Source organism: Melopsittacus undulatus, chromosome 14 (assembly GCF_012275295.1).
Source record: "Melopsittacus undulatus isolate bMelUnd1 chromosome 14, bMelUnd1.mat.Z, whole genome shotgun sequence".
In the NCBI taxonomy this organism is placed as follows: domain Eukaryota; kingdom Metazoa; phylum Chordata; class Aves; order Psittaciformes; family Psittaculidae; genus Melopsittacus; species Melopsittacus undulatus.
This window is the reverse complement of record NC_047540.1, coordinates 950,140-1,020,596: the sequence shown is the minus strand read 5'-3', so window position 1 is coordinate 1,020,596 and position 70,457 is coordinate 950,140. Positions and strand designations below refer to the sequence as shown.

Below are 70,457 nucleotides of genomic sequence, written 5' to 3'. Positions count from 1 at the left end.
GGATGAAGCAAAGTCTGTGTTGCAGCAGAGATGATGCTGGGCTGGTCCCCAGAGCCCATCTCTCTTTGTCACCCTCCTGGGGACACCCCAGTGGTTCAGACATTTGCAATGCCTCAGGATAAACAGAGCTGAGATGCAGTTGGGTGCTTGCTGGCATCTCATAGAAGGGCTGGGGAATAAATACTTCTGGTTTCATTAAGGATCTTGTTAAGGATTTTCCTTCTAATTTAAGCTAAAATAGAGCATCCTTAATATCAGCATCCCTGTCTGCTGACAGTCACAGCATCGCAGAGAGAAAGCCGACATTCACTCCGTGCCACACACATCCCCTCTCGCATCCCAGCCTGGCCCAGGATCCCAATCCAGCCAAACGAGCACCACCTGGGAGTGATAAATAAACCATGGAGAGCTCGCCAAGGTAAGCGGCTGTCTTCCCACCACGCAGCACCTGATAGAAGTTCCTGCTGAGAGCTTAATCGCACCCAACACATGGCATTAACCCAAAGAGAAGCAGCGTTTTCTCATTCACCTACAATTATCCACCCACTGAAACAGGTACTATATCCTCGTGATAAACAGGAGCCGGCTGCTAGTTTAAGCTCCTACATCGCAGCACAAAGAGCGCCTGCTGCTCGGTGTCATCTGCATGGCTGTAATGTCTTCTGCATCTCTGTGTAGCCAGGCAGCTGTATACAGCCCGTGTTCCATGTTCATTTGGGTGCAGGCTCTTTGATGATGACCCTGCACACGCATCCACACTGCTTCCAGTCACTGCTTTGCTTCTGCATTACCCTCAAGGGTAATTTATGTTATTTGTGCATTTAGGTGCACCAAACCCAGAGACTCTGACCCCGAAATGCCATCCCCTGAGAGCTGCAGCCTCTCACCCAGTTTTGGATAGAAAACCACAACACTGCAAGAAATGGGAGGAAAAAAACCCCAAACCCAAAGCCTTGGGTTGCATGTAAGGAAATGAAGCAAAATGCTATTCCCCCACTCCTGCTGTCTGCGCTCGAGCCTTCCAAGAAGTTCCTGTCCTCATCTGTTAGGGTATCATTTTGCAGCTCGATGACAAACACAGAACTTGCCAGTTTAAACACACAGGTCTCGTTTCTGCTCTCTGCTACACACATGCACTTGGGTGGTGGGGGCTTGAGCCCCTGGCCCCTTGCAGGCTGTGGGCAGAGGCACAGCCACACACTGGGGTGTTGGGAGTGTTGTCCCCAAGCGCATGTGTCCCCATCAGCCCCTGGAGCTCCCCCCTCTCCTGCAGCAGTGCTGGGTGAACTCAGATGCTCACATCCATGGGGGTCCCCATCTCCTGCTCCCCATCTGCTGGGGGGTATTTATCGGAGCCCCAAAGATGCTGCAGTTCACCCCACTGCCCAGGGTGTGGGGAACCCAGCAGAGCCTCAGTCCCCTTGCAGGGAAGACCCAGTTTCAGTGAATAAATCATATTCATTGAGGCATTACCTATGAAATGGCACTGAATGCACATCACGGCTGGTGCTCATCATGCAGCTTTTTGCAGCAGCCAAGTGATGCTCTGGCCAGTGGATATGGGGCTGCCTCTCTACAGCTGCCTGACAGGAGGATGGAGCAGGCTCTGCTCCCAAGGAACAAGGGATGGGACAAGAGGAAATGGCCTCAAGCTGCACCAGGGCAGGTTTAGATGGAGCTGAGGAACAATTCCTGCCCCAGAGGGTGCTCAGGCATTGGAACAGGCTGCCCAGGGCAGGGCTGCAGGCACCGGCCCTGCAAGGACTCACACATGTGGAGGTGAGGCCTCAGTGCCATGGGTCAGTGGTGGCCTTGGCACTGCTGGGGAATGGTTGGACTTGAGGAGCTTAAAGGGCTTTTCCAACCCGACTGATTCCATGATTCTATTCTAAACCCACATTGCCCTGCTCAGCTCCCTCAGGAGCAGCTTCCTGCTGCTCCACAGCATGACTGCCTGGCCAGCCAGTAACTGAGCCTCTGCTGACACATGGGAGGCAGGAGTGCTCAGCACCCATCATCCTGAGACCCAGCCCAAAGCACAGCATCCCCAGCCCCCAGTGCCTCTATGGAGCTGCCAGCCACAGCCATGGGTTTGGGGTCCAGGGTATGGGGTCCAGGGAGCAGCAGGAGCACAGTCAGCGTGCAGCATGGAATCGCAGCGATCCCTGCAGTGTGATAGATGGTCCATGGATGCATCAGCCATTATGGACTGTGAGATGTCCTGAGATAAGAGGCCTTACGCCAGCCACTGATTTATGCCTCACTCACTTCCCTGCCTTCCTTTTCTTCCAGGAGCTTTAAAAGGATGGAGTGGCCAAACCTGGATATTGAACCCTCTGAACTCTCCTCCCGTGTATCAGGTGGGATGTGCAGGGAGCGCTGAGCTTATGGGGGTGCAGGATAAGTCCATGGCCAGCGGTGCTGGCCTTGGGATGTGCACTGTGTTCCTGATGTCCCTGTGAGACCCAATGGGACAGGAGGAGATGCTCACCCCAGGGACCTCTGGGGATGAGCAACCCCAGCAGTTCTCCAAGTGCTCTGCTGAAACCCCAGCATCTCATTTTCCCACATGAACTTGGGTTCAGGTGCCCAGTATAAACCAGTCACATTTGGGTAGCAGCAGACACAGTGCTGAAAGTGGATTATTTCAGTGCATTTCTACTGAAAATAGAAAAGAAACAATGGATCTGTGTTATCCATGTGTGCTGGGTGATGGATCCCGGCCCCTTCTCCTCACCATGGCATGGGCCCCACAGCCTGCAGTGAGGACAGTGGTGGCCAGGGGAGGGTGCCTGTCCCTGTTTCCATCTGTCACTGGTCAATGCCACAAGAGTCCTGCTTTCTGGGATTCACTTCACAGCGAAGGACTGAGCCAGCTCCCATAGGTCCCAGTGGGAGGATTTCACTGGGAACTGGGTGCTCAAAGAGACAGTTGGGTTTGCTTTTGGGATGTTCATTTGTTTCATTGGCAATGTGAAGGCCTCCCCATTACCCCCTTTTCCTGTGCTGGATAAAATCCAGCTGGATATTCCATGTATTCCTGGCTTTTTGCAGAGGGAAATGGCAGGGTTATGGAGAGATCACAAGTGATGTTCTCACAGCACAACCAAGTATGCTCTAGTGTTCCAAACCTGTGTAGATGAGGCCTCAGTGCCATGGGTTGGTGGTGGCCATGGCAGTGCTGGGGAATGGTTGGACTGGATGAGCTTAAAGGGCTTTTCCAGCCTGGCTGGTTCTGTGATTCTACAGTCACCACTGCACGCCACCAAGCACACATCAGTGCAACAGCTCTCCCTGGGCAGTGCAGGCGGGATGCACACAGTGAAGGAGGGATGCAGGCAGTGAAGGAGGGATGCACGCAGTGAAGGAGGGATGCAGGCAATGAAGGCAGGATGCAGGCAAGTGAATGCAGAAGGATTGCAGGCAGTGAAGGAAGGATGGAGGCAGTAAATGCAGGAGGGATGCAGGCAGTGAAGGTGGGATGCAGACAGTGAATGCAGGAGGGATGCAGGCAGTGAATGCAGGAGGGATGCAGGCAGTGAAGGAGGGATGCAGGCAGTGAATGCAGGCGGGATGCAGGCAGTGAAGGAGGGATGCAGGCAGTGAATGCAGGAGGGATGCAGGCAGTGAAGGAGGGATGCAGGCAGTGAATGCAGGAGGGATGCAGGCAGTGCAGGTGGGATGCAGGCAGTGAAGGAGGGATGCAGGCAGTGAATGCAGGAGGGATGCAGGCAGTGAAGGAGGGATGCAGGCAGTGCAGGAGGGATGCAGGCAGTGAATGCAGGAGGGATGCAGGCAGCTGCCTGCTGCTGTGTGTACCTGTAACCGGAGCCAGCCCCTGGCATGGGCCAGGGACCCAGTCACAGCTCTGTGCTCTGTGTGATGCCCACTGCATCCATAGCAGGGTCAGCTCCGCACGAGCCAATGGCACCATCCCAGCAGGTTTTGCTGGAGAGCTGGAGGAATCCAGCCCTGCGACAGGCAGTACTCCAGGTTCCCAGCCTGCTACAGCAGCCAAGCACTCGGATAGCTGGCACTAGACTCTCTCCTTGAATTACTCATCTTTTCCATTACGAGCCCTTCCGTACTCCAGCAATCCATCTGTTTGGTGGTGCAATTTCAGGATCATGCCTTTTGTCAGTGATGTTAATTTTGGCAGGCAGCAGCAGGCTGAAGCTGAGCCCCCGCTGCCTGTTCCTGGGCATCTGGCAGCATGCTCAGAGGTACCAGTGCTGATGGCAGCCTCCTTCCCTGTGTGTCCAGGGCTTTGTGCTGGGTCAGGACTTGTGAGAGCACTGCAGGGCTCTGGCAATGTGAGTGCTTGGTGCTGGTAGTGCACACATGAGACAGGACACAGGGAGGTTTGGTGCCCTGATACTGGTATGGAACAGGCTGCCAAAGCTCCGCTCATGTTTTCTCTCTGGCTGCAGCCCTCTGATGACCTGAGACATCTTCACCCATCTCCCCAGGATTTGGGTGCCTTGGGTCCCCCTTGGATGCTGGGCACTCATGGACCAGACTGCAGACACTGAGCCCAGTGTCACACCATGCCACTGTGCCACAAGGAGCATGGCTCAGTATTGGCCATGGGGACAATCTCTCTGTGCATGCTCAGCTTTGGGGCAGGGGTTGGTACCTGGAATTGGACTGTGGGTGTCTGCTCCATCCCCATCACGTTGGTGCTCCTCCCCACACTCCCTCCTTGGCAAAGGTCTCAGCTTTAGAGCTGACCTCTTGATGAAGAGCTTTGGTCCAGGCTTGCACTCAAGATTCTGCTCCTGTGGGGCTCATCCAGCTCCCAGCACTGAACTCAGTGGGGAAACTGGTCCTGGAGCATCTTCTTCTGTGCTGAGCTATCCCTGAGGGATGTCCTCATGATGCTGCTCTGTAGCATCAGTGTTAGTGATGCCTGAGGTCTGAGTGAGCCTGTTTCACACCCTCCCCATCTCCTTGCCCAGGGAAGGTCTCTGCTTGCTTTTGTGCCCCAAACACTTGTCCTGAGCATCGCAAAAGCTGACAAACCAATGGGGATAATCCTTTTCCGTGCTGCCTGAGCCCCTCCTGGCAGAGCAGGGGGGGAACGGAGCCTCCCTGCCCTGCTGGTGCTCCACGGAGGGCTCAGCTCCAACCCCTTCCACTCCCCACCTCGCTCCCCACGCTGGGAGCTGCCCGTCGGGCTGACGGCCAGGCAGATAACCGGGACCTGGCATCCTGCCTTCCCCTGCGGCCCAAACAAGCACCGAGCTGTCGGGAAGAGCCGGCCTGGGGATGCGGCGGTGCCCGCAGCGCTGGTCCCCATTGCAGTGCTCCTGCCCCGTCTCGGCTCAGGGGCGATGCTGCAGCCACGGAGCTTACCCTGTGCATGAGAGGTGCTGCTTTCCCTTCTCACCTGGGTATGGCATTGCTCTGGGGTTTGGCACCAGGGCAGCTCTTCTCCATTGCCTCCTCTCTCCTTGGGGAAGTGCAGCAGCAGCCGCTTGGGCACTGGGGCTGCAGGAAGTGAGAGCATCTCTGCTCTCCCCATTCCTTCCTTTACTCCCCTCTCCTCCTTGCCCAGGGGCTTCTGCATCCCCAGGACCATTCCCTGCCGCAGCCAGCGGCACTTTTGTCACCACCGGTGCTCATCTGCTCCTCCTGCTGCTGCTTCCAAACCCCGAGGAGGGGGAAGAGAGAGCACCAATGCATCCCTGCGCACAGCTTGGGAGTTACTGGGATGCACAGCACTGTGATCCACACACCCTCTCCAGATGCTGGTGAGGGAGGTTGTAAGAAGCCCACAGTGGACAGGGTAAAATGATTTACCCTCACGTGTGTCTTTGGTAAATAGAAATGAGCCTAAGCTGATCACAGGCATGATATCCCAACAGTTTATGGCTGTTAGCTGCTATCAGGTGCATGTTCTTGCTATTTGTCTCAATCCCCTGCTCTTGCTACAGCCTTGCCCAGGGTACAAGCCAGGGGTTTGCTGTAGTTAATAAAGTGCCTTGGAGGATGCTTGGCTGTGTTGTGTTGTGCCCTGGGGGAGCAGTGAGACAGTGGCATGTCCTATGAGTGTAGGATACCCCAGAACACCCCACGTCCCATGGATGTGGAGTATCACAGAGCTCGTTTTGGCCCCGCAGACCTGCAGCATGGCCAGAGCCTTGTCCGGCTGCAGCAGGGAGCCAACAGCAAGAGGCTCAAGCCCCTGGTCCTGCCTTCTCATGCTCCTGCTCTGGATCCTGTGGTGCTTATGGCAGAGGCTGGGATGGCACAGCCAGAGAGGCTGTAAACTGGACCAGCACTTTGTCATCCTCATGCCATGGGATTATTCCCTTCCCACTGGTGCCCCCAGAGCAAGGCCTGGTGCTTATCTGTGTGTCTTGGTGTGGGTCTCCCAGATGGCAATCGAGCTTCAGCAACAGCATCAAGCACTTAATGCTGGATGCTAAAGCTATGGATCCAGTACAGGACAATGGAGAGCCCTTAGAGGCATTGCAGCAGGACATTGCCTTCCTCTGAGCATCCAGCACTTGATATCTCCAGCATGGTTCCTCCATGGCTCTGCTCATGTCCCAGTAAGGTTGCCCTGCATCCCAGATGCTTGCCCCTTATCTCCTGCAGCCCACAGCCTGTGTGGCTTCCCCTGCTCCCTGTACCTGAATGCTTGGCTGTAACTACTCTGAGGGAGAGGCTTTCTGCATCCCAGCCTCCCACAGTGGCTCCGTGTGACCCTGGAGGGGCTGGGATGGGAGCACAGGACCCATGGCGAGGAGGGCAGAGCCAGAGAACAAAGTGTGCAGGGACTTGTATGTGCCTGTGTGTGCACAGTGTGGGGCATCCTCCAAAGGGCCATTCATGGGGGTGCAACCATGTACAGCAGAAAGCCTGAAGGTGCCCGTTTGTGTCTGGGAGCTGCATGTATATGAGAAGACAGAGCTGCCATATGTCTGTGTCAGTGTGTGTGTATGAATATGCCTACATAGCTCATGTCCTTGCATGCGGCGTGCGTGTGTCCTACCCTGTACGTGTCCAGGGTGTATCCTGGCTCTGCTGTGTGTACATCGTGGGTGTCTGTAAGGTACTGGATACAAGGGGAAATGGCTGGAAAAGCTATCCCCACTCCCATTTTAATCAGAGAAATGAAGCAGCTGTTGGAGTGAATAGACCCTGCACTAAAGCAGACGTCTTAATATCTTTTGCAGAGGAGGTGCATTGTGATTCATTCTGTGCATCTCTATTACTCAGCTTCTGATAGGGGCTTACTTGTCTCAAGTGCTTTTCATTATTGCCCTAATGCTATCTATTAACATACTGGATGGAGGCTCTTTTCTCATCTGGAGCATGCATCACTGTGCTTTTAAAGATTATGGGGCTTGCAAATACATAACACTTTACTGCCTTCCTGACATAATTCACTGGGAAAAGAAATACATGTAAATAGATAGGTAAATAGATAACCTGGTTGGAGGGCTATGGGGGACAGGGAGGCAGACAGACAGACCGACATGTCACAGAGCTCAGCACTGCTTGCTGGTAGCAAGTGAGGAGAGAGCTGCTCTCAAAGCACTGCTTAGTGTCACTTGGACAATCCTTGCTCCTCGTCCCCAGCCTCTGACCTTAGGCTGCAGTGTGGGTCACCCATCATTTGGGGGGGCTGCTGACAATGAATGGAATGGGGACATGCTGGGGAGATGGGGGACAGGACTGTGATGGAGAGACAGTAACAGCACCTTGTGGCAATGTGGCCTATGGATGGAGCCCCAGCAAACCCACAGGGTGACCAGCGCTACAGAATGGACCAGAGCCACTGCTCTGGCACAGAAACCTCATCTGAGCTGGGTCAATGCACTGCTTCAGAGAGCAGTGAGGCATTTAAACACTCTGATGTGACTCATGTAGGCAGCTCTTCACCAGAGGAAGATTACAGGTGTGGTTTTCTGGGTCAGTGTCATTACACAGTTATCAATCACTGCTCTATTGCATGGTAGGTGAGGGCTGGGGTTCCTGACAAGCACGATACCGAGACAGGGCCAGGAGAACGCTGGAGCTGCCATCAGGCAATGGGATTTCCCAACCTCTCAAATACATCAACACTCAAACTCCTTGCAAGAAAGGAATCATTTGGATTTATGATTGAACAGCAGCACGAGGGCTGCTTTCCTCACCCTCTCCTTTCAAATACGTGTTAAGAAATGCAGTGCCATGGACACAAATGAAACAGCCTGAGCCTGCAGTGCTGAGTGGTTTGACTCAGAACATGCATTGTCTTTCTTCCTTGGTTTCTAACCCTTTGGAAACCCATTTTCCTTCCCTGTGTCTCTATTTCAGACACCTCGAGGTGTCATGGACCCTCTGGACTGCTCCCCAGAGCCTGGCGGTGTTGACTGCAGGGTGATGGTCTCATCGATGGCCCCTTGCCCCTGGCACCAGCACATCAGGGCTATGGGTTTGAACACAAGCTCAACTGAGCAGCAAGAACCCAAATGCAGGTTTTCTGCTGGTCAGAGAGATCCACAGGCCCAGGAGCCTCTAATTTGGGGTCGGTGGTGGCCCCCACAGAGTGAGGGATGAGCAGGAGCCCTCTGCAGTGCTGTTAGGAGGTGCCAGGAGGATGTGGAGCACAGTGGGATCAGACCAGGGCTGTGCATGTGCTCTGGGAAATGCTTATCCCTGCTCAGGGTAAGGGCTGGGGCTGTCTCCTGGCATCACAGCAAACCAAGGCACAGGAAGCGTCTGGTACCCCAGCGTCATCATCCCCTGGTCTAAACATAATGGGGGTGACCTCAACCTCCCCTGGGCAGGAGCCCCCATTGGTAGGGCATGCAGATGGCTGGGGTCAGCCCTGGCCCCAAGGCAAGAGATGGGGATGAAGGGCAGGTATCCTGAGCTCACACTGGTCCAGGGCCTCATTTCCCATGCTGGCCCAGGCAAGGGGTTACAGAGATCCACCAGGTGCCTGCTCTGATGGATCAGAGTGACTCTTCCCTCCTCCTCCATCCCTCAGCCTCTGTGCTGCAGCATCCTCTTGGGAGCACTTGATAGCAGCACCCAAAGGTGTGCTCCCAACCTGTGAGCGCAGCTTTCTCTGCTCAATAAATAACCTACAGGATATATTACAACCTTTTATAAGCTGAGACTGATGCTGGCTCCTAGCTATGGTTAATCATATAAACGTGCCTAATTTTATTCTATCAGCCATCTTGTTGCTACATGCCAGATGCTTGCCTTAAATGAATAGTGTTGGAACAGCCAAGCATCAAGTTAACAGGATACCAGCAAACATTCCCGACAGCATGAGCAGTCTATAAAACCTGGCACTAAACTGTATTAGAGGGAGAGAGAAGCTCTCAGAGAGGAGCTGGGAAGACAGTAGGCTTGGGGTTGTTTTCCAAATGGCTTCATGTAGCATGCGGTGCAGGTGAAATCCATCCAGCTATGGAAGTATCTATCTAAGGCTGGCGATGCTATGAATCTTCTAATGGGATTAAGGCTTAATGTCCTAAATAGAATATGAAATAGTGCTTCCTCTCGCAAACAGGGCACAGAAACTTCCACTTTCTGCAGCTCGAATCAGTCACTCTCCGGAATTGATGGCAGGAGCCTCATCAACAAGATATAATGTTTTAATGATGTTGTGACACGACCTGACACCCGGTGTCATTTGATGGATTCGCTCGTGTCGCGGCGTGTTTCTGACACAGAGAAGGTGTCACCTTCCTCTCCCCTTCCAAAACAGGGCAGGGGATGAGAGAACAATGCTCCTTTCTCCAGTCCCTTAGATACTGGGGTTCTTTGTGGTGCCCCCTCTTCAGCTCCCCACTTGCCTGGTGTTGGAGAAGATGGATTTCCACCACGTCTCTGCTTTTCACCTCCGCATGGCACATTATCACTTGCTAATAACATGGAACAAATAGCTCAGCATTAATAACCGGCAGAAATCATTTCACCCATTTCAGCTGCGAATCCTCTTCAAGAGCCTTCAGACATATTGAACTGGATTTTATCTGCTGTGATTCCCCATCAGCCTCCTGGAATGTTCCCAGTTGCTTCTCGCCCTAGGTCAGTGCAAGGGCTCAGCATTGGGAACATGGGTGGAGAGAGGATGCTGGTGGCATGGGGAGTGTTCACCTGGAAGCTCACCTTATTCCAGCCGTGGTCTTCTGGGATGGCTCCTTATGTGTGTCCCAAGAAGTGGAAAACCTGCCCAGCCCCAGGTGAATCAAGAGAGCTGTGGCTGCCCCATCCCTGGCAGTGCTCAAGGCCAGGTTGGACACAGGGGTTGGAGCAGCTGCTCCAGTGGAAGGGGTCCCTGCCTGTGGCAGGGGTTGGAGCTGGAGGAGCTTTAAGGTCCCTTCCAACCCAAAGCATTCCATGATCCCCCCAGTGATATGGTTTAGTGGTGGTCTTGGCAGTCCTGGGGTTCTATGCCCTTGTCTCTGAAAGGATGCTCAGAGTTGGGAGCAATTCATGCACACCCTCAGTGTTTGGGATGGATGCTCTGAAGCTGCTCCCTGGCAGAAGGCAGGGATGCTGATGTCTCCTGTAAGCGAGGGATACCCAAGGCCGAGGCTGGGAAGAGCTCTGTGTATCTGTCAGCATGGGGGACCATATTTGGGAAGCCCTGGCACCTCAGAGGTTCTCTAGGACCCCACTGTCCCCACTGTGCTGTGACTTGGAAATAAGCCCCTCTCTATCCGTATCCCAGGATCTGAGCCCCTGCACCCAGTCCCTAATGCCTGGGGACACAAGGTGATGGGGACATGATCCTCCAAGGACATAGGGGTGCATGTCCTCCACCCATCCCTGCTTTCCCAACCCCGCAGGGCTGCCCCACTGCTCTGCCCTCCCTGCTCCCCGGAGCCGGTGATTGCAGGTTGGGCAGTAAATCTGCACGATGCAATCCCGTTAAATGATTTTCCAAAGGACATGATTTCCCTGGTGCACAAAAATGATCAATTTCATGTTTTATTCCTCGCGCTAGTTTAGAAAAGGAGAGAGGAAAAAAAATCTCATTAAACTATCTTGATTAGAGAAAAGGACCTGTCAGCACCGGGTGGACAAATGGTGCCAGGGCACTCAGCTATCTCCCTCAATGCACAGACACCTGCAGGAGAGGCCTTCAAAAGGAGGTTATTTGCCCGTATTACAAATGAGGTGAAGGTTAAAAAAGGTGATTAAAAGCATCTGGAAACCAAAATGTGACAGAGTCTTGCAGTAACCTCCAAGCAGCTTGATTTATGACAGGCCGGTCCCACCCGTAACAAGATTATAGCTTCTCCACATCAGCCATTGTGATAAATACCAATTACCTACTTGAGTATTGCCATTCAAATTTGCCTAAGTAAGGAGCAGAATCATACATCTATGTTGATTACATATCAATGATGCGGTGGAAGCCTTTGCAACTTTTAGATCTGCTTAAGATATGCCGCCCTGATTTAGACAGCGATTTGCATACAATTTACCCATAAAGCTTCCCTTGGAAAAGTATAATTACTTTTTTAATATTCTTCCTTCTGATTTGAATGTTCGAGAGGCCATATAATGAATTACTGCACTAATGAAGACAAACATGCTCTCGGGGTGTACAATGGGAGCATTGTTAAATAAACTTCCTGCATGCAACACATTTGTTGTGGTTAATCTTTAACTGGAGGCTCCTATTAATACCGGCACTTTTCTTCCCATAATTGTTTTCCGAGGGATGTAAATCCCTGCCAGGGCTGCTCCAACGGTTTCACCTGCAGCAGCAGCTGCTGTGGAGGTGCAGGAGGGCTCTGCTCCTATGGGATCCACCACATAGAGGGTCTGGGAACACCTTGACCTTGCACCAAGGAGCCTGCATGTGCAGTATGAAGCAGCTCCCTGCTCCCTATATGGGGTCTTGATGAGGAGCAACCACTGCCAAGAGCCTGCTTGCTTTTGGAGGCAGGGTATAGCCTTCCTCATGGAGCATGAGCGGCATCAGCAGCACTCTGCTATCCTATGGCATTTAATGGAGAGCAGCTGAACATTGGAGCTTTTCCATCTTTGTTTCTCTTGTTATTTCCCCTTCTCCCTCTGTGTTCGTATCCAGCATCCCCAGGATGCTCCATCCAGTCACCCCCAGCCTGTGTCTGTGCTGGGGATTGCCTGACCCAGGGGCAGGACCTTGCTCTTGGCCTTGTTGAACTCCATGGTGCTCGCACAGTCCCATCTCTCAGCCCATCCAGCTCCCTCTGCCAGGGAGGAGATAAGGCCATAGGAGATAAGGCTGAGTTCCCATCCCTGCTGCCTCCTGGTACAGACCCAAGGGATGCTCGGGGACCGTGTCACCCATAAGAGGAGCCTGGATTACAGCTCATGGCTGTGGGGTCAGACCAGATGCTCCTGTGTTCACCCCCAACCCTGGTTTGCTTGGTGGAGATGTAACTCCTAAAGGAGCCTGTGACCTCCTGCATGGCCCTGACTGTGTCTGATCAAGCATCAGACCTTGCTCCCAGCAGAGACCTCTTGAGCAGGGTGATGCCCAGTGCCTGGGGTCTGCATCAGCAACCAGCCTTTGCTGGCACATGTGAGAATGGGCAGGCTGCTCTTTGCTGAGAGGAGCACTGTTTTATGTGCATGTGCTATGATCCAGCAGGCCTCATGCCTCGCTGCTGAGCCAACAGGACAGCATCCACCCAAGGATGCTTCCCACCCGTGGTCCATGACGTGCACAAAGTGCACAGTGATCCATGCAGGGAGCCCAAGGGAGGGTTAACCTGGGAATGAGCCAGGCAGCTGCCAAGGCACTATAGATTCTGGAGCAGTAACTCTTGAGCTGGGAAATGAAGAGGGGACAGCTAATGAGGCTCAGGAGATCTGTTAATACTTAACCTAATGCAACACCTACCGTCCCTGCCGATAAATCAGAGCCAAGCCCCAGCACGTCTTTCCAGCAGCCACCCTGACAGCAAACCTAACCCTAACCCTAACCTATGGGGGATCCCTCCCTCTCACCATCGTGGTGATCCTCCATTCTTTCCCAGAGGGAAGACCAGCATGTCCAGATCCCTGCTTACTGGCACAGGGTGCTCCAGGGATACCTTGAGGGTGACCAGAAACACCCGCTCCCAGGCTTCATAAGCTCAGCCTTAGATAGATCAGCCTGTGGAAGTTCAGCCTAATGGTGTGAGTGGGGGGACACAGGGGAGCGTAAATTGACATTCACGTCTTTAAAACCTCTCTAGGAAAACCCTAAGCTCTGTGTTAATCAGCACTGATGAGCCTGTGCTGTCCGCAGCCCTGCTTGGGCTTGATTTCCAGCGCTCGCTCCTCAGAGACGTCCGTGCTCCTGCTTAGTGCCGTGATTCATTCCTCATGCAAAAATCACGACCAAACAACGGGGGCAGAGCCCTCCCAGTGGGACCACGTTGCAAGGTGATGGCTAAAGAGGTGCCCCCTACCATGCGCGTTCCTCCCTGAGAGGTGTCGGATACTTCAGCCGCAAAACCCACACTTTCCTAATGTCCCTGTAGCAGCAGAAAACAAACTGAGCTTGTTAAAGCACAGGGGGGAACCTTCAGTGGGACAGGAAAGAAGACAATCACTGACAGCCTGTTGTGGCCGAATGGTCTGATGTGCTGGTGGGGCTGGGGAGAGGTTGGTCATTGTTTCATGGGATCCCAGCCTGGTTTGTGTTGAAGGGACCTTAAAGCTCCTCCAGCTCCAACCCCTTCCACTGGAGCAGCTGCTCCAAGCCCCTGTGTCCAACCTGGCCTTGAGCACTGCCAGGGATGGGGCAGCCACAGCTGCTCTGGGCACCCTGTGCCAGCGCCTCAGCACCCTCACAGGGAACAGCTTCTGCCTCAGAGCTCAGCTCAGTCTCCCCTCGGGCAGGTTCAAGTCATTCCCCTTGGCCTGTCCCTACAGGCCCTTGTCCCAAGCCCCTCTCCAGGTTTCCCTTATCCCCTTTAGGCACTGGAGCTGCTCCAAGATCTCTCCTTAAGGAGCCTTCTCTTCTCCAGCCCCACTCCCTCAGCCTGTTTGTATAGGAGAGCTTTTGTTTGTCAGTAGTGTTCCCACAGCAGATATCACTGCTGGAGAGGTGCACCCAAAACCAGGTCACAGGAAATGCCAGAGCCTCAATCACACCTGTGCTGGGTGCCATGGGTGGGTGAAGGTGGCACAGCTGCGTTCCTGGCCAGGAGCTGTGCTTGGTCGTGGCTCAACTTGGAACACATTTTGCAGGGAGCAGGATGATCCATCTCTGCTGTGGGATGTTGTCCTGATGCAGCAGCTCTGTCTGCCCTTCTGCCTTGTCAACCCCTTTAGGGACAACTGGAAGGAGCTCTCCAACAGCCACTATTTTGCATTCATCCACTGTTTCTTCACTAGCATGACTGCTGCCTAACGGGTGCTCTGGACACTGATTTGGATGAGAGCTTCCAAGCAAAGAAAACCACACGTTGGCATCCCCAAAGAATCACAAGAAGAGCTCAAAACCCAGCAGTGTTGAAAACAATTGATGGAGTGTGTCCTGCCTGCTTGGGATGCTCCCATCACCCCATTTGCAAGTGCTATCTACCATCTTGTGCCCTCAGAACGTGCACATTTGAAGGAGAGCCAAGACTGCTTTGTTTGCATGATGCTGAGACTGGAGGCTATGGGAATGTAGCATCAAACATCACAAGATGTGCTTTGAGATCATGAGATCTGTTCTCTCTGCCATGACTTAAGGCTCATCCTTGTCTTCCCCAACCTTTACCTATCCACAGAGCATCCCCTTGGAATGGTTCCCACCAGCTCATTGCCTTGAGGTTCCATCCTTGGAGGAGCACACAGGAGCGGGATGGCTGTGGGCAGGACCCTGAGGACTTTGAGCTCAGATCCTTTGCTGATCTTCCAAGCAGAAGGAGACACAAGTTTCACTTCATCATCACCATGTGCAGCCCTCCAACACCACTGGAATCCCCCCTGTCCTGGCATGGAGGCAGCTCCAACCAGGCTCAAGGGAGATGGGCTGGAAGAGTGAGGGACTATGACCGAGGCATTGCCAGTGCATTTTCCTGGTGGTTTTCTATCTGTGACAAGTCAGAAAGCAAGAGGAAAAGAAGGCAAAGCCTCGGCCAGGCCATGGAGCTGCAGCTCCATCAGCAGCTCTTTGCTTTTATTCAGCCTGACGTTGCTCAGAGAGAAGAAGGAATTCGGGAGCCTAAAGCCAGAGGGAGACCACACAGTGTGTGCTGGCCACACTGGGGGAGCTCGTCTCCCTTATTGCATCTGACACAGGGAAGAGAGCCAGGCTCTCTGGCTTTCCAGGGACAGCAGCAGCCTCCCCCTGTGCTGGGACACAGCAGGATCCTGACTTCACCGACCCCCAGGCCCAGCTCCCCAGAGCCGGATGGGCTCTGCACTGCCCTGGACACCAACCCCTGGGTCTCCATCACACAGGAGCAAGAGCCCCTGCCCCAGGATGCTCCAGCTGTGAGCTGGGGAGGATGAGGTTAAGCTGATGCACTGGAATCCACAGCTCGATGTGAGAGGAAGCACATCTGAATCACTGCTTTCCAGGGAAACCCCTTTTCAACCCAAATTGAGAGGGTTTAACCCAGCACAGAGTGCATCTTGCCCATGCCAAGACCTCTGGCAGCAGCACAGTGGCACAACCAGCTGCCTTGGTCCTCCATCACCCAAGATCCCACCACCTCATCTGTACTGATCCAGGGACTGTCCACCCTTGGTCCAGGATGGTGCAGGAGCAAGGAGGGCTCAGAGAAGAGCAGTAGGGATGGGTGGAAGTGTGCAAAGCTGACGGAGTGGCTCAGCCTATATAGTTCATCAAGGGAAGGTTAAAAGGCAACTTGATCATGGTCTATAAATACTTACGGAGGGAGGAGATTCCTGATAATGGAGGGGTTTTTAATCTAGCAGATAAAAAGTGTAATGAGATTCAATGGCTGGAAGCTGAAACTCGGAAAACCTAAATTGGAAATAAGATGCATCTTTTAAACAGGGAGTATAATTAACCATTGGAGCAATTTGCTAAGAGATGTGGCGGCTTCTCCATCATTTGTGGTCTTTAAATCAAGACTTTCTAAAAGAGATGCTCCATCCCTCAGCCAGAATTCACTGGGTTCAACATTGCTGGGGAGAAGAACAGTGCCCTGTGCTGGGGGTCACAGGGTGCACTGTGGGCACCCCCAAAATCCCTGCGGCTCTCTCCATCACCCCACAGCTCAGGTGCACAGGGGCAGTAAGGAATGGATGTGTGTCCCTCTGGGGAATGAATGGGGGAACAGATAATGAGGAACTGAGCTCGTGCATCCACTGCACATCTCCCACTTGCCCAGCACATGGATATGTGATGTGGATGAGTCCAGGGAAGCTCAGGGCACACATGGGCAGGAGAATCCCAGCTCATTGTGGCTCTCCCATCACATCCTGTCCTCCCTTTGCAGAGCATGTGCCAGAGAGGAGGGATCTCTGCTCAGCCTTGACTCCCTTGCAAGAGCCCACGTGCCACCCATCCTGTGTCCTGCCCCATTGCCTGCAAGGCAGACCCATGGGCACCCCATGGGCTCTCCTGGCCTCGACGCCTGATGCTCGGTGCTGTTCCTGCTCCTTCCCTTCCCCTTGGTTTCTTTCTTGATATTTTTGCCTTGCTGCCCTAATTTTTTTCTTTTTCCCCTATAATTTTCTCCATTGACTTTAATTAAGCTCTCCCCAGGCTCGCTCTGCAGGCAGGCTTCCCCGGCTCTAATTAGACTCTCATCATAAGTAATCTACATGGAAAGCAAACATGTGTGTGTGTGTGAGAGCCAGTGAGATTTATAGAGAGCATGCAGGGAGCAGATGGGTGCATAAAACACTACAAATAATTCTGGTACAGATGCAGAAGAGGCAGGCGCGATGGTGGGGACTGGAGTCCTCCCCACATGCTCACATAAGTCAAATCTCTGCCTCTCTCTCTCCCTCTTTAGGTATCACCACATTTCCCACAATAAAATCAATAGTGCAGATCAGAGTAAATCATCTTTGACTGGGAAAGCAGGACTCGTTGATAGCAGCGATTCCCACATGAGACTTAAGGAGACGTCTCACACTGATCTGTTTCTAAGCATGTGCTTAAGACCCAAGGTGGATGCTGAAGTAATTATCAGAGGTAGAGTGCCCGTGGTGAGAGCTTAGTGCTGTTTGCTCAGGGATGGAGAACGGTTTACGATGGGGACCCAGGTGCCTGGTACAGCCGAGGAGCTGCACACCTCCCTGGCACAGTGCTGCTGCAGAGAGGATTGCCCTGAGGGGAAAAGAGAGCTTGGAAACACGTCTGAGACTGGGGAAGGGAGAGGAAAGCATCCATCAGTGCCGATGCCTGCCCTGGGCTGCCTGTGCCTGAGAGCCATGCACTGTCCTGTCCTGGGATGGGGCTATGCATGGGGACAGGGGTGAACTTGGGATGCCATTACCAGCTTGCAGGAGTGGGTTTGTGCTCTGTGGTCTGGGGCATGCAACTCTCTGTGGTGCCCCATGGGCTGGACTAAGCCTTTTCTCCCTCTCACTGTGACCTTCCTTTCTTAGCATCCTCATCCTCCTCACCACTGGTAAGGGATAGGACTGGATGCTGTTCATTCCCAGGGAAATCCCAACATTTCATTTGCTTCCCAGAGGTTGTCTGGGATTTCTCAAGTACATTTGTCATTCGCAGTGATTGACCCAGGAGCAGAAATGTGGCTTTATAGACTGTGTCCAGCACAGGGTGAAGACTCACAGTGTTACACACCACAGCACAGCCACTATAATGTAGTTTGTCTGGATGTGGGGTCACCTATGCCCACGGAGGTACAATTCCCTACTGTGTGCTGTGCTGAGCCAACAGTGGCCAGAATGACATGCCCTGAGTGTCTTCAAATGGGAGATAATGGGAGAGACTGGAGACGGGTGAGTGCCAGCAGCCTGCATGTAGCAGTGGTGTCTGCACATCAGCAGTCTCACACCAGGGTTTGGATGCTCCCATGTTTGCCTTGCCCCAACACATTTCAGGCAGAAGCCCCAGTCCTTGGGTACAGGAGGTGATGGATGTGGTGGCTCCTTGCCCAATGTCCCCCCATCCCTCCCAGCACTGTACATAGAAGGATGGTGTAGAAATGGGTTGACGCGATGGATGGACAGAGAAGGGTCTTTTCTGCTGCACCAAGTAGACAGAGTCCTGCTTCAGGTGGTCTCTGCTCATCACTGGCATGAGGCACTCTCATTACATGGGGAGCAGGGGCACCCAAGACCAGCCTGTGGGTTGGATGCCCAGCATGAGGGTGCATGCATGTCCCACCTACCCCTGGAGCAGAGGCTTGGGCTGAGCCTGGCACTATGAGCATGGATCTTGGCTACTGTGTGCACAGTAATTACTGGGGACAATGACGTAGTGATGGCTCTTGGCAAGTTGTGCTCAATGTGATAGCTCTGAGAGAAGAGGAAAGTGCCTCTGGCCATGAGGCCATGATTCACTGAGCTTAAAGGCAGAAGAAACCATTGGGCCATCTAGATCTGATGGTTTCAGCTTTTTATGGTGTGAGCCATCCCTGGTCATGGCCTTGGACAGATCATTTAAACCTGTTGGCAGCTGTGGCTCTTTTTCATTGCCTTTCTATCTGGGTCTGTGGCATTTACTGACATTGGCTGGAAACAACAAGATCTGGTCCTCACTGCCTCTGAGATTTGCAGCATGAGCCCAAAGCTTGTAGGTCTCAGAGATCTGCAGAAGCATCAAGAGATGAAGCTTCCTACTTTTGTGTTTAAAGTCCCTTGCACTGGAAACATGTGCCTTGTTTCCAACAGTGATGGTTCTAGCTGGGGTCTGACTTGGTCTGGGTTCTACCTCTTAGACTGAAGAGCTCTGCCAGACCTGCAGTTCAATCCCCTTCCAGTTCACAGCGTGTTTATCCTTCCTGTTGAGCTGTGCTTCCTTCCAAGGTGGTCTTTTCCCAGCCTTTTGTCATTTCTATGTCTCTTTCCTCAGCATCTTCAAACTTCCCACAACCTCCCGAGCATCCAGACACCAAACCCCCCATCCAGCATTCCAGTACATGCCTCAGCAACACTTTGTGTGGTGTATAATTAGGCTGCGTAACTCTTTGCCACACTATGTCATGGAGACCAAAGATGTCAATGTCTGGAAAGGCAGGTTAGACAAATTCCTGCACCATTGGGCCACCGGTGAGTGCCACAGGACCTGTGGGACTGACCCAAATGCTACCTGCAGCTCTGGGAGTCCTGGAATCATTGAGTGCCAGAAGACAGGATAAATACCATGGGAAGAGATGGCTCAGAGCTGGCCTTGCGTCTCTGAGCATCTGCTGCTGAGCTGGTTGGAGATGGCTCAGGGGTTAGATGAAGCTTGGGTCTGGAGCAGCACAGCTATTCTAACGTCCTTGTGTGCATGGGAAGAGGCTTCAAATAGTGAGACACCAGCTTCTCCCATCTTGGTGCTCCACTGCCACCCAGAAAGGAGGTTGGTCCCTTGGCTGCACCATTCCATAAGGGCCGTGGTTAGCCCTGCATGATCCCATGGCCAATGGAAAGCACTGCAGATCCCCATCACCTCTTCCCCTCTTGATTCCTCAATGCCATGGTCATGGCAGAATGAACACAAGCTGCCTCCAGGTTGGTGGGGATAAACAGTCAGCAGCCAGGATAGTGCTGTGACCACAGACCTCCTCCAGAACCCCATGGTGTGGATGTTCTCCAGTTGTTCCTAGGGCCTGGAGCCACCAAACCCAGTCTGAAGCCCCTCTTTGAAGTGGAGGAATGATAACTAGAGGATGCTGACATTGCAAAGGTAGTTCAGCCTCTTGGACACCCGTGTGTCCATCACATCTTCATCTCTCCAGCAATTGCTGACCCATGTCTGTGCTCTCCATGGGCCTAGGCAGAGTCTGAGCTCTGAACCTGCCCAATCAAATGCACCTCATTTCTCTGGTCACAAACCCACTCAGCATTAACACTGGAGGGCTGCAGAAACCTTCATCCATCTCTTTGCAGCCTCTTAACATGTGGAATTAGACTGATTATTGAGATTCCTATTATTTTTAGGGTGAGTTGAAAATGTTTGTCCCATGTAGATGTTGTTTGACATTCTCCTTAGATACAAAGAGGCTGAAGAGCACTTCATTGTCCTTGTGTGTTGCAAGCGCTTCCTTCCAAATACACAGAGCAGAAATACTCATTGATCACATCTGCCTCTCCTCCCTTGTTACGAGCAATTACACTGTCCCTATGTAGTAGCACCCTTTACCATTACTGGGATTTATTTCATTCCTAATATACTTCTGAATCCTCTTCACTTTGCCAGCCCAGGTCTTGTCCCAGTACGTGTGCCACTTGTGACTTGAGGACTGTCACTCTCACCCATGGAGAGCCTGGGCAGAGGGATGGGAGGATGGGATGAGTGCAGGAAGGGGACAGGAGAGATCAGAAACCCACACTTGGAGCTCCTCCCTGGGGGCACATTGTGGTGTGGGTGCTGTAAACCCCAAAGCTGGCTTTGGTGGCATCAAAGTACTGAATGTAGAGAGGAGGGGACTTGGTGTTGTGCTGCTGTGGTCACCCATCAGTTTGTGTTGCTGTCTCAGGGCATCATGGTGCTGCAAGGCAGGGTTTTAGCACTGCTGCTCCTGGGGCAGAGCTGAAGCATCCCCATGCCACAGCACCTGGTACCCTTCTCCCTTGGTGGCACCCACAGGCTGGGGATCCTTCTCCAGGCTGCCCCAGCCCAGCTCTCTCCGCCTGGCTCCAGAGCAGAGCTGCTCCAGCCCTCGCAGCAGCTCCATGGCCTCCTCTGGCCTCACTCCAGCAGCTCCACATCCCTCTTGTGTTGGGGACCCTGTCCCCATGCTCCTCCAGGGACTTCAAACAGAAGAGATGGACACATCTCCAGCTTCGACCTGAGCTGAGCTCTCAGGCAGGTCCTTACGTGCAGCATCCCAGCCTTGTGTGGTGCACTGGAGCAGGGGAAGCAGAGCCTGACCCAGACCTGCCTGAGGTCTGTCAGCCACCTCCATGCTCCTCACACACAAAGGGGATGGTGCTCTCCTGGTGCCAGGGTCCCCCTGAACCCCCTTTGGGAGGCTTTGGGGCAGAAACCAACAGTCCCTGGCTTGTGGTATTGCAAAGGTGGAGAGAGATTTGCAGGTGAAGGCGTTGATGGTGAATTGATGGCATGAAACCTGCCATAGGTGTCCCACCATCACAGGAGGACCAAGTTGCTCCTCCAGAGCCAAACTCAAGGGATGCTGTGCACACCCTTGGGAGGAGATGTGGCATTGGGATGAGTGTCCCTGCTCCTTTCTTGCCATGTCAGGATATCCAGAGGACGTTCTCCATCTCCTCCAAGGCACAATGGTCACCTGGGCATTTGGGTATCAACTTCTCTAAGCTTGCACCCAGCTGCTGATACAGCTCACACATTGTGGACATTGGCACATGGAGATTGAGTAGAAGAGGGACTTGGCCCTGGGATGGGACATTATCCAGGTAATGCCAAAGTTTGATGGCTAAGCAATGAGGAACCTCTGCCAAATCCTGTGGTCCCTTATTGCAAGAGCTGCAGGGATCACTTGCATGGATAATAAATCCTCAGTGTCATTCTGGGGGGAAAGATCTGGAATTTGGCTGCACTTCAACAAATCCTTTGGGCTGAAAGCAAAGTGATGGGGAGGAAGATGTAGGATTTCCATTTGCACCTGCAGAAAGCTTTTCATTTTAGACCTGCCAATACTGAGGGGCTGAAAGGAAAACCAAGAAGGGAAAAGATACAAACCCAAAACTCGCTTTATGTGGAGCGAGTTATTTCAGGTCAGCTTGGAACGTTTCGTTGTGCCATTGGCATGGGAAAAACCCCTGGAAGCTTCTCATCTGATTCAGCAATAATAATTTATCTGTAGTTTTGCCTTTTCGACCCCAAATGAAGTCATAGGCTTCTCCCAAAGAGCCTGAGATACCCCAACATTGCCCTGAGACACCTCTGCAAGGAGCCAAACTCCCGTCTCCAGCATCTCTTGGCTTTCAGCCTTCGCTGCCTCTTTTCCCTGGTGCAGGACAGCCCCTGGCTCATCCACATGGAGATGGGGAAGGACCAAGGGTGGAGGACACAACCCCAAAGCTTCTTGTGCTGCCCATACCTGCATCCGGGTGCAGGGTCCATCCAACCCAACTGCGCCAGGCTCCACTGTGCCCGTCGGAGGAAGCACACATTGAGTATTTGTTAGAGATATTTAACTACATCTCAGGGTTCAGATCACAGCTTCTCAACAGCAGTTAAATAAGTAACACATTCATATTTTGTAAACTGTTTCTCACAGCTTGTTTATTTAGGGTTATAACTCGATTTGGGCTCCTTATGGAAGTGTGACTCATTGTTTAATGTGTCAGCTCATTAGCAATACTTGTTTTTGCCTTATATTTCTGTGCTACCACTAATTGCTGAGCCCACTGTGAGCTTCAGCTTCCAATGACACTGTGGAAAATGCAAGAAAATAGATCAGTTACTAGATAAAAGGCAACAGAAATAAACAAACTCATGAACCTGCAGAGGAAGCTTTTAAGCTGCTGTGATTTCACTCCAAGGAGAGACTTCCCTAGGTCGGGATATTGATGCCACCAGCCCCTGGGCTCTTCTGTCAGGAGGGTGTGAGCAAGACCAAGCTAAGGAGAACTGCATGTAAAGACAATGCAACAGGGACACTTCACACCAGTACAAGTGGTGCAGATCAAACCCCATCAGCTTGGTCTCTCTGAGGAGATGGGCAGGATCAGTGCCCTGGGACAGGAGAAGTCCAGGGGCTGGGTTTCCTTTGTGTGATTTACTTCTTTGCTGCATGATCCCCAAGGGCTGGTCAAAACCTTCCTATGGCAAGAGGGGCTTGGGACAAGGGATGTAGGGACAGGCCAAGGGGAATGGGTTTAACCTGCCCAAGGGGAGACTGAGCTGAGCTCTGAGGCAGAAGCTGTTCCCTGTGAGGGTGCTGAGGCGCTGGCACAGGGTGCCCAGAGAAGCTGTGGCTGCCCCATCCCTGGCAGTGCTCAAGGCCAGGTTGGACACAGGGGCTTGGAGCAGCTGCTCCAGGGGAAGGGGTTGGAGCTGGAGGAGCTTTGAGGTCCCTTCCAGCCCAAACCATTCTGGTTCTATGATAAGAGAGAGTGGCCCAAGAAATGCCAACCAAGGGCTTGTGCTGATAATGAAGTATCCCAACCAAAACAGCCTCCCCAGAGAGGCTGCAGCAAAGCTGGGGGCAGCTTCAGCCCAACCACTGACAGGTGGCTCCTGCAGGGCTGCATTGTCAGGCTCAGCACCTCCTCCTGCTCCTTCTCCATCCCAACCCCTTGGGACTGAACAGCTTATAGGAGAAGTGCACCGGCACAGGGGGGTGCTTTGGTTTCCACACTGCCCCTTCTGCTTGGCACACCTCACATCTTTAGTAATGGACAGCAGGGATGGAAGAGCCCATTTTTGTCATTTAGATTTCATGGGCTGGCTGGAACAAGCCTTGCAAACGCTGATGTTCATGGTCACACTGTCTCTGGCAAAGCAAACATCCTGGACACATGAGAATCAACCTTCCTTGCTTCCCTGCTCACTCACCTGCTTCCTCTGCTCTTCCCTTTTCCCTGCATTGCTCAAGCAAGGAGGTTTTCTTCTGCATTGCTGGTCCAAGCTTCCTTCTGAGAAGAAAACTGCTGCTCGTTTCCTATGGAGTTTTATGGCGTTGGTCAATGAGCAAATGAACATGAGCAGCTGCAGTGTGTGCTTACAGACCAGAAACCAACTGTATCCTGGGCTGCATCAAAAGGAGTGTGACCAGGAGGTGAAGGAGCTGATCCTGCCCCTCTGCTCTGCTCTTGTGAGACCTCACCTGGAGCATTGTGTGCAGTTCTGGTGTCCTCAACATGAAAAGGACATGGAACTGTTGGAACAAGTCCAGAGGAGGCCACGAGGATGCTCAGGGGCTGGAGCAGCTCCTGTATGGAGCCAGGCTGAGAACATTGGGGCTGTTCAGCCTGGAGAAGAGAAACTGTGGAGACCTCAGAGCAGCTTCCAGTGTCTGAAGGGGCTATAGGGATGCTGAGGATGGACTCTTCATTAGGGACTGTAGTGACAGGACAAGGGGTGATGGGTTCAGACTGAAACAGGGGAGGTTTAGATTGGATCTAAGGAAGAAATTCTTTCCTGTGAGGGTGCTGAGGCACTGGAATGGGTTGCTCAGGGAGGTTGTGAATGCTCCATCCCTGGCAGTGTTCAAGGCCAGGTTGGACAGAGCCTTGGGTGACGTGGTTTAGTGTGAGGTATCCCTGCCCATGGCAGGGGGTTGGAACTGGATGATCTTAAGGTCCTTTCCAACCCTAACTATTCTATGATTCTATGATCCTGTTTAAAGGAACAACAGTCACTGAATGAAAAGCATTTTATAGGAGAAAGAGGGGAAAGCTGCACAAAGCTGGAGGGGTCAGTGATGATGACAGGAAATAGGGATAACAGCCAGGCCTGCCTGATTGATGTGTTTGACGTCTTCCTCTTTGCAAAGCTTCCAGGGAATGTTCCTAGGAAGGGGTTGCTGGAAGTGGTTGTCCAGCTCCATGAAGGAGCCAGGCTGGAAGTGGTGCTGGTCCATCCTGCCCCACTCCATCCTCTGGCCCCAGCACCTGCCAGGAGGATGGAGGCCATGCAGGCAGCTCCTTCCTGCTGCCCAGCACAGCATCAGTGCTCACACTGCTGCTCTCCTCCCTGCTATGTGCTGCTGGTCCTTAGTGTGTGGCATTGGGGAGGTTTGGGTTCAGGCTTGTCCCTGGGTTGCTGTACTGTGGTAGCAGGCAGACAAGACACCACCACACTGTGACTGGCTTCAAGGGCATCATCTCAATTACTAACAGGAAGGCCAAGTAAGCTCAGGCTTTCCAAAGAGGGCTCCAGGGTTGTATTTGTGTCCAGAAGTGCTGCAGGTTTGGAAAACTTGCAGGATCTGCAGGATATGGGCAAGATCCAGCCTGGGCATGAGCTGGATCTGAGGGAAAAGGGGATCCTGGTGGGACCAGTTAAAGCTCAGACCCTCTCGTCCCAAAGTGCTGTGTCCACAATTGAAGAGCATCCCCCCAGTAGCATCAGTCCTTATCTGCTCGCTTTCCCAAGGAAGCCTTTGGGATATGCCAGCTCTGCATTGGGTCTTTCAACACCATTGGGAAAATGGGCTTTTAAATACAGTGGGAAAACTCTGCTCCTCTCCCACAGTGAAACCCAGCACATCAACAGCCTGTGCTGAAATCCATGGAATCCATGCATGGAAGCATGGCTGCTGCTGCTCTGGCTCTGCTGCAGGGATACCAAACCCACCATCCCCAGTCCCATCAGTGCCCAGCATACACTACCTCTGCCTCTGCTCATTATCCCAGAAAGGAAGAGGGATTCCTTGTGTGTTGGATGTGATGGGGCAGAATTGCATTTCCCAGCTCTGAGGTGGTCTTTGCAAACAATGGAGATTAAAAAATAAATAAAAGCTGTAAAACTGCTTGAAAATGTTCTTTCAAATTATATATTTATTTTTTTCCCTGAAAATATGCAATAAATCCCATGCAAGAGTCATAAAAGTACCTGAAATGCTCTTAGGATGATTTATGGGCATCTCACCCCTCTTCTCAATAAAGTGAATATGCTGGTTCCAAGATAACTTCTCATCACCCATACTTCAGATTCCTGAGCTCCTTTCAGTCAGCCTATCCCAAGAAATACTGTAATGTCAGGCTGTCTGAATTACATCTTGTGTCTGATTTATCCCTGCTAGCCGGGATCTTCCTCCTTCGTCCACGTTGCTGGATGCAGCTGTATCGAGCTTTGACCAAGTGCCAATGAACTGTCCCTGTAACTTATCCAGGGAGCTTTGTCATCCCAAAATCATCTGATCATTACCTCAAAGGAGTTTGGAAGCTCTGCCTTGGAGACAACCCCTCCTCATAGGGAGAAGTAGCAGGTTTCTAACATGTGCATGCAAGATGTTTCTTGTCAAGGTGGGGGACAACCTCTCACTACCAGAACAAAGATGAATGTCTTTATTAGGGTCCAGAAGGGTTCCTGTTCCCAATATATGGGTGATCCCATAACACTCTTCTGAGCTGAGCAGCTTCTGTAGAGGATGGGGAAGAGCTTCTGGCTGATTTCGACCATGGCCATCGCTGCTCCTCACTTCTGCAAGTGTGTCCTTGGCTTTGCTGACGGGCCTGGACTTGCTCCATCCAGGATCCTGGTGGCTTTGCATTGATCCCTGGGGCTGCTTCCAACCGGTGCTGCATGGCTGGAGGTTGTGGTTTAGCTCACGAACGCTGCTGAAATCAAGCCCTTGTGGGCTGCCCACTGGCACCGGCTGTGGGATGGGATCCTGCCCTCCTTAATCCTCTGTGTCTTCACAGAATCAGACTGGAAAGGACCTTTAAAGGTCACTGGTCCATGTCCTGCTCTTCTCCATCACTTGCATCACCATCCTGAGCAAATCAGTGCAGCCTCTGGGACATTGAGAGACATCTGCCAGGACCTGGCAGCACTGAGCTCACTCAGGGGTGAAATCTATGGAGGGGAAAGCAATAGCATTGGGGAAGAACTGCCCCTATTGTCTGTGGTTTATGTTCTTTCCCCAGCAGGAAGAAAGACCTTTAATTACTTGATTAAAGCAGCCATGACCTGGGTGAGATTTGAGCTGCTCATCCTCCCTCCCACCTTCTCCACTGCTTTCATTTTGCCACTACGAACCCCAACAGTGGGAGACACAGATTTGTTATGGACTCTGTTTAGTTTAGCTTTTCAGCTCCATTCTTTACCCACAGCTTTATGTGCTGCTTTTCAGATGGGAAGAAGTAAAATCAGGCATTAGCAAGGCAAAAATTACACCACCAACATCACCCTGAGGAGCAAGGCTGATGTTCTTCAACCTGTAGTAACCAGGGTCTGGCAAAAGGACATGGGAAATAACATGCTAACCCCCCTGTGGAAATAGAAAAGGGAAATCATCATTTTAACAACAAAAAATGAAGAATTGAAGAAAATCTCATCCATGGGGTTTTGGTGAAATTATGGCCTTTGATAAGAGGGAATTTGGTGTAAATTCCTTGGGACAAAGCATTGTTCTCAGGGAGACCCAGAGAAAATAGACCCTCATTCTCTCACTGCTGGGAAGGCAGTGAAGCCTTTTTGGGAAGTTCTTATCTTCGAGTCAGTGGGGTCCATCCGTGAATCCCACTGATGTCTATATGGTAACATGCAGTGGTGCCCAGCCTCAGCATCCGCCACTGAGCCTGGTCCAGGTCCATGCTCCAAGCAGAACTGGGTACACACCACCCTGCAACTCAGCCTGTCTCAGCTCTAAGGAGCCTGGAGATCCCTCTGCTTCCTGATGCTGCACCTGCTGGGAATATGGAATTCCAGGGAATTAAAACAACCCCAAACAGACACAACATTCCCCTCAAACCCCTTGCACTTTCCCACCTTTCAGACTGCTGGATTTGAAGCTGGAGACATTGAGCTGGATCCAGCTAAGGTGTCATGGATACCAGGACACAAGGACATCAGTGCAATGAGAGCTGGGAGGGGAGAAGGTCCTTGCTGTGCATCCAGCTGAGACAGGATCTAAGCCTGAGCAAGCTGAGGGGCACAAGGGACACATCCGTCTCCTGCTTGGGGAGCTTGCCAAAGGCACACGCATCCTCCTTGCCCAAAAAGCTGATGACAGCCTCAGAAATCAGCCTTTTCAGCCCTAGCCAAGCTTGTAAGCATTGAGAAATGTAGCATCCAATTGGGAACATCCTCAGGTGTGCAGTCATGCGTTTCAGTGCTGGGATTTGGGTGTTTGCTTTTTGCATTGGTGAATAAAACCTCCCCTGCAAACCTCATTCACCTCTAGCTCTGCCTTTGTGGGAGCCCCGGATCTGTCTCTCATCACTGCAGGAGCCCACACCAGTGCCCTGGGCTGTCCAGCACTGCCCCAAGGGGGCTGCTGTGGTCCAGCACTTGAACCAGCTCATCCTGCATGCACCAGACAAGCTTCCTAAGGTGATGCAGCTGCCCCAGAGCCTGGACCTGCCCTGGACAGGGCTGCCTTGACCTTGGAGCAGTGATGCTGCTGATTTTCCAGCTGGTTGCCCTTGGCTGCTCCAGTCAGTGCTGGAGCTGACCCACAGCGGGAGATGCCAGACTCATGCCTGGCTGGTGCTTGGAGAGCATGAACACAGAGATAATCAGGGAGGAAAAATCCAGCGTGGAGATGAGAGGAAGGACAGGAGCACATGGGGAGATGGAGAGAAAACCAAGTGTTCGGATACCTCCAGCAATTAATTGGCAGTGTCATGGGAAGCATGCACTGACTGCAAACCCGCTCCTGCACTGGATGGTGTGTCTGGAAGCAGAGAGATGAGGGAGTTTGCACAGCACTGGTGATGTGATGCTTTCATATTGATGCTGTGGTTATTTTTCTGCACCATTGCTCTGCCTTAAGGAAACCCATCTGTCCCATCCAGCCTTCTCTATCTGCCCCCCCAGACCACTGCTACCAGAGCATCCTCAGTCACAGGGCACTGGTACCTGCTCAGCCTCACGCATCGCTCACAGTTATCCCTTTAGGATGGAGGTTTCTGTGGCATGAAAAGAGGAGATAAAGTTACTGGGATGCTTGAGGCTGCACAAACAGGTCAGGGTGAGGGCTGATGGCCACTTTTCCCCTGTATCCTTGCCTCACTCCTCATCCATGGAAGGGAAACACGACTGCTGCCAGCGCCAGGACAGAGAGGATGCAAGTGCTGCGGGAGAGACTCCTGTGTCCACCACGGTCCCTCTGGGATCCGTGTCTCTAAGAATAAGTGTCTGTGTCTCCATGGCCTCCGGAAAGCCAATCAACAGCACTCGTTAGCTGCAATTTGGGCTCTCAGTGTCTCCAGCCTGTAATTCAGTGGCTTGCACGCATTAATTGTCAAAGCTTGGAGTGCTACAAAGGAGCCCAGCCTGCCTTTCTTGTGGTTTGCACTGGCGCCTGTCAGCACAGGCTCACCAGCCTTCAGCTGAGCTTTGGCACAGCAGCTTTGCTCCCGGAGTTACATCCATGCTCCTGATCCTTGTGCTCTGGTCCCAGGGGTGTCCCTGCTCTCCCCTTCCAGCCTGCACCTTCCAATGGTCCTGTGATTCCTGATCCCACTCTTTTGAGTTCCATGGCATTGGGTGGCCATGGATCCCACAATGTGATTACAGGAGGTTTTGTTTAACCTGCTCTATGGGGTAACCTCAGCTCCTGTGGTGTGAGAAACACCAGTGCTCCCCTCCCGGTGCTGCTGATGGCTTCACAAACTGCTGCCAAACCTCTGGTTCACACCTTCCCCACACCACAGTGGCCTTGGTTTCTTTCCACCAGGGTGAGGACCGATAGTCCATACATACAGATAGTCCATACATACAGATAGTCCATACCCTTTTGGTGCCCTCATCATTTGCATTTCCCTTTTTGGTGGCAGGGATGTGCTGTGTGTTTCATGCGGCTACAAAACAATGTGTTGCTTTGTTCCCTGCTCCTCTCCTTCAGTTTGCCCTCTGGACCACCACTGAGTTTGGGACTGATGGTTTTGTTGCACTCTCTGCTGCTTCCTTCAGTAACATGAGTTGATTTAGAGTCCACCCTTGCACACATCCCTATAGCCTTGTTCTTTCCCATGTACATTGCCTTGTATTCCCTGGTGCTAAATTCACTCTGCAGTTTGATTACTCAGCTCCTCACTCTTGGATTCACCCACACTGCAGCTGCATACGTGATAACTGGACATCCTGGTTTCCCTAAGAGAGCAGCACGTCTGAGGCACAGCTCATCCCATCCACAGGGAAGAGCCCAACCAGGGCAGCTGAGCTTAATGACCAGCTTGGGTTGAGGTTGTGGTGGCTGAGGAGCAGGGGATGTGGCTGGTAGCACATCCTCCCCTTCCCCAGAGGTGTAGGAGCATGGCACCAGGCTGTGTGAAGAACAGTGTGATGGGGGCATGAGCCCTGCAGTGCTGAGAGCTCACCTCTGTGTGCTGGGAACATCTGGCTTTACCCATCACGGCCATACAGTCTAATAACCTAACACAGCATCTCCCCACACACCTTGTGCTCTCCAGGACAGAGCCAGGCTCTGCTCAGCCCCACCTGGGTCCCCTCTCAAGCCCTTTTCAGAGGGTGGCACATCCGCCTTCCCCCTCTGAGGGTACCAGGATAACTGCGGCTCCATAGTCCAGGGGTTTCACCGCTCACATCTCCCCACTCAAATCCACCTGATCGTGGTGATTCACTCCTGGTTCTGATGGATGCTTCCATTTGAAACGCTTCCCAAAGAGCCATTCCCAAAGCTCTGCCCTGACACAGGCACCTTGCGCAGCTCCTCCTGTGAAGGATGCTGCAGATCATTCATCTGTGTGACCTTTTCCTCGCAGTGTTTCTCTTGCATCTTCCCCATCTCTTGGCCCTGCAGACGTTTTGGCAGGCTCTTTGCTTCTGATGTATTTGAAAAAGGCTTTTATTACCAGCTTTTACACCATTAGCAAGCTGCTCCTCCAAGGCTTTCCTGGCTTCAGCTGACAGGGTTTAATATTTAGCTCTCTCAACCTTCGTGCCACTCCATTATGTGCACATGTAACCTGCCTCTTGCGCCTGCCATCTCCCCATGTCCCTCAGGCTCTTGCATTCCTGGACTGAAAACATGGGCACAGCCTTTCCATTCTGTTGCAATATTTGATGCTTTCCCTAAAGCTTCAGTTTATGGACTCAGGAATCCCTGGAAAATCCAGCTCTTGCTGTCACCTTCTCCAAGCCCAGAAACAAGAAAGGAGATGAGGAGAACCCAAGGATAGGTCTAATAACAGATGCTTGGAAGCCTTGTGCAGGGACCTGGCACCTGGGAGCTGTGGTGCATTGGGATGATGCAGGGGAACCCAGGGATACTTGTGTGTCCTGGACCAGGGATCACCCCCCAACAGGACACAGCAGTGGAGGTCCCTGATGTGGTGTGAGGTCAGGAGTGTTGTGGCACAACTATCAGTGCAGAGCAGGTCATGGTGGTGGTTTCCAGAGGACATTTCCCTTTCCAGGTGCCTTTGCCTCATGTTCCCACCCTCTCTGGGCTGCCTGGGGCACATCACCCTGCACTCGGGTCCTTCTACCCACCTTAGAGGAGCCCCACGGCCCCACTGGATGAAGCACTGCAGCATTGATGGCTCCACAACCCACTGGTGGCAGCAGGACCCTTCATGTCCCTGTGGCATAGGCCATAGGTTCTGGTTTGGTGTGCAGACAATATGAGTGTCTCTCCTCCATGCTCTGCATCCTCCACTCGCTGTGGGGTCAGGAAGGGTTGTGGGGTGAGAGGGATGGATGTGGGGCTTCATCTGGATGCTCATGGGATGCAGATGGTGGATGACAAGATGCTCGAGGCAGGAGCTGGTGCTGAGACACTGATTACACCCGAGTCCTTGGGGCGAACGGGGGGGCACGTTACAATCAATAACAGCTCTGGGTATTATTTAAGAAGTCAACAATATCAGCTTCAGGAGTCCCTCATCAGAGGCCTGGATGGCTGGGGGCAATTCAGATAACACCATGGGAGATGGCTGGGGAAAAGCAGGTTAAGAGGAGCAGTTGCCTCCGAGCAGCACAGACTGTGTGTTATCTGCTAGAGGGTTTCACTGTCAGGACTTGAAGCTTTTAATGGCACAGCTTGTGAATGAAAAGAACCCTTTTAAAGCAAAACGTGGTGCCCTCTCCAGTGTCGGAATCTGACTTTGCAGCATTAGCAAGGAACTGATCGATGGTTCATATGAACATCACAGTCTCCATCGGCTCGTGCTGGGCTCAACCCTGCCAGGGTCTTTGTATGATCTTCATGTTTGGGCCAGCAGCAGAAGAGAAAATGAGAAGCCCCAGGTATTGATTATAGATGTCATGGGAGGTATTGCCCCTGGTCCTTGGTGGGACATCCCCTCACCAGTCTGTTACACAGGGGTGGTCTGTTCCGCACTGCAGTGTGGATGAGGACTGAGCTGGTCAAGGAAGGAGAGTCTGTGCTGAGGGTGCTGACCTGGATGCTTGCTCTGCAGTGGGTGCTCCTCTAAACACCCCACAGGCAGAGGAACACCTCAGACCATTGGGAGAGAATCGTAAATCCCAGCCTGGTTTGGGTTGAAGGGACCTTAAAGCTCCTCCAGTTCCAACCACTGCCACAGGCAGGGACCCCTTCCACTGGAGCAGCTGCTCCAAGCCCCTGTGTCCAACCTGGCCTTGAGCACTGCCAGGGATGGGGCAGCCACAGCTGCTCTGGGCACCCTGTGCCAGCGCCTCAGCACCCGCACAGGGAACAGCTTCTGCCTCAGAGCTCAGCTCAGTCTCTCCTCTCTTGGGCAGGTTCAAGCCATTCCCCTTGGCCTGTCCCTACATCCCTTGTCCCAAGCCCCTCTCCAGGTTCCCTGCAGCCCCTTTAGGCACTGGAGCTGCTCTCAGGTCTCCCCTTCAGGAGCCTTCTCTTGTCCAGGCTGCCCCAGCCCAGCTCTCTCAGCCTGGCTCCAGAGCAGAGCTGCTCCAGCCCTCGCAGCAGCTCCATGGCCTCCTCTGGCCTCACTCCAACAGCTCCAGGTCCCTCTTGTGCTGCTGCCCCAGGGCTGGATCAGGGCTGCAGGGGGGTGACCCCAGATCACAGCAGAGGGGCAGGTTTCCTGTTGTCAGGTTTTCCTTTACAAGCTGAAGGTATTTCACCTGCAAACAGGTTTTCGTGGCCTGGGAAACCTGGTGGCCCCAGTGCTGGTGTCTTCAGGATGGCATTACCCCCATGCAGCAGGGACCTGCCAGCACCACGCGAAGGTGATGCCCAGCTGCCAGGTTTCACCAGGATGGAAAGGGAAGCGAGATGGCACAAGCCGGTGTTGTGCAACCACGTGGAGTTACTCATGGTCAGATGCAGCATCAGGAACCTGCTTTTCATGAGGAACTTGACTTGCAAATGAGCCCTGAATCTGGGTCAGGCATTTCCCACACTGGGGATGGGTGGACGTGGGCATCGGCTCCGTACCAGGGAACCTGGAGACAGGAGGCAGAGCAGCCACAGTGTCTGCACAGAGGCGAAGCTCTGCAAAGGGCTGTTTGGGTCCTGCCATGTCAAGCAGGATGAGGTGGGTGTGAGAGAGCCTGAGAGCCACTGGCCCTGGGATCACCACCCAGACCTGGCTCCGGACTGAAGGTGCCTGATGCACAGGAGGTGCAGGTCCCTTCAGGCCTCCTGGAACACCACTGGTTGGTCATAGCTGCCCCTTTCCCAACAGCCAAGCAGAAGCTGCTCTGGAGATGATGCACTGCATTAATGCAGGGAGATCAGCCAGACCTGGTGCTGCCCTTCATGAGGTTTGTGTGGGGTGGGGAGGAAGTTGACCAGAGCTGTGTTACCAGCCCTAGCCCTAACCCTAAACTAGACCTAGACCTAACCATAACTCTAACCGTATCCCTAACCATAACCTCAACTGTAACCCTAACCCTAACCTAGACCTAACCATAACCATAACAATAACATAAACCTAAGCCTAACCCTAACATAGTCCATGCAATACAAGAGCAGGTCCTGCCCCAGCTAAGCAGAGCAGACACCTCTGCAGGCTGCTGCCCAGGTCACTGCAGCATCCATTCAATGCTCTTCAGCTCACAGAGTGGCAAAAACCATCCCTAGCAATCCCTGATGTCTGCATGTTCGGGAGGATCCTGTTGTTCCCATGGGATGCTCCAGCACTGAGCAGATCTGCTGAGCACCCAGAGCTGCACCACTGGGGTGCTTTAGGTGTTTCATTCCAACATCCCTCTTTGTCCAAAACTTCAAGAATAAGGCCCTGTTTCATTTGCATGCATGCCTGGGCACTGGCTGTGGATATGGAAATGGGGCACTAAACAGGGGTTAAAGTACAGGCAAGTGGCTAATCAGATCTTCACATCCTATGTGCCGACTGGGATGCCCTCGCCTGATTTGCAGGTTGCTCTTGCCTTGTAATCCTTTAATTCCTTGATCCAAGCAGTGCATTCAGTGAAAATCAATGTAAATAAGGCTCCTGTGGTTCTGCCTCTCCCCATCAGAGCCCAGTGTTTGAGTCAAATGGACCAAAAACTGCTCTCAGCCACTTATTTATGCTTTAAAGCGAATCCAGCCTAGAGCAGGATTAGATGGATTAGCAGCTGAGCATCCCCCTGCCCTCAGAGCAGGCCCAGCCAGCCAGGCAGATACTCACCGGTGGGAACCCTGTCCTCCAAACATGACATGTATTTACAGGGCCTCTTGGCTGCTCATACCCAAGCCCATCTGTTCGGCTGACTCGGGGTCTGCCCATTGCTTGGACCGCTGCCCTGGGGCTGGGGATGCAGGCAGACTGGTGCAGATAGGGGATGCTGGAAGCTGTCCTTGCTGCCTGCACTGCATGGGGATGGGGTCACAGAGCAAAGCAGGACACGACAGGAGCAGGGGTGAAGGGAGCTGAGGGGTGATGCTTTTATCAGCATCTTTGAGCAAGGAGGTGAAAAACCAAGGGTGAAGCCTGAAGTTATCCAGGTTGGATAGGGTTTGGAGCAAGCTGCTCTAGGGGAAGGTGTCCCTGCCAGTGGCAGGGGTTGGAACTGGATGAGCTTTAAGGTCCCTTCCAACACAAACCAGGCTGGGTTCAATGATTCTATGAATATGGGCTCAAATCCACCATCGCAGGCTGGCTGGAGGTGGTGCTTCCCAAAGGCTGGGCTGGGAAGCCTGGGCCATTCCCTGGGCTGAGAGATGCTTGATGCTGTGCTGTACCTCTCCCAGGCTGCTGCTGTGATAGGTCTCCATGTACCTGGGAGCCAAGGGCATGCCAGGTTTGGAGCTGTGTTGGTGCACGTGTGGAGTGAGGATGAGGTCTCAGCAGTCCCTTCCTGCCCTTGCCCACATCACCTCTGTGCTGCAGCATTGCCCATCCCATAGCACTGTAAGGGTCAGGGGAAACTGAGGCAGGCAGGGAAGGAGGGGCAGGAGGCAGGAGGTCTGCACTGCTGCAGGCTGGGAGCGTCAGGGGTTGACGTGGATGTTCCCAAGGCAATGGGGGAGCCGGTGACCGCATCCATCAGGATTCTGTGTGCAGGGAGGGCCCCGCGGGCTGAGGCTGTGCTGTTTGTGCGCAGAGCTGCTGGACAGGAGCTCAGCCCCGGGGCAGGGGCCAGGACTGCTGCAGGGTGGGATCACTGCGGGATGCTGTGGGATGCAGGAGCAGGGTCTGCGCTGTGAGCTGGGCTCTTGGAATGCCCCATGGGCAGAGGCAGGGAACTGCACGTCCTGTGCTGCCGGGTCAGCAGGTCCCGGCTGGCCGGAGCCGCAGGAATGCTGGAGCAGAGCCCCATGGCTCCAGAACAAATACCTGCACACACAGGGGGGGAACCAAACCCACCCACCCCTCACCAGCACAAACGGGTGTCTGTGACCTCCTACATGATGGGGGCAGATCTTGGGGGCCCATGAGCAGGCTCTGCGGACAGCGGGGCCCCTATTGGAGCCCCATAGGGTGAGGCCGAGCACCCGCCTCAGCCTTCCCGGCAAGGCTCTGGCACATGGAGCAGGGAGTGGGTCCGCACCCAGCTCCTTCCCGCTCGCGGCCGCTCCCTGTGCTGCAGCCGGGATGGCGACGCCTGTGCCAGCATCCCGACACTGCCATAGGTGCCATGGGGGCCATGGGTGCCATGGGTGCCATGGGGGCCATGGGTGCCATGGGTGCCATGGGGGCCATGGGTGCCGTGGGTGCCATTGGTACCATAGGCTCGGGGTGCTGATGCCCACTGGGAATGTGGATGTTCCCTGCCATGGGGCTCCATTGCAGGTGCGTGGTTTGGAGGGGAGGAATGTCCCCAGCACCACTTCTGCCTATTACAGCTCGGGCTGAGCTCTGCGGCACTGGGGGCTATGGGTGAGACACCCCCAAAGTGCGACCGGGCTGCTCTTCCAGCCGGGAGAAGGAGGGGAAGCAGCAGCTCAGCACAGGGGGAGAGTGCAGTGCCCGTGGGGTGCAGATGGAGGAGCTCAAGGCTCTGGGTGCAGGACTCACCCCACTGGGGAGCTGGAGGCATCCCCAGGGATAACCCTGCTTTGTGGACCTGCACCGGGCTGCAAGCATGGGTGCAAGGGAAAGGGCCTCAGGGCTGCCTATGGAGGGGGTGTGTGTCCCAGATGTGGAGCACAGCTCTCCAGGCATGGCCGAGGGTCTCAGGGTGCTGGGAGACACCCACCCCTCCAGCATCTCCTCTGCCTCCCAGACTCAGCCTCATCTCCTCTCCAGGCTTGCCTGGGGCTGTGGCATCACCAGCTCCATCTCTGCCTCTGGATGGGCTCTCTTATCCATGCCTGTCCTGCTGGGACCTCCTGATCTCCTTGTACCCAAAGCAGGGCTGCCCAGAGGACATCAGATCCTCAGCACTGCCTGGGGAGCTGTGTGGGACTGGGCACAGACACAAACCCATTGCACAGACCCAGCAGGGCAACAGCCCCAGCACATCCCTTTGTCCAACTTCCCAGGACCAGTGCAGTGATGCTCTCAGTTCCCAACCTCAGGGATGCAGGACCCACCGGGGTCTTGTGCTGTGATGGGGCAAGACCCCCACTATCACTGTGCCTGTGGTGGGGGGAGCCCAAACCATACCAGCAGTGTCAGCCCCGAATGGGCTGGATGCTGACCCATGCTCAGACCCACACCTCATGTCATGCAGTGATGGACACCGCAGTGATGGACACCGGACCCCTGCCTGCGGCCGCTGGCTCCCTGTGCACACAGAGGATGCTTCATTCCTGGCCGATGACCGAGGAGCCTGGAGTGTTTGCTCTGCCAGGGCAATGGGACACAGTGGGGCTGGGCTGTGGTGACACAGGCACAGGGGAGCAGTGGGAGCACAGAGACCTCCTCCAGGGCTCTCCAGGGTATCAGCAGAGCCTGGCTCCTGTTGGTGTCAGCAGGGCTGGGAGGAGGTCCTGAGCACTGCTGGGTGCTGGAGCCCAGTCTGTGCAATGCAGGGCATGGGAACTGGGATCATAGCCATGGGATGGTTTGGGTTGGAAGGGACCTTAAAGCTCCTCCAGCTCCAACCCCTGCCATGGGCAGGGACCCCTTCCACTGGAGCAGCTGCTCCAAGCCCCTGTGTCCAACCTGGCCTTGAGCACTGCCAGGGATGGGGCAGCCACAGCTGCTCTGGGCACCCTGTGCCAGCGCCTCAGCACCCTCACAGGGAAGAACCAGGGCCACTGAGCACCTGCCCGTGTGTGTTCACATGGTGCAAGTGCATTTACATGCGTGCACATGCATGTACACACACATGAGCATGGGCACATGTGTGTGAGTGCACGTATGGATGTGTGTGCACGTGAGATTGCACACACAGGTATGTCTGCATGCACATGTGCGTGCATGAATGCATGTGCATGTGCCCATGCTCCTGCAGCCCTGCTTCCTTGCTTCGCCTCCCCTTTCTATAGGCAGCATGTGTGTAGGTATCCCCTGGACACTTCCTACAGGCATGTTCTGCTCTCCCCTTGGAAATGCAGTTGTTGATATGCAGAAATAGGGAATTGTGTTCAGCCCCTGCTCAGTGACCTTCAAAACCATCCAGCAAATGCAGCTTGGACCGCGAGCCCAGCCAGATGGCCCTTCTCAACCACGCTGGCCCTGCAAACTGGGGTTTTACTCTTGATTCCTGCTCCAAGGCAGGCTCATGAAACAGTGCATTCAGTATGTGCTCTGGGAAGGCAGCCGAGGAGGAGGAGGAGGAGGGAGGAAGAGCGCCAAGCCGGGATGGGGAGGGATGGAGCATCCGTGGGCTGGTGGCTGAGAGGCTTTGGGGTTTGTAACTGAAATGTGGAACACAGGGTTAAGTTTGGGGGGATCCAGACCTGGAGGAGAAGGGTCTGGGTGTGGGTATCCAGGATGCTGGGGCTGCTGCTGGTGTGTGAGCAAGGTGGAGGGTGGTGGGAGACAGCTCTGGTGGTGATGGAGAAGAGCCCATAGGGGTGGCTGGACCACAGTGGTGCCCAAGGAGGAGGAAAGAGCAACCCCAAACTGCATCACGTAAAGAAGGGAAGGGTTAAGGGACCTGTGGGAGCTGAGCCTCTCTGGGAACATGGGAGACAGCTGGAAAGGATTTAAATAACTCTTTGCTGTGTGTCTGCAAACCGTGGGTGCCAGCGAAAGGTAGTCTGGGTTCTGATAATATCTGGGCTGACACACTCCATGTGCTTAACAGTTTGCAGTTCGCTCAGGCAGATGAGACTAACTAGGAAGCGATCATGCAGGGATTCCTGGGTGCTGCATTAGCATGCGACCTCAGAGGAAGGGTTTTGGCTCTAAATGCAAATAGAGGTTGAAGCTATTGAAGAAGCTGGAACTGATTCCCTTGAAAATTCAGGGGTAAGCAAGGCCCTGGTGCAGGGGGAATCCCAACAGGGATGCTGAGGATCCCTTGGTGCAGATGCCATGGTGCAGGGGGTATCCCAACAGGGATGCTGAGGATCCCTTGGTGCAGATGCCATGGTGCAGGGGGTATCCCAACAGGGATGCTGAGGATCCCTTGGTGCAGATGCCATGGTGCAGGGGGTATCCCAACAGGGATGCTGAGGATCCCCCCTTGTGTGGTACCCAGAGGGATGCTGGGGCTGGGATGCCCTTTTTCTCACCTCCACATTGGCCACCAAAAGCACCCATAAGGAGACACTGTGACAAGTGTCTGAGAGCTGTCAAGGCGATGCTGAGCCCAGGGAGCTGATGCAGCCTTTTGGTATAAAGACAGGGAATAGTGTGCTGAGCTGCAGGGATTTTACTGCCTTGTGTTTGGCCATGGTAGCTGTGCCAGAAGGTGAGATTAGTGGGTTCATGAACTTGCTACATGACATGTTCTCTATCAAGCAAAAGGATATTTAGTCACTTGGAATTGCTACCAGGAATTAGCGCTGGAAACTGTTATTAAACATTACTATTATTAAAGATCAGATTTTTCCCTAAATGCCATTGGGATGGAAAATTCAGGACCTACAGCAAAGGTTGGTCAGGAGCTTCCCACCCATCTTATATCACACTGGAAATGGAGCTGTCAGTTACATGAGACTGTTCCTAGACCATTCCCAAGTGTCCGCGTGTTTTTCCAGCAAACTCCAGCCCTTCAGAGTGCACTGATTTGGGTTTCAACTCAAAACTTTCCTTCCTGAGATGTCACCAGACAAAAAGAGGTATTTTTGCTTTTGACAACCCATATAGTCCCACTCTGATGGTCTCCTATGTGAGGCTGTGAAGGAGTGGACAATCCCTGATGCTGTTGGACTGCCTGTGTCCCTTCCATAGGCTGCAGGATCAGCATCAGCCCTTATGAGACACTTGAGAATCCAACCCCAAGGAGCACAGGGGTGTGTTGTTGCCCCACATCCCTCCCTTTTCCAGGCAGGATTAGGCAGCTTTGCTTTCCTTGTCTGCTAGGGACTGACTTTGGTGCTTGGCAAGCAGGAGATCCAGGTCCCTCCTGGAAACCTGCTGAAGGAAGACGTTGCCTGGGATGGTTTTCCATCAGAAAATGGGATTTTATTGGAACAAAATCCTTCCCTGGGAACTTGTCAATGTTCTGCCATCTCCCCCAGGAAGAAGCCTCCCAGAATCACTTTGACTTCCTTGTTTCAGCAGTGTCAAAATGTTTATTCCGCTCATGTCAAAACACCCAAGTTCATTTTGGGAGAGGAAAAACATCACATTTGACTTTCCTCCTTCCATCCTCCCCTCTTTCCCCTTCAGCTTCCCTGGAAGTGTTTGCATCTGTGCAGTTTGGGACCCCGGCACCCTGCAGATGGGCACACGCGGCCTTCCAAAGGCTCCATGTGGCATTTGGGTGGATTCTAATGGCACAGGATGTGCTGTACGTGTTACTTTGCTTCTCTCAGATGCCTGGCACACTGCTAGGGTTTGTCCTGGGGAGCAGATGCTGTGGTGCATGTTGGGGGTCCCCCTGTTCACATCATTCTGAGGCCATTAGCACCTAATGCTGCTCTGGAGACAGGATGAGGGAAGTCTGAAACCTTCACCATGGGCATCCAGCCTTGTCTGTAGGGGCAATTCTGCTTTAAGGTAGGGAAACTGAGGCAGCAGGTGAGCAAGACCATGTCTGTGCAGCACTGGGTGCTGATGAGGCATCAGGGTGACTGGGCGAGGAGGTCCAAGTGCTGTCACTCAAGGGATGAGGTTGCTCAGGGTGATCGCAGGGGGATGCACCCATTATAATGGAGGAGGAGAAATGATGTTGGAGAAAGCAGGAAGAGAAAGGGACCCACAGGAGCAGCATGGGAAGGGTTGTGCAGAGTGGGACTTCCAGCTCAGCTTGGCACTGGGGAGCTGAGCTCTGGCTGGGAAATCCAGGCTGGAAGAGTGGGTGAGAAATGTGGGAGGGTTTTGGCTTTAAAGGCAAGACTGAGAGAAGAAACACCACCAGGCTCCAAGTGGGCAAAAGGCTGCAGAGAGAGGAGGGAACGATTCTGCCCTGGGGCCCTTGGGATGAGGGAAGGAGACTGTGGGTGTAAACCATAGCAAGGAAATCTGGGATAGATCCCAGAGAAACCCTCCGGGGAGGAGGGAGGTGCAGGGAGGTGTGGAGATGGCTCCATGGTGGGGGCTGCAGGGTCAGGGGGGTTTGGGGTCACGTCCATCCTGCCTGGGCCAGCAGATGTGGGGCTTGGCAGCAGGTTGGGGTTCCAGGAATGCAGCATCTCAACCAGATGTGCCATGGGGACACCGGGTGCCCTCAGACAGGTTGGATGCCACAGAGAGATGTCGGGTCCCTCCAGCGTGCTGCATTGCACCTATTGCATCTATTTCTTACCTCTATAATAACTGATATCTGTTATATCAGACGTTATTGCATTACTGGAGCTGTCTGGCGAGCACTGGCAGGCTGGGACCATCGGCTTCACCGCTGCTCGGGTGACCTGAGCCCATCCCCTCGCACATGGGATGGGACCAGCGGAGAAGCATCGCGTGTGTCCGAGGCCAGGGCAGCCCCAGAGCATCCTCCGGTGCGAGGGATGCAGGCACCGTGCTTCTGACGTCACTGCCACGTCACACCGCTCAGATGACGTCAAGCGCGTCACCACCCGGGCAGACCCCGCGTACTCGCGGGCTGAGGGGCGTGGCCTGAGGCTGGGGGCGTGGTCGTAGTAAAGGGGCGTGTCCCGTGTGACGTCACCCGCGGGGAGGGTTTCGCTTCCCCCCCCTCCTCCGCGAGGCGTCCCGCCGGCGCCTCGCCAATGGGCGGGAGGGGGGGGCGTGTCCAAGGGCACCTCCAGCCAATCAGGAGGCGGCCGCGGCTCGGGGCTACGATGGGGGGGGGGGGCGCGCCCGGGGCGCACGTGGGGCCGCGGTCGGGGACCGGGACCGGAGGAGGGGGGGGGGGGGAACGGGAACGGGACCAGCACCGGTACCGGAGGGTTGGGGAGGGCGGTGCGTCCGTCGGCTCCGCTGCGCCCGCCCCGCCGGGGCACTCCCCTCCGCCGCTGTCCCCCCGCCCCTCCGGGCCCTCCCCCCGGTGTCACGGCGGCGGCCGCATTCGGGGCCGGGCACGGCGGAGGGAGGCAGGGAGAGAGGGACGGAGCCCCAGCATGTGGCCCGCCCGCACCGGGGCGGCAGCGCGGCGGCGGCGGCGGCGCCGGGCAGGTGCGCGGCCGCTGAAGCGGAGCGGGGGGGCGTAGGGGCGGGGAGCAGCCGCCGCCGCCGCCCTCGCCCGGCGCTGTCAGGTGCGTGCCGCCCGCCAGGATGGCTCCGCCGCACCGCCGGACTTAGCGCCGGGCCGCCCGTCCGTCCCCGCCCCGGTGCCCACGGAGGGCGCCGGTTCCCGGCCGAGGATGCCGCTCGCCGCCGGTCGCTCCGGTGCATCTGTTGCTGCTTGACCGAGCCGACAGCCCCGATGGATGCGGCAGCCCCCGCGCCCTGCCCGCCCGCCGCCGCCGCCGCCCCGCTGGTGCCGGGAACGACTCCGGAGCTCCGCGGCCGGTAAAACACAAACAAACAACCAAACGACAGAAAAGACCCAAAACCGACCCAAACCCAGACCGCTCCCCCCGCCGGAGAGACCGATGGACATGCGGCCCCCGGCCCGGCCCGCAGCTCCCGTTAACCTCCCGGTGCCCGGCGCGGAGCCGGGCAGAGCCGCCGCGTAGGGCGAGCGCTGCCGGACCCGGGGCTGCGGCCCCGCCGGGACCCGGCGCGGAGCGGCCCCTCCTCCCTCCTCCGCTCCACCCGAGCTCGGAGCCTTCTTCGCACTCTTCTTCCTCCCGTGTTTTGGGGTTTTTTGGTTGTTTCTTCTGTTTTTTTCCTTTAATTTTTGGGTGGAAACCGACCGTAACTCGGGGAAGGGGCTGCCGGGGGGGGGGTGGGGGGGAGCGGCGGGGAGGGGACCATGGAAGAGAAGCTCCAGGCGCATCAGGTGGAGATCGACCCGGATTTCGAGCCGCAGAGCCGGCCCCGGTCCTGCACTTGGCCTCTCCCGCACCCCGACTTCGCTGCGGAGGAGGACGATGGGGCCGCGGCCCCGGGGGGACCCCCGGCGCGGGGGGCCGGTGGAGCGGAGGGGACCGAGAACGCGGCGGCCCCGGCGGAGCGCAGAGCCGCCGCCGCCGCCCCCCTGCCGCCTCCCGGCGCGGACGTGGGGCAGCTCCGCAAGGCCAAGACCTCCCGGAGGAACGCTTGGGGCAACCTCTCCTACGCCGACCTCATCACCAAAGCCATCGAGAGCTCGCCCGAGAAGCGCCTCACGCTCTCGCAGATCTACGACTGGATGGTGCGATACGTCCCCTACTTTAAGGATAAAGGAGACAGCAACAGCTCCGCCGGATGGAAGGTACCTGACCCCTCTCACCCCATCCCCGGCACAACTTTCCTCCCGGCTTCCCAATGCGTGGATGCTTCCTCCTGTGCAGTCGGAGCTTTGTGTGTGTGTGTTTGTGGGATCCCCGCTTGGATGAGGGCTTGGTTAAGTTTCGGGGGGAGCCGGTGCTTGTGTGTTGGAACCGGGATGTGCTGATGCCGGTGCCCCCACCGGCCTGGGGCCGAGCTGAGCCCCGGGAGCTCGGGACGGCGGCGGGCGGGTGGTCGCGGTGTGCGAGCACCGGGGAACGGCGAGTGACGGTCCCAGCCCCATCACGGCCGTGCCCGCGGTGACCTGAGCCGTGCCAGGTCCCTTAGCGCCGGTGTCGCGTCCCAACACGTGTCTCCGGTCTGTCTTCTCCCACTGCTTTCCCCCCTTCTCATCCCCACTATCCCGGGGGGTACGCGGGCACCACGCGGTCCCCTGCTGGCTCCATGGTGGCATTCCAGGCTCTGTTCCCGGTTGGCATCGCACCGTGGGCTTGTTGGAAATCCCTTCTGCGGGCAGTGATTCCCCCCTCTCGCTCGGGGATGCATCGCACTGACTGTCCTAGCACTGGAGGTGCTGAGTCCTAGGGGGTCACCCTGGCTCCTGCCCCTCTGGCTAAGGGGGAAGAGATCCCTGTGTCCAGATGGTGTCAGTAAAAAGGAGCCGGTTTCTCTTAAGCCCTCCCCTAAGCCCTGTCACCTCCAGTGTGATTAGTGTGTAACGAGGCTTTGAAGGCTCTGGTACCAACCCTGGCCCTGGCACGGTGTGTCCTGGCCCTGGGGGTCCTTCTTGCTTGCAGACGGGGCTATTTCGGGGCAGGGAGCCTGGACTGTGGCACCGGTGGCTGGGCCATGGGAGCTGGTCGTGCATGGAGAGGCTGAGCATCCTCTGCCCTGCTCCGCTCCTGATGGTGGGGAAGCGGCAGCCGGTGTCCCCCCAGTGTGGAGAGTCATTGGGGCAGGTTTTGGGGGCTGTGGCAGGGGATGGTTGTGGTGTGTGTGGGGTTCTCAACCAGAGAGCTTGGAGCGAGAGCTGTGGCCCTGGGCATGTGCTGGGGGTGAAGGGGCTCCCCAAGGCTCTGGACCATGTGTGCTGATGGGATCTGGGGATGTGTTTTGTCAGGGCTGGGATGAGGAGCAAAGGGATTCCCAGGCATCCCTCTGTGTGTTGCTGTAGGATTCGTGGTGTGTGATGTGCAAAGGGGAGAGGGTTGGGGTCTGGGTGATGCTGGCACGAAGGGGCATTCGCAGCAGCTGTGCAGGTGGGTGCATGGGTGCGTTTGCATGGCTGCACCCTGGGATGAGGCACTGTCCACCTTCCTGACCCATCTCCCAGTTGGAGCAGTGCTGGCACTGGGCTCAAACCTCCCATCCCAACCCAGTGCCTGCATGGTGGGGCCAAGGGCTGCCCAGTGAGACACCAGGGTGGTGCCCTCATGCTGCTGGTGCCTGGTGCCACGCTGGCAGAGCAAGAAGCAGCATCCGGGGACCCCCTTTGCTTGGTGCTTTCATCAGACCCCACCATGCCAGGGTTTAAACACATTCCCCACAGCCCCAGGTCCCTCCTGGCTGTCCCCCCGGGTGCCCCATATGTGGCTGGCAGCCGAGGGAGCGCTGCGGTGATGGGCATCGATGCTGTGGCAAGGAGCTACTGATGGAAGAACCCCTGGAGATGCTGAGTCCCTCTTGCCTTGGCCTGGGGGGAACCCAATGGGTTTGAAGTGTTTCATTCCCTAGCACAGCAGCAGTGTCACAGTGTGGTCCTGGGTTATGGGCTGCTGCCATAGCCAGCTGCTCCAAAGCCTCCCTGCACTGGGAGCATGGGTGAAGGAGAGCTGGAAGCGTGGCCGAGGGCACAGCATCCCATGGGGCATGCATGGCTGTGCGGTGACTCCTCCAAACTCTGCTCTGCACTAGGGTCTGTTGCTGGGACCCTTTCCTGCATCCAGCCAGCCATGGGGATGCTGTGCCCGGCTGCGGTGTGTGATGTTCCATCGGGATACATTCCCCAAGCTGGGAATGGTTATCCCGGAGGGGAATGATGCTGCGCATTCTGGGGTCTCCTTCCCACCAACCTGTGTGTTGCATGGCATGGTTTGATGGGGAGACAAATGGAGGTGCAAGCTCTAAACCCCTTGGCCGTGCTCAGCATCAGGACCAGGTCTAATGGGGTGTGAAGGTGCCACCCCCCCGTGCGTGCATGTTGGGCTCCTGCTCCGGGCGCTGCTGTGCACCCTTTGACTGACAGTTCTGCTTAATTAGGGAGTTGTTATTTTATCAATTCCAAAGCGCTTGAAGTTTTCTGCTCCAGCTCACGCTTCCCACTTGTTAATGGGAAACCAACACCCTCCGTCAGAGGCAGCGGCACTGATGCGTTCTAAAGGTTTCTGCTTGCTCCGGTTTGACATCCAAAATACAACAATCAGGCGCTCAGCTGGTGGATGCCTGTCTGCTGCGGCTCTGACAGCCTGAAACCCTTAATTCCCAGCCCTCCCCTACACCTCCTCCTCCTTTACACTGCTGGGTTGGCTGCAATGGAGCTGGGAGCAGAGACACCCCCCCCAAGGTGCCACCATCCCCTTGCAGGGCAGGATGGAGATGAATGAGGGAGGGAGGAAAAGGGGTGGGAAGGGTGTTGGGGTGGGAGCATCTCATTGGCCAAAGGTTTTGGGGTTCCAGGGGCTTCCCCTCGCCATGGGGTGCTGGGAGCCCTGAGCTCCGTCCAGGGGAGCAGGACCATGGCCCTGTCCATACGGGCACACAAGAAGCTTCCTTTGGGGGAGCTGCTTCAGGCTCCGTGTGCTCCATCACTGGTGTCCCCCCAAGCTTAGCCCCTGCCCTGCTTGAATGGGGGCTCCTGCATCCAACTGGGATGCTGCCCGTGTGGCTGGAGAGGCTCCAATCGGCACTGAGGCTGATGAGTGCCCCTTGCGGAGGGTGATGCCACAGGGGTGATGGGGTGATAGCCCCGGGGGTGTCCTGGCTTTGGGGTGCACAACCAGCTCGCTCCCATCAGCATGAGGGTGCTGCACGGCCCCGGGGGGGGGGCATGGCCAGGGTCAGGGCTGTCCCGTTGGGGGGGTTTGGGCTCTGCTCACGTATTCCATCCTCTCCATATATGGAGAAGTTTCCAGCAGCATGGAGAAGCCCAATGATCCCTGGGGAGCTGCTGAGGGGCCGGGAGAGCCCTGGAGATCCTGGATGTCTAGGGCCCCAGCAGGGCTGGAGGGGACTCCCCTGCTCCATCCCTGGATCAGCCTCCCTCGCTCTCATCCCCACACATGCAGTGCCCCCCGGAGCCCCTCCGACCCTTTCCCACAGCATCCACGGGATGCTGAGCTGGAGTCCATGACCCTTCATGATCCCAGGGCTGGAGCATGGGATTCCTCATCCATCCCCGACTTCCCACAGGGATGGGGAAGCCACTCACTGCCCCTGAGCTGTTGGTGGCATCACTGTGAGGAGCCCCCAGGCTCTCTCCTCCTTCCCACCTCAGTTTTCTCCCTCCTTTTGGAGGTTTTTCCTCTTCCTTATCATTTATTTCCCCCCCTCCCTTGTTCTGGAATCGCTTTTCATGCAGCGCTAACTGCTGAAGTAACACAAACCTGCTAAATGGTCCAGCTTTATGATAGCATAAAAATGATACTACAGCAGTGAGTGGGGCTTTATTAAACCCAAGGGAAAGGCTCCAAATGAACAGCTTGCTCTGCTCTTCACTTCTCCCCCTAATCCCCCCCTTTATTTTTAATAACCACTGGAATATAAGCTCCAGTTAAGGTCCTGTGGACTAGAAGAGCTCTCACAGCCTGTTGTTATCTCCATCCATCCTCATGTGCGGGTCTGGGTGTTCATCCCTCCCTCCTGGGATGGAAGCTGCAGTGTCCTGGGCTGGAAATGCATTTCTTGGTGTTTGGGTTTGTAAATGTTTTGTGTGGATGCAGGTGAGATGTGGGAATGAGCTGGAACTCCTTGGGATCCTCATCAGGATGCTGTGGTTTAGGGAATGGGGTTTAGGGAATGGGGTTGGACCCCTCTCGCAGTGTGTCCTCACAGAGGGAACATGCAGGAAGGGGATGAATCTCCCTTCCCCACCACTGCAGCAGGCTCTGGGCACAGTAAGACCCCCAGCCACAGGCAGCATCCTTCATCCCTAGGGTGTACCCTCAGTCCCACTGCTGCCATGGAACCAAGGAATGGTTTGGGTAAGCAGCCCATGGCTCCTGCCTCCTGCTGTGTGCTGAGGTGAAAGGTGCTGTGGGTTAGAGCAGGACACACAGGAGCTCCATTCGGGCATCCTGATGTGGTGCCTCGGCCGGGAGCCAGACAGGAGAGCTGGAACCTCAGCACAAAGCTGTGGAGATGAGGAGCAGGCAGCCAGTGACGGACAGGGCAAGCTGCCTGGTCCCTTCCCTCCCAGCAGGGATGCTCCAGCATCCCAAAGCATCCTGAGCTGTCACCCGTGGCAGGGGTTGGAGCTGGGTGAGGTTTAAGGCCCCTTCAACCCAAACCACTCTGTGTTGCAGCCTGGTTTGCTGCTCCTATGTGCCCTGTGCGGCAGCGCTTAGGGATGGGTTCCACTGCATGGGTGCCTCAATGCAGGCAGTGATGCACGGCTGAGCTTGCACGTGTTGCCATGCATGTGTGACACACGTGTGCCGGGCTCGCCACGTGTGCTCTCACGTGTGCCTGCACATTGCAGCCGGATCCTTGGATGTATCCTGGGCTTGTGCTGTCCTGGGGCATGAGCTGCGGGCAGCGTGTCCTTGGGATAGGGAGGGCACAGAGCGGCCTTGTTGTGGGGGGAAGCCTGAGCTGGGGCAGGAGCAGCTGCCAGTGATGGATGGGAAGGGAAAAATACCCCGAACCCCAAAGAAATGAAGTGCAATGCCAAGAAGAGCAGGAAGGCGAGGGCTGTTATGGGGCTGTTATGGGGCTGTTGTGGGGCTGTTATGGGGTTCTCTGGACTGTTGGGGCTGTTGTGCTGTTGTTGGGGCTGTTGGTGTGGAGTTGTGCTGTGCTGCCTGCAGCAGCCTGCAGGACTCCCATTGCAGACAGGCCCATTTACAGACCAGGCACCTGTTGTACCCATGTGAAGGTGATGCTCTGAGCTCCGGCTGGGTCAGTGCAGTGTCCCCATTCCCCTCTCTGAACCCCCCCATGCAGGTACCCCCAGCCGGGCTCCGGGTGCTCCCCCAAAGGCCCATCCCATGCCCATGGGCTGTGCCGCTGCCGACACCCTGCCCAGAGCAGACTTTGTGTCTCCCTGGGAGCCTGGCTCCAATCCCATAGGATTGGGAGGAGGCTGCAGCCGAGGCCAGTGCTGGGGTGCAGAGGAGACGTGTGTTGTGGGGCTGTGCCTGCTCCATTCCCACCTCAGTGCTGGGTGCTGGATCCCACTCGGAATGCAGTGGGAAAGCCTTGCAGTGCTGTGAGTGGTGGCATTGCTCCATCACCAAGGCACTGGTGACTGTGGGGATCGCTGGCATCTCCTCCATCAGCCAGGCTGGCAGGGATGTGGGATGCAGGTTCCTGCTCCTCGGGCTTGCTGGGCATCCCTGCAGTGCCCAGATGCCAGATGCAGGGATTCATCATCTCTATTGCTATCAGTTTCCCTTAAAGCATACTGCAAAGTGCCAGGAGGGATTGGGTGCTCCTGGAGGAGCAGCTTTGCTGCACGGAGATGGGTTGTCACTGTCTGTGTGGGACCCAAGCTGGGTAGCGTGGGGCCAAGCCTGGATCCTGTTCCCAAACCTTCCGAGGCCAAAATGGAGCAGAGATGCTCCACATGGCAGGCTGGGACCTGTAATAGCTGGGATCCAGGAGCTGGAGCCACAGGAATGAGCCTCAGGGTGCTCCTGGAGCAGTGTGTCCATCCCCTGTCCCCGGATACCCTCTCGCCCGGGTTGGTGGCGTCAGCAGCATTCCAGACGCTGGGATCTCCCTGTGTGCCTGAGATGTCTTTTGTCCCTTTGCTGCTGCTCCTTCCCTGCTGTGGTTCAGCATTCCCTTCCCTTTGGATGGAGATGCTTTCAGCAGGAGCACTGTTTGGGGACCCACGGGTGGCATTTCCCCCTATATCCCACATCATCTGCCCGAGCCAGTGGGAATAACCTCAGCAGAGCATCGTGGGGCCATTCACTGTAATGAGTTCAACCAGGATGGCACAGGGAGGTCTCTCTGGGGTTATTCCTGGTCTGTGATCCCGGCCTGTGGAATGTGGGGGGCTGCCCACCATCCCCTCTGTACATGGGGAGGGAACCGGGACCCAGTGGGTACCATCAGCTCCATACTGGTGTGTGGATGCTGGTGGGAGCAGGCACCGCATCAGTGCGCTGTGGTTCCGAGCATCCCTGGAGCCTGCCCAGGATCTCGGATGTGTTTGGTAGCGTGGGATTGGGAATGCCAAGTGGAACATCTTAAGGATGGCAGAGATTCAGAGACCATGCCTGGGACCTCCTTTAGCAGTGGGTGCCCAGTGAGTGCAGGGCACTGGGATCCATCCCATCCCGCACTGGGAGCTGGGTTTAAGGAGGATGAAGGCACTGGGATCCATCCCATCCTGTTGCTGGGAGCTGGGTTTAAGGAGGCTGATGAAGGGCCAGTCCCTGCCTCCTCAGCACCATGCTGATGGGTTCAAGCATCATCCTGCCCTCAGTGGAGCACAGGATGCGTGGGGTGATGCAGGGATGGAATTAACAAGCTTCTGGAGTGACAGCATCATAAATTTGGGCTGTCAGACCCAAGCCTGTCCCAGGGATGTAAGACAGCGTTTTATTGCTGCCTGCCTGATGCTTGTTCCCTTCTCCTCAGTGGCTGTGATTTATCTCTGCACTTTGCGCTGATTGGATTAGAAGTTTAAATGCTAAGGGTGCATAACAATATATTTTTCTTATTAATATTAAAAAATCATTATTGGATTTTTTATAGTTCTGTTTTGAATTGAATCCCTTTGCTTGATTTATTCTGTCTCCCAGAGTAGAATTTAATGCTAATAGGAACAATCATTGCTTTGTTTTGAATCTTCGACTGTTTGGAAAACTTTCCCTGCAAAGGGAAATTACAGCATTATTAAGAGTCCATTAAAAGGGGGTTTGCCCATTCCTGGCTATTACCTGCGAGCCGGAGGGGGAAGAAAGCAAAGACAAAGAAGCTCTTTTGCAGGGCCCTGTGCTCACACCCGTCCCCAGGTGGAACATGGTTGTGCCAATGGTCATCACCTCTCATAGCATCCCAGCCTGGTTTGGGTTGGAAGAGACCTTAACGCTCATCCAGTCCCAATCCATGGGCAGGGACCGTGCCAGGGTTTGTGGTGCTTCAGATGCTATGGGGAGGTGACCCCACTATGCCATGGGGTCCCCAGCCTTGGGGGTGGGGTAAGGAGGTGCTGTCTCAGACCCCTATGGAGCTGTGGATGGGCCCTTCCTTGTATGCCATATTGTGCCATGCCAATGCCTGCTCAGAAGTGATCCATCCACCTCCCCACTGCTGCTGGCACAGCACCACGGGACACATTTATTATTATCATTATTATATTTTATATATGATATAATTCATAATAATATATTATTGTTTTATTTATAATATTAAATTTATTATATATTTTCTATATTATTATTAGGGGTGCTCCCCACCCCACCAGGCACATTTGGTACCCACAGAGCATCCCTGCTTCCCTGTGTCCTTATGTTTCCTCCCATGTGCAAGGACCTTGGAGCCGAGGTTTCCCGCACCCCATTCCTGGCCCAGCAGTGCTGGGATCCTGGTGGGAGGATCCATTTGCCCTCCCTGTGTATTTTTTGGCTGACCCTCTCTTATTCCCCTCTATTCCGGAGCCAGGGAGCAGCTGCATCAGTACTGGGCTGTGTGGCAGCAGCAGCTCCGTGCTGGGCTCACGCTGGTGCCTGCATCTCCGGGGGGGGGGGGGTATTCGAGGGGGTGACCCCACAACTGGGGTTTATGGGGAGATGTGGGGTGCAGTGCTGCGGGATTTGGGGTATGGGACTATGCAATGTGGGGGGCTGAGCGGGGAAGTGTGGGGTGCTGCAGCCTCCATGGGGTGGGCAGTGCTTGCAGTGGGGCCAAGCCTGGCACCCCAGAGCTCCCAGTTTATCCAGCTCTGGGGGTCCAGGGCCCCATGGCCACCCAGCCAAGCTGGCTCAGGATGCTCAGGGTCCCCTCCATCCTCTCTGGGGCACTGTGGCACAGCCCCAGTGAGATGGGGCTGGGCATGGCCCTGGTCCCTGTCTCTGCTCCTGGCACAAACCCTGCTCCTGCCTGCAGGGAGTGAGCAGAACCAGGGGCTCCTGTACTTATCACACTGAATAATTCATCACATCAGGGGCTCCAGAGGAGCCTCTCCCTGCCCTGGCTCCCAGCTCACCCAGAGAGCACCGGCTGGCCTGGGGGGAACATGAGTGGGGCCAGGTTGGCTGGGGTGCAGGGTGGGATGGAGAGATGTGGGGATGGAGAGATATGGGGATGGAGGGATGGGGGGGTATCTGTCACCTGCGACCTGCAGCCTGGGGTTGGCAACGGGGGTGCATGTTGATGTGTGTGACCCAGGGAGCAGCAGCATCCCCCCCCCCATACTGCGTGCCTCAGTTTCCCCTTGTCGTGGTTCCATGGATGAACAGGATGTCAATGGGCGTTTTGACCCCCCAGAAAAGATGGGGTGAGATGTCTGTGCCCACACACCCAGCACCCGATCCCTGCAGGGCTGGGTTTGCCCCGGAGCCCATCCGTGCGGATCCAGGCTGGGAGCAGCGAGGGGTTAAACGCCATGGAGCCGGTGTGAAACTGGCTGTGTTGCTGCAGGCACAAAGTGCATCTGTAGCCGCAAGTGGCTGCCTTGAAGAGGATCCAGGTTTGTCTCGGAGCCGTCTGCTGCTAAAACCCTTTGATCCACTTACTTCTCCCCCGGGAGCTCCCGCAGCTCTGGTGCTGATGCCCCTGCGGCGACAGGGGCTGAGCTGCCAGACGGATGCAGGGAAGACCCCGATCCCGCTGCCAAGGGGGGAAAACGGTGCCAGGAAAGAGGGGGGCATAAGGAAAAGGGGCTGGGGAGGCAGGAGCGGTGCCAGCAGGAGGCATCTGTGGGGTGCTGGGTTTGGCTGGTCCCTGGCTGTGGATAGGGATGGGGGGATAGAAGGATGAAGGGATGGAGAAGTGGGGAGATGTAAAGATGGATGCATGGGGGATGGATGCATGGGGGATGTAAAGATGGAGGATGGAGAAATGGGGTGATGGAGGGGTTGAGGAAGCATCATTGGGTGTTTGCCATGATGCCAGGGGGTGGTGGTGCTGTCATGGGGAGGGACTTAGGGGTCCCATCCCCGTGGCTGCCCCATGTGCACAGCTCAGTGTGTGCTGTACCACTCAACAGCCAGATCCGGGGTCTGATTCTGGGGGTGATGAGGTCCGGAGCAGCTCTGCACCTCAATGTGTCCCTTCTACCTCCCTGCCATTCCCAGGGGTAGGATGCAGCACATGGCTGTAAGGATGCTCTCAGGGACACAGCTTATCCTCACCCCACACTGCCCCACAGCCTGGGTTGTGGGGCAGGACCAGCCTCATGCTCAGCTGTGCCTAAGCGTTTGGGATTTATCCCAATGTATTTGTATCCATTCCCAGTGTGGCATTGGCATCCCTGTGCCAAGCCAGCGGGCATGGGGGTGGCTGTTTGGGTCAGTGAAGGTTTCGGGTGGGTTGCAGCCCTGTGGCTGTGGGTGTCCCAGTTGGCAGCAGTGCCAGTGAGACAGCATCAGTGTGGGGAGCAACCGGTCTTTGTGGTGCTGAGCCCTGCGAGGGGGAAACATCCACATGGGCACACACAGGCAACTTAATGGATTTGTGCTGCAAGTGTGTACATGGAGCAGGATGAGGCCATGGGGTGCAATGGGGCTGACAGAGGTGCTCTGGAGGGTACCAGCTCCCACATGCTGGAGGCATGTGCAGTTCTGGAGGTGCTGGGCTGCCCTACCAGGACATCATTGCCCCCCTGCTGCCCTACTGGGGATGGAATCTGCCACCATGGGGATGGTGGCAGGGCCATGGCAGAAGCCAGGGGATGGTGAGGGGCAAGGGATGGTCCGGACGGCTCCGGGAGGGTCCGAAGGGGTGGGCTGGAGGTGTGTGGGGAGCGAACAAAAGCCCCATTGAGCAGCAGCTCTCGGCCGCCAGCGGAGCAGGAGCAGGGCCAGGAAAAACAGGGCCTGGAGCAGGGAGCACATCGTGTCCCTGGCTGCAGTACATTCTGTAGCGCAGGGAGCTGGCGTGGGGCTGCATCAGCGCAGGGGACCCCGATGGGGACAACGGGGGGGGGGTCCCCGCAGTGCTGTGCCCCCCACACTGCATCAGCCGCATGGGGTGATGTGGATGTGCTGGACCCGCTCGCTATGGGGGTTTGGGGGCGGTTGGAGGCTCCTCGCTGTGGGTCAGTGCTGGAGGAGATGGGGTTTGGGGGGGGAATGGGGCCGGCTGCAGACAGAGAGCGGGCGCCGTGCCCAGGAATTCGGGATGGTTTTCAGGCTGCGCTGCCCGGGCAGCAGTGTCTAATGCAATTACAGCTCCGTGTCACGGAGCAGGGGAGGGGGGGGGCATGGCTGAAGGGTTGCCAGATACCCTGGGATACAGCCGGGATGGCAGCAGGAAGGGGGGGTCCTGTCCCCCGTCACCCCCAGCCCTGGCACACTGGGCATGCGATGACACCCAAGGGGACACTCACAGCACAGGGACCCCATGGAGCTGCTGGGGGTGTCCCCCCATTCCTTCAATGAGGAGGGATTGAGGCATGACCCAGGTGGTTGAACCCCTCCAGGTGATGGGAGCAGCTGCTTCCCACGGTGATCATTGAATCCAGCCTGGTTTGGGTTGGAGGGGACCATAAAGCTCACCCAGTACCACCCCTGGCCATGGGCAGGGGCACCTTCCACTGGAGCATCTGCAGCAGTGACCGGTTGAGCCCAGCAGGGTGGAGGTTCAGAGTCTTTGGCTCCAGAGATACTCATGGCATTGGATGGAACAGACTGAGGAGGAGGGTTTGGGGTGTTGGTCAATGAGAAGCTCCCCATGACCCGGCTTCAGTGAGCGCTTGAGCCCAGAACCCCCCCGTGTGCTGGGGGCACCCCCAGAGCGTGAGCAGCAGCTCAGGGAGGGGATCCTGCCCCTCTGCTGTGCTATGGGGTGACCCCTCCTGCAGCCCTGATCCAGCAGCAGCACAAGAGGGACCTGGAGCTGTTGGAGCGAGGCCAGAGGAGGCCATGGGGATGCTGTGAGGGCTGGAGCAGCTCTGCTCTGGAGCCAGGCTGAGAGAGCTGGGCTGGGGCAGCCTGGACAAGAGAAGGCTCCTGAAGGGGAGACCTGAGAGCAGCTCCAGTGCCTAAAGGGGCTGCAGGAAACCTGGAGAGGGGCTTGGGACAAGGGATGTAGGGACAGGCCAAGGGGAATGGCTTGAACCTACCCAAGAGAGGGGAGACTGAGCTGAGCTCTGAGGCAGAAGCTGTTCCCTGTGAGGGTGCTGAGGCGCTGGCACAGGGTGCCCAGAGCAGCTGTGGCTGCCCCATCCCTGGCAGTGCTCAAGGCCAGGTTGGACACAGGGCTTGGAGCAGCTGCTCCAGTGGAAGGGGTCCCTGCCCGTGGCAGGGGTTGGAGCTGGATGAGCTTTAAGGTCCCTTCCATCCCAAACCAGTGTTCTATGAACAACACCCCGAGGATGCTCCACGGCATCACCCCCCCTCTCCCACTCAGTCCCACTGGCACCTGTCACTGTGGGTCAATGGCCCGTGGGGCTGTGTTGGTGCTGGGCTGGATCCAGCTCCTCCCTCCAGCGGCAGCAGGACCGGCTGCTCTGGCTGATGTAATCTGTGCCATTAGAGGGAAGGATGCTCAGCCGGGGGTTGTGAGCTCCCTCGGGACAGCAGGGGGGGAGTTGTTGTTCCTGTTGCTTTGCAGCAGCCTCCAAGGAATCTGCTGCCTCCTGCTTGGGCTGTGGATGGTGCTGGTCCCTGCTCAGCGCTGTCCTGCATCCCACATCTGCCCCCAGCAGTCCCCACTGTTCCCTGGTGTCCTATTCCCCCTGTTTCTGCTGGTTTTACACTGGTCTGGAAGCATCCCTGCCCCTTGCCAGCTTGTGTGTGTTGAAGTGCAGCCCAGACACTGTGGGTTGTGGCTTTCCTGCCACCCTGTGTGATCAAATAGGGCTTGGAGAGAGGGAGGACACCCTGCCCAGGGTGGTGCATCCCTGGTGGGGGCAAGCAGCTGGGATTGAAAACCAGGAAAATATGGGACTTGGATGGGAATCTTGGGGCATCCCAAGTGTTTGGTGTTTCTGAGCCCTTGGAGGGGAAAGCAGAGACTGTGATTAACCCAAAGGCATCCCAGGGGTGCTGCTCCCCAGAGTGGGATCACTGCCAGCCCCATGGTAGAGCCTCAAGGATGGGCTGGGGAGCTGCAGGCAGGGGAATGGAACCCTGGGCATTGCTGCAGGGAGGCAAAGGCAGCGGGAGCAGCGGGGGGGGGCAGCAGAGCAGCCCCAGGTTGGGTGGCAGTGTTCCCAAGGGATGCCCCCTCCTCCTGCGGCCCAACCCCATTGCCCATCCCAGAGCACCCAGTGCAGGAGGAGGCAGAGGATGCTGGGTGCAGCCTGCTCCATCACCCCAGGTTACCTGCGGGATGTCACCGCCGTTGCCCTGGCAACAGCGATGGCATCCCGAACACCTCGGGCAGAGTTTCCCTGCATCCCTGCGATGTCATCACCGTTTCCCGGGTAACCCAGCATCCGGCTCCGGCAGGCAGGTAGAGGAGGACCTCGGCTTCCCACTGCCTCCTGCTACACCCGGCTGCCTGTCACCAGCAATCAGAGCACCGGGTGATGGCCGTGGGTGGCTGTGGACAAGGCTGGGGACAGGCTTGGGGTTGTTCTTTATGGGCCCAGGGATGGGGAGATGAGGCAAACAGCCCATTAGCTGTGGTTGGAGCCGGTAGCTCTGCCTGTCACACACTGCCCAGGCCATCCTGAAGGTGCCTTCTGGGTCTGGCTGGTGTTGAGGACCCCAGTGAATGAGGGTTTGAGGGCAGGAAGAGAGGCAGAGCTTGGGGACACGCACCCTCCTTGTGTCCCACCCCATCCCGCACAAAGGGGAATTGGTGTTCCCAAGGGCCAACAGCCAACGGAGGTTGGGAAGTGTCCAGGACAACTGGTAATTCACTTCCCTGGCCACCCTTGAGTAATGGGTCTTGGAGGAGGTGTTCACCTCTGGCCCCAGCCCAGGCATCAGGATGAGGGGGATTGGATTTGGATGCAGCTCTGTGGCTGTGCTCACCTGCAGGATGCCATCCCGTCAATACAACTCTATGGGGTGACACCAACAGTGTCACCAGTGCTGCCTGTGCCTTGCTCTGCTGCAGGAGCAGGAGTGGGTGACAGGAGAGGTGGGTGACACCCGGGCAGGGCTGTGTGACTGACCTGGCTCTGGTTGAGGTCTCCAGCCCTGGAGTATCCTGATGGATACTCTTAAACCTTTCCCTTTGGGAAGATGGAGCTGTTCCATCCCTCCCAGAGCACATTTCCTTCTGGTTCCTGTCCAGCATCAAGTGGGAGACCCCAGGATCTCTCTGGCTGCAGTGGGTGCTACATGGGGGACATCAGGGATGGAGCCTCCTCTTCCCCTCCAGGAGCCACCCCAAGCCCCTCACACCAGGCAGAGCTGGTTCCTGGAGCCTGTGATTCCCATTGCCACTGGCTCCTCCGTGCCTCAGTTTCCCAGTTTGTCAGCGGAAGCAGCATCCTTCCTACCCTGTGGTGACCTTGCTGTGACTGTGGCTATGAGCAGGGGGGGGTGGTCCACAATGATGAGATATTGCATAGGATGCTCAGGGCAAGAGGGCTTTGGTTGTCCCCCCCTGTGTCTCCCAGCAGGGTCTGTGTATGGCTGAGGGCTGAGTGATGCTGTGGGGCAGCTCTGGGGTGCTCAGCATGGGGACAGGCAGGGCTTGGGAGCTAACCGGGACCTGAGGAGCAGGGATGCAGCTGCTTGCGGTGTTTGGCTGCGGTGAGAACCTGGTGTGGAGGAAATTGAACCCAGGGGACAAAACGCTGTAATTTCATGCAGAAATGACATGGCAGCTCCGTGTGATTTACTGCAGCTGCTCTGGGGTAATTAGAGCAGCACTGGGTAAGTGGCTGATGGTGGAGAGGGTCTTTCCAAGGCACCTCCCCTGCATGTTGGAGGGGGGTCTGGATGGGAACGGGTGTTCTGTCCCCAGAGGTAGGGATGCTGGTGTCTGTCAGTGGGATACAGGCACCATGCAGAGCATCCAGAGGTATCCAGCAGTGCTGCCTGGAGCTCCCATAGGGTGCTGGGAAGGGTTCACTGACTCCATGGCCAGCACTCCCCTGCTGCTGCCAGCCCCACAGCCCACCCTCAGCATCCCCATGGAGCCAGGGATGAGCAGTGGGGTCTGACATGAGCCCAGGGCCCAGCACCTCCAGCGCCAGGGCCAGAAGCTATGAGATGATTTCTCCTTTCAGTTCTTAAAAGGGGCCTATGACAAAGATGGGGAGAGGGTTCTCAGCAGGGGCTGGTACAGAACGAGCAGTGATGGGTTTAAACTAAAAGAGGGAGATTCAGGCTGGATGTGAGGAAGGAATTCCCTACAAGGAGGGTGGTGAAGCACTGGCTGTGGTGTTCACAGGATCCCAGCCCCAGGGGATGGGTGCTCCGGGTGCTGCTTGGGCTCTCAGCAAGATGCCCATGGATGGGGACAAAGCAGGACCTGCCAGGGCAGGGAGGATGCTCCTGGGTTTGGAAAGGGCTAAAATAACCGGGCTGCCATGGCAACGGCAGCGCTCCCAATGCAGAACTTGGCTGGAACCAGCTGTTGGCAGCAGCAGAACCAGGGTCGTGGTAGGGATGCTCGGCTGGGGCTGTTACCGCTGCTTGGGGCGCTGTATGGTGGGTGCCAAGCCATGGGTGAGACCTCTGCGTGTCAAGGATGGGCGTAAGGAGCCTCCTGATGGGGCTGAGCTGCCCTCTATTCTGTGCTGGGGTCTTACCCATGTCTTGGCACCCACCATGATGTGGGGCTCTCTGTGCTGAGACCTCTGGGGCTGCAGAGTGGGGACCCCATTGGTATCCTTTGAGCAGGCGCTGAGCATGGGGCTGTTCTGTGGGGAGCAGAATGTGGCTCGATTTGCATCAGTCACAACTCCAGTGGGTTTGGGAATCACTTCCAGAGCTCATGGTCAGGAGGGAAGAGGCACCAAGCTCCACAGACCCCCTGTGACCCATGGGCTGGATGGATGTTGTGGTTCAAGCCCAGCTGGCAACCCGGAACCACAGAGCCACTCACTTCTCCCCTTCCTCTCCTCCCCATCCCTCCTTCTGAACCCAGGGCAATGGCAGAGGTGGGTCAGGGCCAGCACAGAGCCAGGCAGGGGATGGGTTTCAGCCTGGGAACCCATCCAGCAGTCCCAGCACCCCCGTTTGTCCTGGAACCAGCCCCAAAGCCCAGGCAGCCACAGCCAGGATCCTTGTGGACTGGGGCAGGTGAGTGGCAGTGGGTTGGGGTCACAGTGGCTGTTTCCATCTGGACCTTCTCCTTCAAGAGCAATTGGGCTTGGCCACACCATGACTCAGCCCCTGGGTTAGGGTTAGGGTTGTTGTTAGGGTTAGGGTTAGTCTTTGAACCCACCAGAGGTTCGCAGCAGCCAAGCACCATCCCCAGGCTGGCACATCCAGACCCTACACTGCGGATTCCCAACTCCACTCCTGCACCACAGAGCTTGCCTGGCCCCATCCTTTGCCCCATCGCATCGTGGATGTGTGGGGCAGGGCAAGGCTGTGCACAGTGCGTGGGGCTGCAGCATGGGGTCCCCCATTACCCCCAGTGCACGCCGAGGGGGTGATTACCGGTTCCTAATGGGGTGTGCAAGGGCGCTGGTGGAAGATGCTCCGGGCTCCACCGGATGCAGGCGCTGCGCTGGACCCGGCCCGACGCGCCGCTGATGGGCGTCTGGGTCAATTAACGGCCCCTGGGAGCGGCTCCGCTCCCGTCGTGCGCTGACCCGAATGCGGCCCCAGCCCCATCGTACCCGGGGGGGGGGGGGGGGCACAGACAGCGGGAGGTGCCAGACAGGGCCCGGGGGGGCGGCGAGACTGCGCTGGGGCTGCAGGGGGCTGGCGGTGGGGGCTATAGGGCAGTGTCTGTGGAGGCTATAGGGCAGTGTCTGTGGGGGCTATAGAGCAGTGTGTGTGGGGGCTATAGGGCAGTGTCTGTGGGGGCTATAGGGCAGTGTCTGTGAGGGCTATAGGGCAGTGTCTGTGGGGGCTATGGGGCAGTGTCTGTGGGGGCTATAGGGCAGTGTCTGTGGGGGCTATAGGGCAGTGTCTGTGGGGGCTATAGGGCAGTGTCTGTGAGGGCTATAGGGCAGTGTCTGTGGGGGCTATGGGGCAGTGTCTGTGGGGGCTATAGAGCAGTGTGTGTGGGGGCTATAGGGCAGTGTCTGTGGGGGCTATAGGGCAGTGTCTGTGAGGGCTATAGGGCAGTGTCTGTGGGGGCTATGGGGCAGTGTCTGTGGGGGCTATAGGGCAGTGTCTGTGGGGGCTATAGGGCAGTGTCTGTGGGGGCTATAGGGCAGTGTCTGTGGGGGCTATAGGGCAGTGTCTGTGGGGGCTATGGGGCAGTGTCTGTGGGGGCTATGGGGCAGTGTCTGTGGGGGCTATAGAGCAGTGTGTGTGGGGGCTATAGGGCAGTGTCTGTGGGGGCTATAGGGCAGTGTCTGTGGGGGCTATAGGGCAGTGTCTGTGGGGGCTATAGGGCAGTGTCTGTGGGGGCTATAGGGCAGTGTCTGTGAGGGCTATAGGGCAGTGTCTGTGGGGGCAGTGTCTGTGGGGGCTATGGGGCAGTGTCTGTGGGGGCTATAGAGCAGTGTGTGTGGGGGCTATAGGGCAGTGTCTGTGGGGGCTATGGGGCAGTGTCTGTGGGGGCTATAGGGCAGTGTCTGTGGGGGCTATAGGGCAGTGTCTGTGAGGGCTATAGGGCAGTGTCTGTGGGGGCTATGGGGCAGTGTCTGTGGGGGCTATGGGGCAGTGTCTGTGGGGGCTATGGGGCAGTGTCCGTGGGGGCTATGGGGCAGTGTCTGTGGGGGCTATGGGGCAGTGTCCGTGGGGGCTATAGGGCAGTGTGTGTGGGGGCTATAGGGCAGTGTGTGTGGGGGCTATAGGGCAGTGTCTGTGGGGGCTATAGGGCAGTGTCTGTGGGGGCTATAGGGCAGTGCCTGTGAGGGCTATAGGGCAGTGTCTGTGGGGGCTATAGGGCAGTGTCTGTGAGGGCTATAGGGCAGTGTCTGTGGGGGCTGTAGGGCAGTGTCTGTGGGGCTGTGTCTGCCGGTGCAGGCACATAATGAGCCCGTTACCTGGTGGATGTTCACGGGCGGTTACCAGGAGGCAGCAGCCGCTAACGAGGCTCCGGCAGCATCGGGCGGCTCCAGGGTTAATTGGTGCTGATTTACTGCGCGCACGGAAGAATTGCGGCGATGGAGGAAACGTTCCCGGGGGCAGAGGCTGCAGCAGCCTCGATGAGGCCTCATCCTGAGCGATGCTGTGCAGGGGTGGGCAGGAACTGGGGGCATCTGCCAAAGACATCGTGTTCGGTCATAGAACCACAGCCTGGCTTGGGTTGGAAGGGACCTTAAAGCTCCTCCAGCTCCAACCCTGCCATGGGCAGGGACCCCTTCCGCTGGAGCAGCTGCTCCAAGCCCCTGTGTCCAACCTGGCCTTGAGCACTGCCAGGGATGGGGCAGCCACAGCTGCTCTGGGCACCCTGTGCCAGCGCCTCAGCACCCTCACAGGGAACAGCTTCTGCCTCAGAGCTCAGCTCAGTCTCCCCTTGGGCAGGTTCAAGCCATTCCCCTTGGCCTGTCCCTACATCCCTTGTCCTTGTTACCGCAACCCTGTGCTCTCCTCAGGGCACCCATGTCAATCCCCTCCATTCACTCCAAGGTTTATGGGCACCCCAAGGTCAGAGGAGAGACCCCAGGGATTAGTAAAGTGCTGGGATCCTGCACCTTTGTGCCTGGCATCGATGCTCCACCAGCACCCACCCCCTGGGCACAGCCTCACCAGACAGCATCTGTCGGGCAGGAGGACACGGGAACCAGGGAGAGCTCCCAGGGAGCAGCAGCATCATCAGCATCATCATCCTCTGCCAGATGCAAATTGATAGTCGAGTCACTCATGCAGACAATGGGGTCCAGCTAATCCTTTTACAATGGGACTAATTGCTAATCAGACCGATTTCACACTGCCGGCTCCCCTGACAATGAGGCACCGTGGAGAAGGGCTCCTGGGGGGGTGAGGAGGCTCCGTGGGTGCCCACAGCTCCCAGCAGCCCCTCCCATCCCCATTGCAGGCCCTGCAGCAGGGCCAGCCCTGGCAGAGAGGCACTGGGATGGTGTTTGGGGTCTCCCAGGTTGGCAAAGCCTCCAGCAGTGGCTGGCAGGGGCTCCAGCCTCATCCTGCATTGAGGTCAACCATGACTTTTGTCCCTGGTGCCATCTCCAGCCCTTGTCTCCATTACCCAGCCCCTCTGCAGAGCACGAGGTGGTGGATGTTGTCCCTTGGCACTGTCTGGATTCACAATGGGGACCGGTGCTCCTTGCCCTGTGCTGCTTGGGTACCACAGGGCTGCAGTGCTGTGTGGGGACGGGATGCTGGAGGGTCTCTCTGCTTTGGTGGGAGATGTTGGAGCAGGGGATGAACAGGGCAGGGGTGATGTGGGGCAGATGGGGACATGGAGGGAGACCCAGCAAAGTTGCAGGTTGCTATGAGAAGTGATGTAGGGCTTTGAGTCACAGGCAGAGCAGCATCGGGGGCATAATGGGACTGGTATCTGCTCCCCCTGTACCCTGCCATAACCCACCAGACCCCTGCTAAGGCAGCTGCTGTCAGAGATGTCCCCTGCACATCACCCCATGCCAGGGGTTGAGCCCCACATCCCAGCCCCTGTGATCATCCATGGCTCCCTGCCAGCTTGGCACTGGGTGATGTGGGATGCAGGTGCTGTGGGGTGCGGATGCTGGATGCTTTAGGATATTGAGTGCTGTAGGATGCTGGGTTCTGTAGGATACTGAGTGCTGTAGGATTCAGTAGGATTCTGTGTGCTGTAGGATGCTTTAGGATACTGAGTGCTGTAGGATTCAGTAGGATGCTGTGTGCTGTAGGATACTGGGTGCTGTAGGATACTGAGTGCTGTAGGATGCAGTAGGATACTGAGTTCTGTAGGGTGCTGAGTGCTGTAGGATGCTGGGTGCTGTAGGATGCTGGGTGCTGTAGGATACTGAGTGCTGTAGGGTGCTGAGTGCTGTAGGATGCTGGGTGCCGCAGGATACCGAATGCTGTTGGATGCTGGGTGCTGTGGGGTGCCGGGTGCTGGTGGGGGTGCTGGTGTGCTGGTGGGTGAAGCAGGTCCCTGCCTGTCTGGTGTTAACAAGCTCCTGGCCCGCCCCTTTGCAGCCCATTGCCCTGTGCAGTGTGCCCCGAGCCATGGCCAGCCGAGCTCCTCGGGGTGCTAATGAGGAGCGAGCTGGGCTCACTGAGCCTTGCTCTTAATTGCTGCTGTCTCTTGGCTCCTAATGAAGCTCAGCTGCACAAGAGGCAGCAGCCCACCCTGCTCCTCTCCTCGGGCAGCCTGACCCCCTGGGGCTGGGGATGCTGCTGGGTGCCCTGTGCTGGAGCTGCGGAGTGGGAGGAAGCTCTGTGATGAATGTCATCCCCATCCAGCCATGGCATTCCCAACCCCCAGACACCATTCCCTGTCTCATGCTCTGCACTACAGGCTGTGGAGGGCTGCAGCATCACCTGCATCCTGGGATGAGCAGACCGGGGGAGCACGGGCAGGAAGGGATGGGGATCATACCAGCAGCGATCACCCATCACCCAGCACAGTCTGTGTGCAAGGCTGGTGGCTCTGGCTCTGCAAACACAGTGATAGCCATGGGATCTGCTTGTGTCCCATGGCTTGGTAGTGCAGAAGGGTGTTTAGGTCGTGCTGTGGCTCAAGGGAGAGGTGTTGGTGGGTCGGGGATTGCTCTCCCCACCTGAAGCCACTGAGCATCAGCACAGACAGTGTGTGTCCCAGCCTGTTCCTGCTCCCTGTGCCCTCCCCAAGGCGCAGGAAGGGGTTAACGGCCAGCCCATACCTGCAGTTGCATTTTAAAGACGTGAAATTAAAGCCCGTAATTTATTCTCCCCACACACGAAGGAGCAATTAGTTCTAAACACGGCTTAATCAGTCAGCGCGAGATTGATTTCTGTAGGCTTGGATTTGGTGGCTGCTGGCGAGGAGCCAGCCTGGGAGCAATCTCCAAATAAATGAAGTGCAGAGAAGTAAGCCATTGCATAATATGATAGATGAGGCTGGAGCTCACTCGCCTCTTCATTAGTATTCCGCTGTACACTGGCAGCAGCACCAAACTTTCTCCATGGCTTCTTCCCCTTCCCCATCCCTCAGCTCCTCCTGCAGCGCGGCTCCTGCTCCCTTCAGTAGGCACCAACCAGCCCCGAGCCCATCGGTGGTGCTGGGATCAGGGCTGTACACCCGGGGCTGTTGCTTGTCTTTGGATGCTGTGGCTTGTGTGTCTCTTCTTGACCCTGGGGAAACTGAGGCACAGGGAGCAGGGATAGCATCCCATGAACTGCAGCTCAGCAGCAAGAGATGTCACAGAATCAATCCCAGACTGGGTTAGGTTGGAAGGGACCTTAAAGCTCCTCCAGTTCCAACCCCTGCCACAGGCAGGGACCCCTTCCACTGGAGCAGCTGCTCCAAGCCCCTGTGTCCAACCTGGCCTTGAGCACTGCCAGGGATGGGGCAGCCACAGCTTCTCTGGGCACCCTGTGCCAGCGCCTCAGCACCCTCCCAGGGAACAGCTTCTGCCTCAGAGCTCAGCTCAGTCTCCCCTCTCTTGGGCAGGTTCAAGCCATTCCCCTTGGCCTGTCCCTACAGGCCCTTGTCCCAAGCCCCTCTCCAGGTTTCCTGCAGCCCCTTTAGGCACTGGAGCTGCTCTCAGGTCTCCCCTTCAGGAGCCTTCTCTTGTCCAGGCTGCCCCAGCCCAGCTCTCTCAGCCTGGCTCCAGAGCAGAGCTGCTCCAGCCCTCGCAGCATCCCCATGGCCTCCTCTGGCCTCAGGGCATGTACTAAAGACCCCTCACTCCCTGCCATGGCAGTGATGTCTCTAACAATAGGTATCTGGTAGATGCAGCAACAGTCCCTGACCTGTGGGCTCCTGAATGAAACACTGGCCATGCTGTGGGATAGACCCACCAGATGAGCCCCCCGAGCCCCTATACCCATCCCAGTGGATGTAGCCCCAGTCCCCTGTGATGCCCTATGTACCCCCCATCCCTGTGGGCATTCCCCTGCCTGTACCACCGCAGCCGCCGCTGACCCTGCCTCTGTCCTTGCTGTCCCTGCAGAACTCCATCCGGCACAACCTGTCCCTGCACACCCGCTTCATCCGCGTGCAGAACGAGGGCACGGGCAAGAGCTCCTGGTGGATGCTGAACCCCGAAGGTGGTAAGACAGGGAAGACACCGCGGCGGAGAGCGGTCTCCATGGACAACAACAGCAAGTTCCTGCGCATCAAGGGCAAGGCCAGCAAGAAGAAGCAGCTGCAGGTGACGCAGGAGCGCGGGGAGGACAGTCCTTCATCCCAGCAAGCCAAGTGGTCCGAGAGCCCCGCATCCCATGCCAGTGATGAGTACGATGCCTGGGCGGACTTCAGGACACGGGCCAACTCCACGGCCAGCACGCTGAGCGGGCGCCTGTCGCCCATCATGTCCAACCACGAGCCGGATGAGCTGGAGGAGGAGGATGGAACCCCTTCCTCTCCGCTGATGTACCCCAGCCCCTCCAGCACCATGTCTCCATCCCTCAACACCCGCTGCTCCGTGGAGCTGCCCCGGCTGACCGACCTGACCGGCACCATCAGCCTCAATGAGAGCCTGGGGGAGAGCATGCTGGAGGACCTGCAGGATGGATACACCATGAGCCCCTCGCAGCAGCTCCCCCCGGCCGCCCTGCGGCAGCGGAGCTCCAGCTTCACCTTCAACTCCAAGTGCTCCACCATGGGTGCTGCCACCAACACCTACTGCGGGACCATCTACAGCCAGCCGGCCATGAGCCTCATGCGGCGCCTGCCCATGCAGACCATCCAGGAGAACAAACAAGCCACCTTCTCTCCCATCAGCTCCTACAGGAACACCTCACTGCAGGACCTGCTCTCCTCCATCTCCTACGCGCACAAGGAGAGCATGGTTCCGGGGGACCTGCCCCTGCCCCAGGCCAGCCCCATGGTGCCGGCCCGTGGCCACAGACACAACCCGCTGCTGTGCGGGAGCGGGGAGCAGGGTTTGTCCTCGTACCCGTCCCACTCGGGCTCTCTCATGAAGAGCAATGCTTTGTACCACCCGTCAGCAGCCGCTCACCACCCTGCGGTCAACACCAGTGCCTTAGCTAATCCTGTCAGCCTTATGAGCCCGCCCAGTGACACGTGCAGCGTGACGGCCATGCCGCACCACGGGCATCTGCATTCCTACGCTAATAACCAAGGGGCACACATGAGCTTGCTGGATTCGCTGCAGGGCCCCTACCCGGGGGCCGTCCATCCCCCTGTGTTGGGCCAAGACAGGTTCCCAGCAGACCTGGACCTGGACATGTTCAACGGGAGCCTGGAGTGCGACGTGGAGTCCATCATCCTGAATGACTTTATGGACAGTGATGAGATGGACTTTAACTTTGACTCGGCTCTGCCACCGCAGAACGGGCTCAATGTGCCCACGCTGCCCGGGGGCCCGCAGCCCACGAACCAGAGCTGGGTGCCCGGGTGATGCTCACCCCAGGGTGGGGGGCTCGCCACCGAGAAGCCACGAGGGGAACCTTGAGACTAACTTCATTTGGGTTTTCTTTTCCTTTTCTCTTCTGCCTTTGTTTGTTAAGATGGGCTTAGAGCCGTCGGTCTGAGCTTGAGGTCGAACACGAAACACAAACCCTAGGGTCCAATATTGAACCCCCAGCCCAAAAATGTGCCCAATCTGCTGGGTCCTCCTGTGAGCATCCTCTGGGGGATGCAGGGGCAGGCAGCAGGAGAGGCAGCCGGAGTCAGGTGGGTCCAGGGAAGGGGAAGCAGGAAGGGAAAACCTTTCCAGACAGTCCCAGTGCCCCACTGGGATGGTGCCAGTTTGGTTTGTGCTTGGGCTGGGTGATGGAGCGGTGATGGGTGGCATGGGAAACCCCCCTTTGGAAAGGGACCCTTTGCTCTGAGCCCCCTTGGGAAACGAGTCCCCTGAGTACCAGTGTCAGGAGCAGGGACCCTGCCCCACGGCATGGGGGTCTCCTCACCCCTAGATCCCAGTGGAGATCGGAGCTCTACCAAGCCCCATGCCCAGGCCACCTCAATGGCTCCAAGCAGGGAGGAAGGGGCTGGTGATGGAGGGCAGGGTGGTCCTGCTGGAGTGATGTGCTGCTGGGCTGGATCCCCTGTGCTGGGGCTCGGGGGGGAGCCGCAGGGTCGGGGAGGGGGGTGTATTTATTTGATTTCATGCACTCTTTTGCCATTGAGCTTTTGCATTGGAAGGAAGAAAGGGAGAGGAGGACAGAGGCCGTGGGCAGCACCCATGGCTGTGCCCCATGGCACACCTCGTCTTGGCTTGGCCATGGCTTTGGGTGATGGGGTGGAAGAGGGATGCAGTGGCCAGGCCTGCGGTGACTCACACTGCTCAGGGAGGTGGCACAGGGCTCCTGGGGACCAATCCCGGTGTCAGGAATGACTCCAGACAGCATCCATCATTCCTGCCCATCCCTGGGATGCCAGGAGAGCTGCTGGGGGGGGATGACAGCAAGAAGGGGTCAGCCCTGCACCATGGGGACAGGGAGCACCTGGGAGCACAGGACACGTGGTCCTGTGGTGTGTCAGGAGCCCAAAACAGCCCCACTGCTCCGCGGGCTGGTAAGAGGAGATGGAAGGGTGGGAGATGAAGCTGTGGGAGCTGCTGCTCGGCCCCATGGGGCTCTCTGCACAGCATGGGCTGTCTCTAGCCCCTGCTGCAAGGGTCACTCCACTGAACCAGCACATTGTCCAGCTCATCCCCTCTCCCTGTCCCTCCTCTACCATGGGGCAGGCGCTGGGTCCCACTGAGCCATAGGGGAAGCACAGCTCAGAGTGGGGCAAGGTGGGACCCATGGGTGGGCACCTCCTGCTCCTCTCCTAACCTATGGGTGCGAGAGAGGAGCCCCATGTGCCAGCGCTCGCCTTCGCCCTGGGCAGAGTCTCTAAAGATAAGATGCTCTTACAAGTTAATTCATTATGTTTACATTCTTTGATCATGTACAGAATTTAATATATTCTATTATATATAATCTTTCTCGAATGCTTTTTTAAAAAGGATTATTCTTTAGGGTCAGGAGCATTACCACATTCCTTTTATACACCACCTCTCGTGTCAGGCATAGTTAACACGGTTGGAAACCGACTGCAAATGGCTATTTAATCCCTGGCACCCCAGTTCTGCACATGAAGGACAGGCAGGGAGGGCAGCTGGGGAGGAAAAGGGGGGTTCTTCCCCCCAACCCAAGCATAGGAGAAAGGGAAGGGGACCTGGCTCTTGTAGGCACACATCCAGCAGCACACCAGCATTTGCAGATGGGATGCTCAGGCACAGGGACCCCCAAGCCCCCCTTAGGGTGTCACCGATAGGACCACCATGGCGCAGGGGAAGCCCCCCCCCTTTGTCCCGCTCGCCTCCCCCTGCCCCGGGGCACGTCCCATTGCGAAGGTGTCTTTGTGGTTCCGTGACCGTGGGGTTGTCGTGTGTGCGGTGGTGTTGGTGCAGCGTCGTGTGTGCAGTCGTTGTGGGGTGCGAGGGACGGCGGGGGGGGGCACCCCCGAGGGCTGGGACCCCGGCAAAGGGGGTGGCTGGAGGGGGAGGCGACACGGGCTGGTCCCACCGTGGAGCGAGGGATGTGTGGGTACCAGGATGGGGGGCGATGATGGAAACGGGGTGATGGGCTCCGTGCCGTGGGGCAGGTATGGTCCTGGGGCTCCGGGTTCCCTCTCTCCCACCTCCCTGCTCCATCGCTCCCTCTCTCCTGCCCCATAGGGAACAAGGAGCATCCTGTGCTCCCAGCCCTGCCCGCAGCGAGGGGATGCCGAAGGGGCCTCATGGGTTGGCTCCATAGAGCAGTTTCCGTCCTTTCCCTCGTATTTATAACTGTACAGACTGGGGGGGAGGGTCTCTGACAGGCGTCATCTCTCACCACGCATCTATCGTAGGCAATGGTAACTTTCTTGGTTGTGCTGTTAGAGTTTGTGTATGTGGCAATGTAAAGAACTGTGTATAGTGCATTGTACAGCATATTTTCATGAATAAAATTGTTTTAAATATTACAAGGTTGGGTTCCTGCCTCCGGTGCTTGTGTGTGTGTGGTTGGGATGAGATGGGAGCGACAGGGCTGGATGGGTGAAGCTGGAGAAGGTGTGGTGTGTGGTCTTATACACAGCATGCTGGTGGTTGTGGGGGTGTCCGTGCAGTCCCACCTGGACACAGGCCTTTGGACATCATCTATACATGTGAATTTATATTATAGGAATATAAAAAAATCATATAAATTATAATAATTGAGATCATTTAGGCAATTTATAATTTGTAATTTAAATGAAATTATTTTGTGTTATTTTCTACGTTTTAGATGAGTCATCATTAATAATATAATTTATATTATTTTGTGTTAGAATTTACAATTTTAGATCATTTATAATATAATTTGTGTTATTTTGCATCATAATTGCTGATTTTAGACAATAATTTTAATATGATTTATATTACTTTGTATCAGTATTTACAATTTCAGGTAATTCATCATTTATAATACAAAGAGGATTTGGGAGCTGAGGAAGGCTGAGACCACTCAAGCAGAGCATCTCATGGGGTCTGTGTGCCGCTGGGAGGCAGGGAGCGGGGACAGCCCCATTGCTGGCTGAGATGTGCTGCTGCTGAGCAGGAGGAACAAGCTCATCCCACAGCAAAGCTGAGCCACCCCAGGCTCTGCCCATGTCCCTTCCCATCCCACTGTGTGTGCAGGAGGAGGAAAAGGGATCAGGTTCTTCACTGGGACCCTGGGCATTGGGAGAGGTGGGAATCCAGCTTCTCTGCTGCTGTCTCCATCCCCATCCAGCTCCCCTCTGATCTCTGCCTTTGCCTGCCTATGGGGCAGGGACATCCCTGTGGGGCCAAGGGGCACATCTGGGTTTGTCTTTAGACTTGTCCATGGATAGGCTTTGGCCAGGAGAGCAGGATGGAGCCCAGCAGCCTCTGACCCTTCCCATCCCACCTTGGCAGAGCCTGTGCTGGTTTCATCTCGCTGCTGTTGGCTGCAGGCTTGTCCTGAGAGAACACTTGGACACATCCTGCTCTGCTATAACTGGTGCTTGAGAGGCTTCATTGGAGAGCTGCAGAAGTGTGCTCTGTGTCCCACTCCTTTGAAGGCAGCAGTCCCTGTGTGGCCATGAATACAGCACCAGCAGCCTCCCCATTGATCCCATGGCCCTTAACTCGGCTCCTCAAAGCTCCTGGATGAGCTGGAGAGATCCAGCTGAAGGTCAGGTCCCAGGAGGGGACAGGGGTTCCCATAGGAGCAGCATCCCCCTCCCTGTGGTCCCATGGTAGATGTATCCACAGATGCCCTTAGAGCAAGCGGAAGCGGATGAGGACAGGAGGCTATAGACAAACAAGGAGGAAGCCTTCAGGAGCATGTGTCTGTCATAAGATATTCCCTTGCAGAAATCTTGGAAACCTTAGAAAGAGTTTTTGCTCAATGTTATTAATTAAGGCAAAAGAATCCCCATATGGAAAGAGAAACAGTCAAGTTATATTTTTGCTAAATACGCGGCACCATATGGTAACATACAGAAAATTGGCCACATAGGCAGCCCAGAATATATGTTACCATATGTTCATATGTACTTTATAATTTCTTTGTTTTTGAAAGAGGGCATTGTCTTACAGGGCAAAAATGAGCAGCCCACCCCAGGGAGAAGGAGAAACAGCACAAGCTGCTTTTGCTGAATGAAGCCCAAGGAAGGAGCCCAACCACCTGGCCTGGGGCTGTCTGCATGGTGAGACAGCATGAGGGCACTGAGCATCTTCCCTGCTCCACATCCTCCACCATCCCTCCCCTGCATGGGCTGCACTGAGGAGGGAGAGCAGGATGGAGCCTCCTTTAGGTGCAGGAAACCTGCATCTCCCTGCAGCAAGGGGAGAGGGAAGGATCTGCTGGGAAAGCCATGGGGACCTGGGGAGAATCAGACAGCTCATCATGGGAACCCAGTGCGAGTGCTGCTGGGATGTGTGTCACAGGGTTGTACAAACAGGGTGTGAATGAGCTGCACACACACGTACCAGACAGACCCTGCTGGTACCAGTGCTGTTGGCTGCCATAGACCAGTGATGGTCACAGGGCTGTGCCCATGTGTGCTGAGCTCTCATTGAGCTTGACCCCCATAATTGGATGGAGGAT

General features: G+C 56.1%; 1 protein-coding gene across 1 annotated transcript; it reads left to right on the top strand.

Annotated features, from left to right (window-relative positions):
- The first annotated feature begins 42,431 nt into the window (after positions 1-42,431).
- LOC101875698 (forkhead box protein O6) lies at positions 42,432-67,301 on the top strand. Its single transcript, XM_034069129.1, has 2 exons — positions 42,432-42,877; positions 64,361-67,301. The coding sequence occupies exons 1-2, from the start codon at positions 42,437-42,439 to the stop codon at positions 65,771-65,773; spliced, it is 1,854 nt and encodes a 617-aa protein (XP_033925020.1). The 5' UTR covers positions 42,432-42,436; the 3' UTR covers positions 65,774-67,301.
- Positions 67,302-70,457: the final 3,156 nt, after the last annotated feature.

Excerpts from the sequence above, each read along its gene's own strand:
- LOC101875698 (XM_034069129.1), top strand. The coding sequence starts at position 42,437 with ATGGAAGAGAAGCTCCAGGCGCATCAGGTGGAGATCGACCCGGATTTC. Across the intron at positions 42,878-64,360 it reads ACAGCTCCGCCGGATGGAAG|AACTCCATCCGGCACAACCT; the intron begins GTACCTGACCCC and ends CTGTCCCTGCAG.